Genomic DNA, 57,800 nt, shown 5'->3' on the forward strand with positions numbered 1-57,800 from the left:
GAGAAATGTTTCTCCCAAGACCATAACAAAATTCATGGTCCATGAAAGAAAACCTGAAGGAAAACCCCTCATCTGTCACTAAAACACAGTGAAAAAAACTTTTAACTATATGTTTTGAAAAAAACTAACTTGAATGCACAATCTCAATTTTAGCTTGGACTGCCAAAGGTTTAGTAGTTCCATAATTTAATGAAATTTTCAAATTACGTGGTCTTTTGTCTGACAAAGTTTTCTAAACATATTAAAATGTATCTAATCAGATGTTAGTTCTTAACAAACCATTTGCATTAGGAATCTCATTTAATAGTGTCACTTAATAAGGACATACACCATGTCATAAGGTTCCTCACTTTATTAAATTCACTATTTGCCCTTTCCAAATTTTGAAAACTCAAATTTCAAAAACTCAAATTTCAAAAGACTTTTTTTTTTTTTTTTTTTTTTTTGGGGGGGGGGGGTGGATATGGAAAATAATCTCAAATCAAGTCAAATAATTACAAAGAAACCCAAAATGTAGTACAACAAAAAAATTTAAAACTTTGGAACATGGAAAAGGAGCAGCACTCGTACCACAGGAAGAACCTCCAGAGCTTCTAGTTTTCACAGGTCTCAGTTTATTTTGCCCCACAGTTTATCAGGCACAGTACAGCATATTTCACAATTAAAACAATGTAATTCTGCCTCATTCACACACACACACACACAAATCTATTTAAAATAAGATCCATTCTTAAGTATCAAAAACTAAATGTTAGTCTGTATCAGAACAATATCACTAAGCATAAACCTATGTAAGAGGTATGTATGTATGCAATGTTATAAAACTTAAGGTTACTGGGTTTTTTTCTGTCTTTGTTTTGAAATAAATATTATAACTAGAAAATCTGAAGTTTGTAGATAGTATATGCATATCTGCAATTTTCATGCTCAGAAAAAAAACTTCCTTATATGCCTATTCACTTCTTTAGGATCCTTTTTTTGACCCTAGTTAACTTTTTTCAACAAAATAACAAGTCAAAAACACTGGGGAAGCTTTTGTGCACAGGAATAAATAAATACTCACTCCTCCCCTCTTCCACTTTTTTTCTCATGCCACTCAGGAAGAAAAATTTGCTGCTCAGGTTTTTAAATGATTTTTAGGCAAATAAAAGGTCACTGAATCCTATAGAAGAGTCTACCACAAACCACCTTTTTTTTTTTTCTTTTTTTTTTTTTTTTCCCTAAGCAGAGAAAGTGCAGTAAACCACAGGACTTACATTATTTTCCATCCCTCTAAGTGAAGGTTCAAGGAGTCACTTCTTTCTGTGCAAGAGAAGCATTATCTCAGCCCAGATGTCTCCCAAGAAATAGTTGGAAAATCCTCCTGCCTGCCTTTATCATCCCTCTGTCCCCTTCCAGCGATCCCTCACTGTGCTTTTTGTACATGGGGGTGTTGAGGGAGGTGTCTGTGAGAGCCGTGGAAGGAGCTGAAGTGATTACACTGGGTCTCCTGGGAGAGGCAGAAACCTCAGCTGGGGAGGCTCCAAGCCGAGCGTTTCTCCGTGATCTCGTTTCATCCCTGGGTTTCTGAGAGTCTTTCGCAGAAAATCAGGAGTGAGGCTGAACAAAGGGGATGGGAAACAGAGAGGAAAATGTGGTTTGTCAGCGTCACAGTGGGAGATGTCAGCGCTCTCACAGATTGTCTGTAAAAGGTGTTGGGCTTTGTATTCTCTTTGATTATCTCAGTTTCATTTCTCTGCTTTAGTACAGATCAAATAAAATCCAAGGGTGGATCTATAAAGTGATCTAAAAAACTATGACTGAAGAGTGGAAAACTGGTGGCTGTTACCTCTCTGTGTGTGTAAATTTATGTGCGTGTGCATGAACATGCATAGATATATATATATAAATAAAACGTCAGTGTATATGTAAGATTCAGATATATGGGTTGCTCAGGGTATATGTGGTTGTTCTGGGGTTGCTCAGCCTGGAGAAGACTCCAGGGAGATTTAGAGCCTGTCTCAGTGCCTAAAGAGGGCTGGAGAGGGACTTGGGACAAGGACATGGGGAGATGGGACAAGGGGAAATGGCTCCACACTGAGAAGGGGCAGGTTTCGGTGAGATATTGGGATGAAATTCTTTACCGTGAGGCTGATAAGGAACTGGAACAGATTATCCAGAGACATTGTGGCTGCCCCATCCCTGGAAGCATCCAAGGCCAGCTGGATGGGGCTCTGAGCAGCCTGGTCTACGTGGAAGGTGTCCCTCCCTTGGAATTGAGTGATCTCTAAGGTCCCTTCCAACCCAAACCATTCTGTGAGTCTGAGGTTCATATTAATTGTATACAGACGATGATATAAACAAGAAGCAGGTCAGAAGCCCAGGAGAATTCACTCTGAGACCTGCAACTCCTCCCTGGCTGGAGCCACAGTGGGGTAGGATGGGAGAGATCTTTGTCTTTACAGCTGTGTCTGCTCTCCTAGAAAAAGGGCTCATTCCCTGGCCCTGGAGCTACAGCATAGTAAATTTCTGCCCATGAAACTAAGTTTTCTTATCCTGCAAAAACAGGGAGGGAAAGCAAGAGCCCACCTCTCTAAGGAGGAGCTCCTGCAATTTTAGAGGATCCTTCCTCTCCTGCAGGGGAACCAAGTTTCTCTTCTCATTTCTCCGTGTGGTTTGCTTAGGGACAGAGAGCGTGATGTTATGATTAGTGTGATCCAGAGGATCAGTATTTCTGAATTACCCTGGCTGATGAACTTTTAAGACAGAAAGAAGACGTTGTCTCTGCGTTAAGGCATTGTCTGCACAAGAGAAAGGATTAATTATTAGACATTAAAGACAGAAGCTAAAAATTATACAATCATTACAGATAATGCTTCACTTTCAGGATGTCAGCACTAGTAAAAATGAGACGAAACCAAGGAAAGCCAACTGACCTCTGGGTGGAATTGAGATGGTGCCTCTCCAGCAAGAGAATGCACTAAAAATATGAGCACAGTTTTGACAAAGGAGATCATGGTGCTGGATGCTTCCCTATAACAAATATTCTCAGGATCAATGAAATAATTTGTTAATCCTTTCTTATTTAATCCTTGGCAGCTTTGAGGGAGAGGTTGAGGTAAAAGAGAAACTTTTAAGGGACGTAGTCCTGCAATGTCCTGAGAAAAAAAAAAATTTTTTTTCTGTTGGATTTCAGTTTTTTGCCAGTCTCCTCCTATCTTTAAAGTTCTCTTCTTTCAAAACATGCAGGGCTGTTGAGGAATGGGGGAAAGAACTCAGGGTGGAGCACCAGATCTCTGGCTTTGATGTGTTGGTGGAAAATTGCTGTCTTTTGTCCAGAGCTTTGCTTCATTACTCTCTAAATTTAATGAATGTTGCCATAGAAAGTCAAGCTCTGTCTTGGAGGCCATGGACAGGGCAATGCAGAGAAAGTTTGATTCCATTGGAAGGTGTGTGATGGTGAGGAAGACTATCACAAAGGAAATTAGGAAATTTCATGGCAGGTTAAAGAGACCAAGGATTTATTAATCCTTCTGACTTCAGAATTGTCACCACTATCCCACTTCAGAGTAATACCAGGTTACAAATTGAGTTTGTTCAAACAGAACAAATCCAATTCATATCACCTCTAGTTCCCTCCAACCTATCTGTCATAGCTCCAATACAGACTTTAAACCATCTGACATTAATTTTATGAAGCGTGAGCTGTTTGAAGCTTAGGTATCAATGAAGGTGGGAAAAGTTCACCTCCTTTGTACAAATATCTGCACCTTCCATTCAGAGGAAAAGAACAGACAAATAATAAGGGTAGATTGTAAAATATATTTATGCCCCCCAAAGAAATACATAGATGCCAAATAGGTTTTTCAGTGGGAATGGCATTGCAATCAATGTGACTTAAGCTCCTAAACACTCTAGAGAGTGACACCATAAATAAACTGTAACACTGGTTACATAGACAGCTTTCCCATACCTCTCCAGTGCTAATTTCAAATTACATTTAACCTAAATTTAGAGATTTCATCCAGAGTTAAAGATGAATAGCAGACTTGAAGCAGCAGCTGTTTTTTGGCCTCCTCCCTATGAGTTATTTTCCTGAACTTAAGGGGAAATAGAACCTGCACTTTCCAGAGGCAAGAAATAATTATTGTCTCCCATGGATGAAGACAACAGGAAGGTTTCTCATGTCCATCTCTGGCTTCCTCAGGTCCTTGTGCTTACCTTGAGATGAACCAGACTGAATCAGAGTTAAGATGAGCTCTCAGTAATTAAAAACATCCCAGGGTGTTTCCAACGGGAATTTCCTTTTACAGGTTCCTTTCCAGGTACATCCTTGTGTGCCCTGAGCCATCTGAGCCCGCTGACTGCTCGTGGTAAGGAGGTCACGAAATCCTTCCTGGCAGCCAGCCTGGTTCATGCCAGGGGCTGCTTAAAAAAGCAGGTGTTTCGTGTTCTCTGTGAGGCAAAGTAGCTTTGGGTCACAGCTCCCTGCAAAAGGCAGAAAACGCATGGAAAATGCAGAATTGTTCAATTGCAGTAGCTGAAAAAAATGTACTTGAAGAGAGAAGTGACTGAGAGAAGCAGCATTCTGGGCTCCCCTGGCTGTGCTGATGGAATTTCCCTTGGGAATAAGCTGGAATTTAGATGTGTCTCATCTCCTTTTAAAGGTGTGGGGAGAAAATAGACAATCCCTGCTGGAAAGGGAAGGGTGAGGAGCCTTTGGCATTGACTTTTCCTTCCCTGTCCAAAATTAAATCCTTATTTTTTCCCACTGGACTCAGAGCAAAGCTGTTTGAGTCCCTCCTCCTCCATCAGAAGGAAAAGTAAGGAATCTCCACACCCATCAAATTCAATTCCAGAGAGCAGCTGGAGGAAAATAAACCTCAAACTAAAAGAAACTTTAAAAAGTAGAAATGTAAATGCTGCCATCACAAAACCTAAACCTTGCTAAATGAAGAAGAAAACCAAAAAGCATTAACCATGTGTAAAGAATAAATATGGAAATAGTCCATAAAAAATTAAGGTGTTTAGAGGGAAAATATGGAGAGTTATTTAAAGAGCTGAGAGATATATGCATTCACAAATGATACAGAAATGGCTTAATGGAAAAAGGAAAATATTTGATAGTCGTGGATATTTGAACTCAGGAAAAATTAACATGTAAAGACAAGTGAAACATTGTATGTATGAAAGGTATGTTTGCTATTGGAAAAGAAGAATATTCATTAAGTATAAAGCAGTTTAATCTAAAATAAAGCTGGTCAGCTTTACATAAGAGTCGAATTGCCCTTCAGTTTTACCCTCCACAGCTTAGCAATAACTTTGAGGTAGGGAATGGTTACTAAAAACCAATATAAAATAATTTAATTTCTTGGATCTTTTAAAAATAGCTTATTCCCATGTGATTCCTGATGATGCTGTGATTGGTATGTGTGTACAGACCCATCTGTTATGATAAATGGTGCTGTTTTATGGCCATTTAAGGAAGCAAGGAATGGAAGGTAGATTGTGAAAAATTATATATGAAATGCAGCAATCAGTATCTCTCCAGGTTTCTACACAGATTTCATCACTATAGTAACAGAAACAATGGTGAATACAATGGCAGCTTTAATTGGGAGAAAGAGGATGAGTTTCATGAGTGCAATCACTTTTTAATGTATTTCTGAACTCTTACAACATCAACGTCAGATTTGGTGAAGATTAATTTCTGGCTTTTCCTGAGAAGTTAGATATGATTTGGAAATCTCAGCTGTAAAATCCTTCTGCATTTCACTATCCCCTTCTTTTAAGGATACAGTGTGGGGTTTTGTTTGGTAACTGATCCTCATTTTTCATGGCATAAGAATTCATCAATCAAAACAATTTCAACTGCATGATGTGGGAGAAAGGAGATGAAAACTAAATAGGAAGTGTTAATGTCTAGTTTGTAAAAACAGATCTGAATTCTTCATCTGGAAAAGGAAAAATATCTGTGTAGTGATGTTTTTCCTTCACTGGTGACTATTTGGGGTATGCAATGCAAAATTATATAGTCCTTAATCAAAAGGAATCTTATACATTCTGAACAGCACCCCTCTAACTAAAATAGTAAATTATAGCTTTTCAACTGAAATAATTGTAATTTCTAATGCCAATCAGCACAGTCTGGAACAAATTACTTTGCAACTTTGGTGCAAGTAATATTTCAGTAGAAAAGTTGTGGTAAATTTAGAATGGCTTAGCTGACACAGTTCTACACAGATAAGATAAAGAATCTCATGCTCACCTTATGCTTTTTTCGTCCCTCGCTAGGATGAGGTTTATATAACAAATTTCCCCTTTTTTTGGATATGTATTGTTAATTTTATTTGGATAATGAAATTATGGTATCAAAACTCACCTCCCAAATGCTGCCTGTCAACTCAAGAGTTTTGTTCACCTGTGCATGTTGAAGCTTTTCGGTGTTTTAGTATTTTTTTAATAACACAAAAGGAACTGAGACTTCCTGGCCAAGAGGGGAAATCCTCATAAATTACTATTCATGAGTATTAACATATATGGGATTTGTGGCCCAGTGTGAAAGGGAGGGAATGATGCTGCGGAGAGCTTCCAGTGATTTATGAAGGCTGTTTACTGCACAGAGATTAGAATAGCTTTTATCACATATTACATTGCTACTTTGCTTTAAAAGAATAGCTGAAGCCATTTTGTGACCCACATAATAGAGAAGTCTTAAATGGCATGAAGTAGCTAATTGGGATTTTTGTCAAAATAAAAGACCTAGGACAAAGGAATCTCATTTTTTTTTTATCAGAGAATGAAATTATATTTAAAGAAAAAAATCATGATGATGTAAAATTCAGACACTTTTGTATGGATAATTGTTATTACAGAGTAACAGGAAATTGCTTTCTCTGTAAGTATGTATTAAAATCATTCTGTTACATACAGTAATCTCCAGCTTGCTAAATGGTCCGATGCGCATTTCCATCAGGAAAATTTGCTTATCACCTACTCAAATGGAAAAATATGGATTGCTCTTCTCTCTCTCCTCAGTGGCCTATCAGAATAATACTTAGAGAATTAGACTAGTGAAGGAAATAAAGTTGTAATATTAATATTCCTAATATTGCTTCATCAGGGAGCATTAGGTATATCTAGAAATTTCCCTCACTGTTCCAGACACTGGATATTTACATGTTGAAAAACTTTTTTTTTTTTTAATCCAATTTATCTTTATTTTTATGAAAGAGCAAAACACAAAAGTTTGACTATCTGAGGTAAACCAGAAGCAGCTTTAGGTACTTGGAGATATCACACCCTGGAACTAAGGTCCAGATGGATCAGAATAAACCACAGGCTTCAGGAGAGGCAGATTTTAAGGACCTAAACACAGAGTACAGTGGATGAGCTATTTAATACATAATAAGATGATTGACTAAAGTATCTGTTTGGCAGAGTGTGGTTATTTAGAGACTGTATTATTTATCAGAAAGGAAGAGATGGAAAAAAAACCCCTGAGTGTCAGGCACTGTCTAGAAAGTGAGGTCCTCTTTCATGACACAAAAGAATTGTATAGGAAGATCTAAACTGCACAATCCCCAACAGATCGTTGTGCCAGGTGATGCACTGGGAACCACACCCTTTATTCTTTCCTCCTTACCTGGATCAGAGGAGATTCTCACTGCCTGCTCTTTTCAACAGTTTTCTGCAGGAATTTTCACTTTGTCCTTAATAATCTTGATATCGTAATTCTGCACCTATGATGTGTTTCTGTGAGGTCTTTTTTTCAGCATCTCCACCTCTGGTTTTGTGGTTTCCTGTCCAAAGGTGACCTTGTTGGCTCTTGTAGTCTGTGGTACATCAGAAGTGAGCATATATATTTTTTAATTTTTTCCCCCAATTTTTGTACATTTTCAGTCAGTCTTTAAACTTCTTGTGCAGCAGAAGTGTGAAAAGAGGCCAAATGCATGGCCAAGGCATCAGTTCATTACCCCAAATCTTTCCAATCCAGTGTCTCAAAACAGCTGAAGAGCCCCAGCCAGCCCTGCTGATTTGATCCCAGCGGGTTCATTCCAGGTGGGATGTGCAAATCCTCTAAATGAGGGCACAAATACCTGCTGTGCATAGTCTACCATTAAATCTGGGAGCAGCAGCATAAATGGTTTGGGAAAGGAAGAGATTTGTGTACAAGAAGCCACTTTAATCAAAGGATAACTCTCTGGGTACTTGCAAACTGTTGTGTCCTTTGAGCCACAAAGTTTAATTTATGATATTAAAAAATAATTAATTACCTTTAAAAATATATGAGAATGGTTGTTTGTTGTTTTTTTTTTTTTGTTTGGTTGGTTTTTTTGTTTTGTTTTGTTTTGTTTTTGTTTTTGTTTTTTTAGTTATGTGGAAATTAAGGCCTTTAAGGCATCAGTGATCAAGAACTTTCTTTAAAGAACAGCAGGAAATGACTAATACAAATATACAGTGAAACCATCCAGTCATTTACACAAAGGAATCTTCCTCCAGCTCTTTAATGGACTAATGCATGCTGGATTGTAATGGGGCTAATTTGCTCAACACCTACTTAAGGAGAAGATGCTGGGGTGCCTGATTTTTCCCCTCTCTTGGGTCTGAAAAAGCAATATATTGCCTACATGAAAGCATCCGTGACACTTTGATAGATGCAGTGAGCTGCGGCCAATGCATAATTGGATGATGCTAAGAGAAGTGTCTGAAATTGCCTCCCAGAAGCCAGGCTTTAAGTCTCTCAAATTCAGCAAACAGAATGGGAAAAAATGTCTAGGATTTGTACCATCACTCATCTCAACCTCACCTTTTCAAGCTAAAACTGGAGCTTTGAATCTGTGGCAACACAGGAACAAGTGACTGAAAGGTCAAAGGGATTTTTCTCCTGCTCTGAAGTGTGTAATGTTCAGATCACCTGCCACAAGTGTTTTTGTGTCAAAATAATCTAAAAGCAGGAGGAAGCAATAATCTGAAATAACATCAGTGTCTCAGCTGTGTAAGTCATCCTAATGCTTTTTGCAAGCTGTGAGCTTCACTGTCCTACAGAAAACGAAGTTCAAGCCACCTGTTGTCAATACCTGGTATAACATACTATGGACACACGAGCCTATTTCCAACTGTAAATGCCAAAACCGGGTGTTTTCTTCCCGAATAAATCAAAGGTTGTGTATCTGGGGGCACACTTTTATGTTATGAACATTTTCATTCTTATATGCTTACGAGAACCCAAGCATTTGCTGGGTGCCAGACACGAAACACATTCAACAAAAGATTTGTAGAAGCTGGTTTGATTGTCATACCTTGTCCACCAGGTTTTCATCATGCAATTTCTCCCAACTCATAAAATATAAAGAAATTAAGGTTGGAAAGGGAAAAAGATGGAAAAAGGTGAGAGGAAAATGGAAAGGGAATGGGAAAGGGAATAGGAAAGGGAATGGGAAAGAAATGCTTGTATTTATCCACAAGTTTCATACAACATCCTACTCAGTTACTGAGCCTAGTCATTTCTGCTGAAACTGGATTCAGTTTCTTTTTTCTCTGTGTGAGCAGTTCACTTTTGACATAAAAGATCTCCTCCTTTACAAAAAAAAAAAATTATCAGTTCACAATATCAGAGCTGGCACACCAGGGATTAGTTTTTAAGGTAGCAAAATCTGCTGGTTTTCACACACACTACCACACAAAAAGGGTCCATAGGAATCTTTACAGCAATGTTGGTACACTGTTGGTACATAAAAACTTTTATTTGTGAGATGTTGGGACCATCAACTGTCTTTGGTTTAAAAGTCAAGCAAAAGCTAAAGGTATGGCCTTAATAGCTGTGTTTGATTACATCCAAAATATCTCAAAATTATTGGGATTTATAGGGACATGGAAGCATGCTCCCACTTTTCACTTACAGCACTGGGCAACTTTAGGACTCTCTTAATTCATTTTTTGGGGTACATGCACACGGGGTACATGATATATAATCATGTGATTCTTAAGTATTTTGGAAGGGCAGATTTTACCTGGGGATTTGCTTTACTCTGCTACCTGGAATCTGAGGCCAGTCAAAGCCTCTCCTCTCTACTGGGGTAAAGGACTTGAAAATTCAATTTTGAATTTAGCCGAACTGACACCAGGAAAAAGCCACCAGCCTTATAAACCTAGTAAATTCCTCTGTGCTCTTCCACACCATAGAAAGATGGAATTAGATAAAAGCCTTGCAAGCAGGATGGAATAACATTTGGTTATTCCAGGTTTACTAAATCACCTTCAGAAAACCAGAAAGTGTTTTGTGAGAAAATGGCTATTACTCCTCAGCCATTTACAGTGATGCTCTGCTTTAATCCATGAGAGATGGGCACTGTGGAAGCAGTGGCCACAGAGCCAGGTTTGAAAATGGGCATTTTCCACTGAGGAATGGCCCACTGGGCACTGAGCATGAGATGTGTGGGGCAATGAGGTGGCACCTGGAACTGAAAGCCTTTGCCAACCCAGCCCGTTGTTTTCCCTTTACTACAGCTGAGTGTGGCATTCAAATCCATTAATTCACGTCACCAAACCTGGAAATATGGACACAGGTTTCAATTTATCAATTTGCTTCTTATATATTATTCATGGCATGCTATGAAACATTATGGAGTTAATTGAATTGCGCTGCAGTTAAAATACCTGTTTCTGTGTACATAGGTAAACATGCAAAATTTAAAACCTTAAATGAAGATGGTTGTTGTCAGTTTCTGTAAGCATTGAGATGAGGAAATAATTTATTTATTTTTTTTTTTACCATTGCCCCGTCTTTAACAAATAGAAAAGCTTTTCTCTAAATGTTTGCTCATTTGTATTCTTGACCCTGGATAATTTCAGAAAGAAGAACAGCCATGCCTGGTTCTCAGAGTCCAATAACCCAAGCAGATTCTTTCAGCTGTTTCAAGAACGGAGCATGAGATGTTTAATATCAAATTTATTTATTTCAATATATTTGATTTTACATGGGACTTGGATTCAGCTGAATGATAGACAATCTGCTGAAATCTGAGGTGGTAGGATTGCTCCCCTCCCACTCCCCCAGGCTGCAGTGAGATCTCAGAAATGTTCCCTAGGGTTCAGCCTTGATGAGCAGCTCCTGGGCCCAGCTTATCAGGAACACTGTCAGGCTCCCAGGAACTTGGGCTCTCTAATGAGCTCCTTCTTTTTAACCAACACCCTTGGAAACTTCTTTATATTGCCTGGGTAACAGCCCAAGTGGAACAACACATTTGCTATTGAACTTCTGAAGAAAGTTACCAGCCCAAATTTTGTCCAGGACAGAAAATCGTTATGACAAAAGGCAAACCTCTTGCAACCCTATAAGCAGCAGCCCAAAGTGAGACCCTTTTTGCTCTCCTGGTCACTGAGGGCTGTGACCAGAATCTCCCTCTGAGTGGGGCCTCTCAAGCTTGTGAACTCTCAAGGTTGCTGTGCTCAGAGCATCCCTGCTGAGAGCTGATGATGGAGCCTGAGCTGACACTCCTGCTCCTCAAGGCTCAACATTTCACCCACTGGGAAGATGCAAAGGTATCTGCCCTGAGCACTTCACTGAACCCAAGTGGAAATTTTCACCTTGTAGAGACTCCTTCAGGTTCCTGTGTGTGAGCGTGAATATTGCACAGCAAATGTACCAGGAATGATGCTCTCTGGGATTCATCAGAGTCCTGAGTAGGCCTATGAGCGAGTTACTGTCGTGCTTAGAGCCAATTCTATAGAATCTTTTGTTAAATTGTTTAAATTAGGTTATCAGTGAAACCCTGCTAACTTCAAATATTGTCAAAACCTTTAGGCCTAAACTGTTGATGAAGTCCCAGGCTAAGTTTGGCAGGATGATCCACTGTGAACATTGTGACTCAATGGGAGGGTTTCCCTAATTCCTCTTTATCCTTATGCTTTCCCAGCCTTACTCTTTTTCCATCCCCAGCCTCGACACAGGTAATTTTAGGTTGATTTTAATTTTACACTGATAGATTTTAGATTTTAGCCTGATTTTTCTCTGTGTGCTTTAACCACCCAGTAAGTAGTAGAGTGAACCTTGTTAATGAACTTCATCATGCTTTCACTTTCATATTGAACCTGCTTTTGCCAGTGATTCTTTGAGCAAATTAAAACTCTCATTTATGGCAAAATCACTATACAAGTATAAGGTTACACCTGGCAAAATACAGCAACATAAGATTTCAATCACAATGCCTGTGTGAGCTCCACTGCCCTCTTTTTAGTGGATTCCCAGGTGTATGAAAAAGTGTGGTTTGCACTGATTTTGCCCAGTCTTGTACATTGATTCTCTCTTTCCTCTCTGGATTTTTTGGGAGCCTGTACTATTGGCTGTTTGCAAAGGGGTGGGCCCCTCATTTAGGAAAGTAAGGAACATTAACTACTACCCATCAAATTTGATCTTCTGGCAGCCCTGGGATCATCTGTCTTGTGCAGAGCTGGCAGACAAAACAATTTATAAGAGGAAGCTGAAGATAAGTGCAATGGACATAATGGACATAGACAAAAGTGTTTTATTGAATGGGGTGTCAGAGAGCCTGATAAATGAGTGATGGGCACCACGTATGTTTAGGAAGGAAATGTCATTCTCTAAAGGTGCTGTAGTGGAATGCTGTTGCTGCTGTTTTTACTGAAGCTTACTGTTATCTCACTGAAAGGGGAAGAAATTTTCTGTACACTCTATTCAGGATGGAGCGGGGGGGTGGAAGAAAGAGCTGGAAATATTTTGGTGAATTTCTGTGCACAGAGGTTGGAGAATGTGTCTTCTCATGCAAACACAGATTTCTGGCTGCAGCAGTTATAGGCTTCACTGGTAGCAGCAGCAAAAAAATATACCAAGTGGAGAACACAAGGATGGCTTTTTATTTGCCTCATCATGTCTGTGTTATTACTTCAGCCACAAGCACAAAAAATAGGTAATTGGAGTAAGGATATGAAATCTTTGCTGATCAGTCCTGCAGAGACTGCTGAGACTGGTACCATTACAAAAATAAAACCTCCAGTTCTAACCTCTTCATTTCAAGAAAGGTTTGAATATAGAAAAGAAAATGTCGCAGTGTCCGGTTTGCGCTGACCAGCGCGGCCACAGGTTAGCTCAGTGTGTCTCACTGCGGCAGCGTGGTAAGGTCGGGGTGGCAGGCAGAGCGAGCCGCCTCCTCCCTGTGGGAACTTGGATCCCACCACCAGCGACGGGCACATAGATGAAACAAGCGACCGCGGCAGCTGAATGAAAGGCGGACTCCTCTGAGCTGGGTGTAACATAGGTTTATTGAGACAGAGGGAGTGCAGAGCTCTGCACTCTGCAACCTGCTGCCCAGGAGAGACCCCGAGAGCAGGCGTGCAAGAGCTTTTAAGGTGGGGTGGAAACAGGGGTGGTGACAACCGGTCAGCCAGTCAGAGAAACTGAGGGCGTAACCAGGGGTGTGAACCATAGAACTGGGGACCAACCACAAAATGATGGGAGGGGGTCTCCAGGGCCCCAGCCTATCACTCGATGCCCTTCCTGGAGTTTTCCAGAAGCCAGGGAAGGGTCCCCGAGTGACAGACAGGACGACCACGAGGAGAGAGGGGGGGGGATTGACAGTGACAGGTGTAGGGAAGGAATGACTGACAGAAAACGTCTGGTTAAACAACTTAACTCATAAGGGGAAAACCAATACAGGACACAGGGGTATACAGTGGACTCAACCATTACAAAAGTAACTCAAAAATCTTACAAAAATGACTTAATAACTTAATAAAACAACTCTCACACCACCACAAGAAAACTCAGAAAAGAGCTGCTCTTTCTGGTGACCACTTTAAATTGTCCCTGGGGAGAAATTCCACCCAGTGTTTGAGCAGCAAGGTAGGGTGGCTGCTGTCTGAAATTTAACCTATGGGTATCTAACTTTGCAATGCTCCTGCATAAACCCAACCTCTCTGAAAACTGGAGAAGAAACTTCAATTGCTCCCAATCTGCCCAGAACTTGAACAGCTATGCATTAAGGTAATGATTATCATTAAAATCACCTTGGCCTGTCTTACCTAAACTCCATGGAACCACAAAGCAGATAACTGCAACAGATTTGCCCAAACAGCTATATTTTCCTGAGGAGTTGCCAAAACATCTCTATTGCTCTTTCAAAAGTCTCTGAAGATCAATAAAACCACTTACTAAGTTGATGCCTACACATATTTTCCCTGGAATTGGCAGAGCAAAGAGTCAAAATTCGTGCCACCACATTCAGCTCTGACACTGCTCAGTACTTACATCCAAATATATTTAATGGATGAGGGTACTGCAGAAACTTGCAGAAAGAAATCTGACATGACGTTCTAGAAGTCACGGAGGACTCATAATTTAGTTTCCTGGGGTGGCAATCTCTTGTTAATTTGCCTTAGACTGCAGACTAGAAGTGCATGTCCAAAATAGTATCAATTGATAGACTCCCAGGTTGTTGATTGAAGGGTCTATTTAGCCATAATATTTAAGTTTGAAAAGCATGTGGCTTGCTTTTAGCTGGTGGTAGCTAATGAAAGCATTTAAACACAATTCCTGCATCTTTGAAACTTTTACCATAAATATCGAATACTTTGTTCTACTTGGTTCCAACACAACAGATCTCTTCTCCACTACTCCTAGCCATAACCCTGACCTCTGCCTAAAACTGCTCAGGTTGTTTGGTGTGCTCTTCTCATGGGAGTATTCACCCTAAAGATGAATGATAAAAGCATATTTTGGGACGTCTTCCTGCACAACCTAAGTTGTGAGGATTTCTCATGTTGAGAGAGAACATTTAGCTCTCTGATGGCATTGGAAGACACACTTGTCAAGCACAATAACCTCAGGTAGGTTCAGGGCTGAGATGAAATGACGAGATTCTCTTTCTAGTACCTTTCACAGAATCACAGAATCACAGAATGATTTGGGTTGAAAGGGATTTTAAAGATTATCCAGTTCCCAATACCCTGCCATGGGCAGGGAACCTTCCACTGGAGGTTGTTTCTTCTCAAATAACTTATTTACACGTGGGGTCTCTTTTGAGTCCTGAAGAAAGAGTGGATAGTGCAAACATTGCAAGGTGAGCAGTAACTGAGGAACTCCAGAAAGTTAAAGGACATTTTCCACAACGCTTTTGTGGAGCCTGCTCTGAGGGATGCAGTGCTACAACAAAAATAGGAAAAAACCCTCTTATTTCCCAGGGTTCTGTTTCATTCTGTTTTTACACAGCATCAGTGACACGTGGAAACCCAAAACAGATCTGCACCACCACTAAGGAGGCAATGCTGGTTTGCACTCTACTGCTGACCCTCAGAAATTCCATGGGAGCTCCACATTCGCAGTGTTTCCTGACTGGAGGGATCCAATATCCCTTTGTTTCTGCTGTTCTCTGATTTAAATATCAAACTCCACCAACAGAAAGGAACATTCTTCCTCTGTGTTCCAAGCATTCCCGAATTTCTCATGGAGTTCACATAAATCCAGGCAGTTTTACCTGGAGGAATTTCCAGTTCCAGATGAACAGAATTGTCCAAAGTTCCCACCTGTTCACTGCTTTAACTCATCACCGTTTATAGACTTATTAAAGAAACTCTACATTGCTTCAGGAGCTGAACTGGCTTCTGGACAAATCCAGCAGGAAGAAGCTGCAACAGCTGGATATCATCATTCTCCTTCCAACCCTGCAACAGCCTGCTAAGGCAATTTTAATGCTTAAACAATACTAAAGAATTATTCAGACTTTTAAACTAGCCCCATGGTGAGTTCAGGTGGTTTTGTGTGTTGCTGAGGTGACATAATCACTAAGGAAGTGTTCATGCCAGGTCTGATTTTGTCCAAAATTTCTGCCCCTGCAATGGAAATAAAATGTTAATCTTCGAAGTGTTTCTAGGTATGGACAGAGAACGTGATTCGAACATTCATTCAAACAAATATTTTTTAATTGCAAAGGTAAGAATGAATAGTGTTTAAAATTCTCTTACATGGCTTTTCCAATCTTTCCTTCTTTTCCAATATGCAAGAACAAAGCAGTCTTATCTCTTTTCTAAGAAACATTTCCTTTTACAGTGCTATAGAGGAATGCTTGAACTACCCTACTCGAAAGTCCAAGCACAGGAGAACAATTTTATTTTACTTCCACAACCATTAAGGTTTATCAGACACCAGAACAGTCAGCAAACAAGCACTTACTGAGACCTGTGGCTAACTCGAAAGCCCGGGACAGGAAAAAAGAGACTTGTGATACTTTTCTTCTGAACAATTTAGAATTAATTTAGTACCTCTATGCTGAAGCGAGCGAGTTTCACCTGTTTCACTGAAGACTGGCCGTATCCTAAACCACAGTAAATGCTGCCATCTAATGGAGCCTGATCGTCGAGGAAAAGCTGTTGGCTCATTCCAGAGCTCATCCCAGCTCACACTGACTAAAATTTACAGTTTCACCTGACCAGCACCACCTGCATGAACAACCCAGGCTGGACAGGAGACAGACCCACCCGGTGTCTCTGCATCCCACTGCCCAGGGCTGCTCACCCCTGGGTTCTCCTGAGAGATCTGCAGAGCTTTTTTTGAAATGAACATAATCTGGTTCTGAAAGTAGTCACGGAATCATTAAGGTTGGAAAAGACCCCCGAGATCAAGTCCACCCTTTGATTGGACACCTCCATGCCCACAGCACCAAGTGCCACATCCACTCATTTTTTGAACACTTCCAGGGACAGGGACTCCATCACTTCCCTGGGGAGGCTGTTCCAATATTTGATCATAATAAATGTGGTTCAAACTACACTGTAACTGAGCTCTTTAACTCTTAGCTGGCCTGTGCCCTTATTTGTCCTGAAAATAGCTTCATTTTGACTAAATCTATCCTATTTTAATAGTCTTTAACTAAGGTAAATGAGAGTAAAAAATCATTACCATATTGTACTTGATATTCTTGGCCTGAAAAGGCGGAATCTTTTCTGACTCCCCATGAATAGCAAAATATTTTCAGTTTCCTTGTGCTAATAGGTAGCTACTTTGCGAAAATTATATTACTGTTGTTCTACCCCTCAATAATAGATTATGTCTTGTAATAAATGAAATTTAAGATACATCTTAGAAAACAGACAAAAAACATGTTAAGCACCTGAAGTCTTTATTGAACAATCTAAACCAGTCATATTCCAAACTGGAAGAAAAAAATCAGTAAAATATTGTAACACAAAATTCATACTTTTTTTTTTTTTTTCAGAATTAGTGAAATAAATGCTTTCTCTAGCGTTAATAAATGTTATCTCACAAGATACACCATGAACTTCTTTTCAGATTACTAAGTAGTTCTTTCTAGGGATAAAGTATAATGACGGAATTTTGTGTACAAATATTTTTTTTCTGGAAACAATATCTCTTGCACAACATTCTTTGATTTTGACTATGATTACAATAATTTTCATACACTGAATGATACAAAGAACAAATTATGTACAACTTTCAGGCACAGGCAACTGAGGATGGTCTGTTAAACCCCTTTAGGTGTTTGTGTAAAGACCCCTCAAAAATTTTTAGGCATAAACAAATCCATTCAAAACCATTAGGAGGAGGAGGATGGTCCCAAACCCATCAAAATTAGAGACTGATTATACTAAACTGTCTTGAGTGAGCTCTTTTACAGAAGTGCAATAATCACTTAATTTTGCTACAATAAATCTTGTTTGGAAAAATTGGTTCTCCCTAAAGACATGTATCTTATTCTATATCCTTGTGTGTTTATAAATAAGTGCTTACAACTGATCTTTTACAACCACAAAATAATCCCACCAACTCCAGTAGCTGAGGAAAAAAAATGCCATGGTTTTATTTTCCTCTAATACTCGTGACATAGTTGTTCAAATCTTAATTGCTTTAAGGAACATTTGCAAACCTGAACAATTACAATACTTGAAGGCTGCCATTATTATTCTAAATTTGTGGGATCAGAATATGGTCTCCATCTGAAAATAAGTGACATTGGTTTAATTGGAAATGCTGCAGCCAGGGTCAACCTCATGTGTCAGGCTTATTGCTGTCTGTCTCAGCAAAGCCATCATAAAATAAAGGGAGGGATATGGAAGAAGCAGAACGTAATTTATCTGTCTTCCTACCATGATTTTCATTAAGCGGTGACTCCAGGAGACTTCGCTTGTCCTGTATTTCTCGTTCAAAGACAGCACTGTTATGTTTACAATGGTATAAAGACATATTTTCAAGAGAACGTTGTCTCAAATACCTCCTGAAGGCCCTTTGAATAATGACAGCTGACACTTCCTCTTGTTTTCTTCTAAGGGTAGAAGAAATTGGGCTATAACAACTTTTAGATGGATTGCTAGCTGTGATCTTTTCTTCCATGTTTAATTCCAGACTCTCCAAATCTCCAGATTCTCCCAAGACCCTTTTAGTGAAAGCCAGCAAGATATCCAAGCAGTGGATCTTATCTCCACTAACTATAGGGATGTCCATGGATATGAGCTGGATTTTATTAGGCTTTGGGATGCGCAAGGGTTCTGCCAGCGCATCTGCAAAGTCTGAAAGAGCAGAATAATCTATAAACTGCGTTGCCAGAGGGTCAAACTTTCCCCATGTCTCATAAAACATATCAAAGTCATCCTCACAAAGAGGATCTGTGCTTTCCTCAGTGGCAACACTGAAGTTCTCTAAAATGACAGCTATGTACATATTTACAACAATGAGAAATGATATAATGACATAGCTTACAAAATAAAAAATACCAAAGCCCTTATTTATGCAATAGTTTTTCTCTGTCCCTGTTACATTTAACTGGGGAGCACATGTGTCAGGTGCTTTCAGCACAGGGGCCAGAAGACCATCCCAGCCAGCTGATGTGGTAATTTGGAAGAGGCAGAGAATGCTGCCACAAAATGTTTGGAAGTTGAAAATATTATCAATCCCATTCTCCCAGCGGAGACAGGCAAAGTTTGCCATGCCCACAATGGCATAAATGAACATAATCAGGAAAAGCAAAAGGCCAATGTTGACCAGTGCAGGAAGAGACATCAGCAATGCAAAAAGAAGAGTTCGAATTCCTTTGGCTTTGCGAATAATTCTCAGGATTCGGCCAATTCGCGCCAAGCGAAGAGTTCTCAAAACCGTAGGGGAGAAAAAAGATTGAAATACTTCAGAAACTCCAAGACCTTTGAAAGGAAAAGGAAAACAAAAGGTTGTCAGGTCGAATTAGTCAAATTAATGTCTGCTTTGTTATAGTCTGTGCTTTAGGTGTTGGAATTAATACTGATCGTATTTTATGTTTTTATAATCATATATGTTTATACTGCTCTCAGTATAAGCATCATCAATTCTGAAACTGCTCAGATAAAAACTTAGGTAAAGAAAGAAAAATTGTAATATCCTTCAATCTTAAAGAGGCATCAAGATTTCTGCATAGTTTGGAAGATGCGTTCTTCCAAGTTTCTCTAATTTGGGGAGTGAATTTATGCATTCGTTGCTCAAGTGCCTAAAATCTCCATTTAAATCCAGTCAGGTCCTGTGCTGGGAGCTCTGGGACTGTGTCTGAGTCTCTGTCTGAGTGCTGCTGCTTCTGCATGCCTAAGCCTAAATGTGAGACTTTGACTGATGCTGGGCACTGATAGAGAAAAGCAAGAAGAAAATAAAGGAAAATCCTCTCAGTGTTTATCCCCCAGAAGCCCTCATTCTATGATCCTACTGTCACAGTAATGACACAGTAGCAACGCAAATGATTACAAACAGAAGAGTTAAGAAGTCATAATTTTTATGGATTGTACAGGAAGGCAAAAGGCTCCCATGCTTAGGCAAGAAGAAGAGAACTCAGAGCAGTTTTTCTTTCCCATCCTTTATTACATGATATGACCTGAGCCTGAGTAGGAAGAACAGACAAAATAAACTGTACGAGAAACTAGAGCTATATATGACTCTCTGCAGAGTAAATAATCAGCATTTAATCTTATTTAAAGGGCCAAAACAATACAAGACAGTTTTAATAAATTTTTTTCAGTCACAAATAGCAGTCGAGATTTAGAATGGTGTTGAGCAACCAAAGTTTCCTGAGCATTCCAAGTCTGTAACTGGGCACTACCTTTTTAAGAGGATGTCCTGGAATATAAAATTAATCCCCATTTTTAATGCAAATGTATTTTTAACCTGAATTTTCTTTTACTGTGAAAACAACAGCTAATGTGACAACACGTAATTTGAAAGCATAAAGCATTAGAAAACAGGCTAAGTATAGCAACTTTAAAAATATGTTACTGAATTAAATTAATATTCTGTTAATACCTCAATAAAAATCATACTTTAAAAAAAATTTTGAAAACTCCATTCATCTTTTCATACTCTGCAAAAATATAAGGGAAAACAATAAACTCATTCTTTAAGAAGGAATCACTTTGCAAATAGTTTGAAAAAGTACAGTGGATCTGCAATTTGTTTATCAAACATATGTAGGTCGTTACTTCAAACTGGATTTTGGCTTAATATTGGTATTACCTGACCTAATGATTGATACTTACTCACTATTGAAAGGACCACAACACTGAAATCAAACACGTTCCAGCCACTTCCAAAGTAGTAGTGCCTCAAGGCCAGTATTTTTATGACACATTCTGCAGTGAATACAGCCACAAAAAAATAGTTGATTTTATTAAGAACATCCTTGGTGCCTTTCTGGTTGTTTTCTGCCATCATAACGATCATATTCAGACAGATGAAAATCACAGCGGTGATGTCAAAAGCTTTGTGAGATACGATGTCAAACAGCAATCCTTGGAATGCGTTCTGTGGAGAGAATGAGAATTACTTAATTCTCCTGAGACCCAGCCTGCATTCAAATATTAATCGCTAATTTGTGCTTAGAAAAGGAATTTAAGATAACATACATTAACAACAAGTTACTAGAAACATTTTTAGGTGACTTCTTTAGACCCTCAAAGAAAACTTCCAGTATTTTCAATATTTTCAGGCATCATGCAAGCACATTGGCTTAGAAAAAAAAATATATAGCAGGAAAACATTCAGAGTAGATTATGATTGCTCTTTTAATATAAATACTTATTGAAGCAGATATTTTAGGATAAGCAATTTTAATTAAAATGTCATAAGCAGGAAAAACATCAAATAGTTACTGTGCAAACCATGCCTGGAATTAAATTTTAAAAAATGTAAGAAATACAGCATAAGATTATTTAAAAGCAAATAACAGCCACGGGGCATGTACTGCTCTCTATTCATTCTCACCTGCAATAATCCAATCTAGTTGCAGAAGCAATATCATGCAACTTAAATAACCGAGATCATGTTATGAATATAAAATACTTAACACAAACTGGTTTAAAAAGTTTGTACATTTCAGTAGATGATAAATAGGTTGTAAATTTCCTTAATTAATTTTTTTAAAATAGAGAGTAAAATCTAAATACTATATTGACTAAGGAAGATGAGGGGCTCTAATGCAAAGTTTATTTCTCAGTGCCTGGCTACTGAGTTTAAATATCATTATTATATCCTCTGTCAAGTTCTTCTTAAGGTGGCCTCACCGATGGTCTTGGGATGGGTTTTTGGGGTTTCTTGGATCCAAGTTTTTTTAGGGCATTATAGTACTTTTTCTGTTCATCAGTCAAAAATAAATCTTTTCCACCTAAGTAAAGAGGAAGAATATTGTTGTTCAGGTGAAGTCAAATAAATACCAACAAATTTATGGTAAAGACAGTAAGTTACAGTTATCGTGAGTGGGACCTAAGAGAGCATAGAGACCAAATGTGTCTTCACCATTTCTCCTTTTCCCCTTGTTCTTTGATCTGGTCTGGGCTGATCATGAAAGTCAAGTCCAGGAAGCGATCCCAAGTCAAGTGTGAGAGCCTCAAGTGTGACAGCCTTTCTGAAGTTTTGCAAATCTATTTCCTATTTTCCAAATTACGTAAGATTAATCAAGAACTAGAATATTTTATATTTTTGGGAGCAGTAGACACAGAAGTACATTGCTGGACTAGCCAGTAAATAGAGGATGATGAATAAGTATTTTGGGACCAAGTTCTATGGGAGGCTCCTGGCAATGAATTACTTATTACCATCCACACCACTGAGCAATCACTTGGAACCCAGTAATCAGAAATCACTCATCATGAAAGCATTGAGTGGTCAGCATTTTGTACAACAAACACGTAACAATGTTCAGCAGGGCATCTGCAATTGGAGTCACTCCAGCAAAACCTCTGAAAATTCCGCTTAACTCCACTACATGGACTCTCCGGGAAAAGCCCAAAGAAGCAGAAAAGAAATGAAAATTAAAATTAAAAATAAAAAAAGTCAGTTACAACATGTACTAAGAAAAGAAAAAAACTGTTACATCCACATAAACTTCTAGCAAGTGTTCAAACTTATAAACTACTTAACCTTTTTATCTATTGGGATTATTGTAAGAGGGGCTTCATTATAAAAAGAAATTCTTACAGTGAAGTTGGTCTGCTGTTCCTCAATCCCTACACATCCTTTCTCTGTCCAAATTCAGAGAACAGAAGAATATCTTGTGGGTTTTATTTCTATCTTTCCCTACCAAAGGCAGTAATACTTTGACACTTGGTGTATAAGTCAGCCTACGGAAATAATAAATGATAACATAGAGATTCTGTCTTCCAAATGGGAGCCTTGAAATTGTAAATCTCCTGTTGGGGTCTGCTTTTCTGATTTTTTTTTCAATGAACAAGATGCTTATTTGTTGTAAGACTGCCAAGTGGATTAATTGACACAACTTCCCTCAATGTTCTGGATACTTTGAGCCCTTAAATGGGTCAGGACAGAACTCAAGTGAAAAATAACCTTGGCACAAGGAAGGTGAAGTATTCCAGGGAGGGATGGCTGTTGCTTTTCTTTGCTGTATTTTCCATTCTAAAATTTTGCCTTCCATTTCATACTGAATAACAAGAACAGGGACTATAAGAACTACAGGGAGAAAAGTGGAAGCAGTCATTGCTTCCTGGGCTTTAAGCAGCCTTTACATTTCTACACAGCCTCCTCCTGGGCTATGTAGAATTGGATCCATGGCTTGGGTCCCAATGCAGAATTTTTTTAAAACCTCACTAAATAAATCTGTGCATTTATTTTGTAGATGAATGACTTTTTAAAGCGTAACTAGTTTTAGAAGAAGTTCTGATTGATAAGACCTTTTCAAGGTTCTTTACCAGGAAAGCAGAAGTTACTCCTTCCATGACTGTTTCTTGCATGACTGATTACCCTGCTCACATTTCCAAGGTTATTCTGTTGCCCAAAGCAAATCCTCAAAGCTGAAGAAAAGAATTTCACTCTCCTGTAGCAAAGTCTAGGTAACTTTTTTGACTTCCTATTTCTAAAGCTACTCACTCCTTCCTCCTCATCCTCTATTTAGAACAAATTCAGGACTTAGCAGGAAAATAGAATTCACATGTAAAAGCCTTGAAGAACTGGGGATTCTGTTTTCAAAACTTGGTTTGAAATGTTATTATTTTAACTTTATCTAGCCAAATACTTATTTCAAAATGTTAGACCTCTAGATGTCTAACCAGCATTCACTTAATCAAATTGGGATTACAGGAGACCCTGTTAGTTAGGGTCAGCTCATGTAGTACTTATCTTTTTCCTTTGCTGGTTAAAATTGCTGATAACCACTCCAATGAAAAGGTTCAGCATGAAGAAGGATCCAAAAATAATGAAAATCACAAAGAAGGCATACATGCGAAAACGTGCTTCAAACTCTGGCTGTTGATTGATCTGTTAAAAAAAAATCAAATCAGAAAAATAATATTGGCAAAAATGAGATAATCTCATCTCTATCATTTCCAATTTATTATAGCAGATCTTTTTATTGTCATGAGGGATAAATTATTTCTACACATTTAAACCATCCTTTATCTAGATGTACAAGCAGAACAAATGTCTTGCTCTATCTTGTTACTGTTTGTAAAAATAATTAAAAACAAGGCCAAATCCTGCTCTAGCAAAGTTTTAGTAATAAATAAACACTTCCAATCAGAAGGGATCCTGTGAATGCCCTGATTAGAAAAACAGCTCAGATTAAACCTAATGGTGAATTCCATCCTTTGGGATGCTATCCCAGGCAAGAAGCAATTTAAAACAGCCATACAAGGAACAATATTGTTATTTAGCAGCTATTTAACTACATTCAAGAGTACAGGGATGGAATGAGCAAGAAAAAATGCAAAGTCAACTAAATATAGAAAAGTTAAAACACACTGTGCTAGTATGAGCGTGAGAAACAGGACATGCAAATGGAAGAAATAGTGAGGATGTCAAATGTAGAGAAAAAAACCCTCAAATAACTGATAAAGCTGCAGGCCATTTCAGTTCCACTGCACATGTTTAAAAAGGAAGAAAATTTGCTTCAGAGGCACAGTCATACTGTTTCCAGATCAGACTTGTACAAAATTTTATATTATCTTGTCCTTATCAATTTATTGTGACCAGTTTCTTTTATCTAAATTCCAGATAATCGGTACTCCAAGGATTATTGTTTCAATGTGCAGGTGGATGCACCCATCCACTTGTATTTTTGACCCAGCATTGCAAACAAAGCTGAAAAATTAATTGTATGGATAGAAAAGAGAAGGAAAGGGAAAAGAATTAAAATTTCATTTCAGTGACATACTTCACGTGAATCCACTGCTGCATACATAATATCCATCCAACCTTTAAAAGTTGCCTGAAAGAAAATACATTTTTTATTATAACTATGAAAAAGGAATAGCTGTTGCTAATACAAATGTGTTAATAGTGGTGGAAAAAAATGAGAAGTGTGCTATAAAAAACATGCATCAATTCTAAGATATGCTTGGAAGTATGATTCACTGGAGTTTAATACAGAGAAAAAAATATGCAAAAAAGAAAAGAAAAGAAAAGAAAAGAAAAGAAAAGAAAAGAAAAGAAAAGAAAAGAAAAGAAAAGAAAAGAAAAGAAAAGAAAAGAAAAGAAAAGAAAAGAAAAGAAAAGAAAAGAAAAGAAAATCCATGATTCATGTCAAATGTGCTTTAATGCTAATTCTTGTCAAATTGAAATTTTTGTAAAAACAAAAGAACACTGAAAGTTTCAGCTTAACTAGGAAATAAAATTTAAAAAGATAAAAACAATTTCCAATAAAGCAGCAGACAGTTCCATCCTCCAATTTTTGTCAATCATAAAACCTTTTGGAAGACCCAGAGCAAAGAACTTCATCTAGAAAAGATACAGGGAGAACAGGGACTATTTAAAAATGCCTTTCTCTCCTTTGTTGTGGTATTAGGGAACTCAGTGAATTAGCATCCCAACACTTCAAGATTTTACAACAAAAGAAGACATAGAATTCTAAATAAATTGGTTTTCTTTCTTATCTATTCTGAACTAGAGAAAACAAGAATAACATTAAATACAATAACAGGCATATTATTTCAGGCTTAGTTTGTTAATCAAAATTAAGAGAACTGAAATTTAAAACAAAATTAAAAAGCTGAGAGAGAGTTCTTGGTTTTAACAATAGGCTGCATTGTGCCCAAGTGTTCTTTAGGAGGAAGCGAGTAGCTCATATATCAGGAAAATATTCATGAAAACTTAAAAATTCCCAGTTTCAGTGAGATAAAACAAAAGCATAATAGTGTGCCTTGGTTGGGCTCCTCAACCCCATTACCTGAGGAAAACAAAAATGGCCATGTCTTGTCGTCTTTGATGACAAGAAATAGAACTTACCACTTGGAGAAGAGCCAAGTATCCCATGCCAACATTGTCAAAATTTACAGCACTATTTGTCCATGTCCCATTGTAGGAAATACAATCATTTTTGTCATTAATGAGATCAATACTTTCTTTTTTGAGCGTGCATTTCCAAAATCTGCTTCCAAGCCATCTTACTCCTAGAACGTTAAAGAGGAGCCAAAAGACAACACAGACGAGCAGAACGTTGAAGATTGAGGGGATGGCTCCAAAGAGTGCATTCACAACAACCTGAATGAAATGGATGAAAAGAACTAATTATTTGCATTCAATAGATCACTTTTCCCAGAAAGCCACTGATTTTTTCTTCTTCTATATGTATTGAAAATTCTCATCCGTATCAATACCCAGATGCCCAATATCTTTACCTTTATCCCTTCAAATCTTGACAAAGCTCGTAGAGGTCTCAGTGCTCTAAAAGTCCTGAGAGATTTCAGGCTGGTCTCAGAGGAACAAGGTGATGAATCTTCAGAAACAGAATTTCGTCCCCAGGAAACAAAGGACAGCTGTGTTCATTGAATTGGAACTGGGATCATTAAATTGCATACAAAATTTTATTTTATTTGTTTTAGTAGATGATCCTAAGATGAATGTTACAGTGTATTTCAACACTAAGACAAATTAAGAAAATACATAGACAAAGTTATCACAATATAATTTTACTTTCTTCTTTTTTAACATATGAAAAAATAAGTAATTAATTCTAATTTGATTGTTTTAAAAAACAGTTCATATAATTTTGTTTAATACTAGTATAACAATCAAATTGGTAACTATGATACTTCCATACACTACCAGACCAGAAACGTTTATTCAAATAAAATACTCCCATTTTCAATTTTCTACACAGTTATTCTCAAAAGTGTATACAGGAATTTGTTATCATAAGTGAGGATGGGGATGTGGAAACAAGTTTTTTTAAAAAAAGATATCTGGTTCATTTTAGATATTTCTAAGAGAGAAATGAACACATTAAAAATCATTTCAATAATTAGGTTTTTTTTGTTGTTCATGATTTGTCTTTTCCTTCCTATTTGAATTTGTTGCCTCATTGTTCAGCAATTGGATATTTCCAGGCTTATCCTCTGTTTTGGACTGCTGTTTACTTTAGAAAACTGTAACTGCTCAAGTATTCTATACAAATAGTCATAATATTGGATCTTTCTGTTGAAATTTCCTAATACTTAACAACTTTCAAAGCTGACTATCCTGAGTCTATCAAAAGCTTCTCCAATGTTACAAGTCAACAGTTTAAACATCATTATTTTAAAATATTTGACTTCAGAATAGTCCTATTGTGATGTTGACAAGAAAAATGTTTCATTTTTATACAGCAAGATTATAATGTTTGACATTTTCTGCGTTCAGAGCAATTATATATGTATTGAACACTGCACTTATCTCATTCTTGGTGATTCCAGCATTACTCTTTAGGCCTGTGCAAAGCAAAAGATACTTCCCTATCTTTAATTCCCTGGTAAATGTTATTTCCAACCATGCTTTCCAACTGTCTTTGCCATCTAATTTTTTTCTCCTTCAAGGAAGGAACTCTTCCTCTTTTTTCTGAATGCCAAAATCACAGATTTGATTTGGATTGGAAGGAACCCTTAAGATCATTTAGTCCATAACTGTCAGTAGCTTCACATTTTTTACAGTCTTAATCAATTTTAATTTTATTTCTGATCACTAACAGAACTCTGAAATGAACTGAAAATGTTTTTAGAGCCATCATGGTATTCAGTGATGGTGATACCTAATAAAATTTTCTTCAGCAACTTCTTGATTACTGCTGACAATTTCCATTTAAAGTCCTAAATCTTCTTTTGGATTGAAGATTTTTCAGCTTTTGGACACTGCCTTTAACACTTGTATTAATTCACAATCAGAATTTACAGGTACTTCTCTAGATAGAAAATATCAAAAATTAGAATGTATGACAAGCTGAGCATAATACTTACACACACTATGATGAAGTCAAGCAAACACCAAGAATTTGTGAAATAACTGTGCAAACCAAAAGCTACCCATTTCAGAAGCATCTCCATAAAAAAGGTGTAGGTAAATATCTTATCAGCATAATCTAGGATAATTTTCACTTTTTGCCTCTTCTGCAGGTGAATATCGTCAAATGTCTGGAATTTCAGAATTCAGATTTAAAACAGGTCAATAGTTTTATGGAAGATTATTTTTGAATTGCATAAGAAAACACAGGTTGGCTTTTTATAACTATTTCATATTAAATTATGGACAACCACTTATACTTAAAAGTAAAAAACTAAATTTTAAAATACGTACAATCTCATTTTCACATTGATTGAAAAATCCCATACTTTCAGGTTTCTCTGTTCAACACTTCAAAATATGTCTGATGAGGGTCAACTGTGGCTAAGAAATGTTGGCTTCCCAAGGCAGCTGATAATTTTGAAGGGGTGGGTCTAAAATTCTTCACAAAAAATTATTCACAATTGAATACATTAACCAGTGTCTGTCAGACTCTGACCTTCCAAATGAGTCATCTTGAGTCATCGTGCAGAGCTCTAATACAAACATGGTAAAATGTGACAAACACCTCATCTGGAACTTCTCATTCCCGAAGTCACAGGTTTTTTCACCTAAACCTTGAACTTGAGGCTTTAGAAAAACGTTTCACTGATTGCTGTTGTTCCCAGCGATGTTTGCTATGTTTAAAGTTGTTGCCTTGCTAAGTAACTTTAATTTTTTTATATTGCCAATCTATTCCCAATTCCTGTTAACACCTTGCATTATTTCCTCACTGAGCCTTTGGCAATGTCTGTAATTTTCCTTTCATCAACTTCTCCCCTGCTTTTCTCAGCATTCTTTCCATGATCACTATCTCATTTAATTTCACTACAAGCCACGGACTTGTGTGATGCTCTGGTGTTCACTCATACGCATTCAGAAAATTTCATATCAGTAAACTTTATAAAATTTATAAACAAGCAAAAAATGGGCAAGAGGACAAGTGTATCTCAGAAATGTGAAACTTCTCAACACTGCAAAACATGTTTGACGACCAGAAATCATTGTTTTGTTATTTTGCACCAGGTACCACTAACTTTTTGTTCAACAGGACATTAGAAATAGCTCAGTTTCCTTCCTTACTGCAGTTTGGTTCCCCATGAACACAGAGGAGCCCTCACTGGAATTCCAGGGAGTTCCCCTGGAGGTCTTGTCAGGAGAATTTTAAAGCAGACAGGGCAAATCTATGGTTCAGGGTACAACCTGAATGTAATGTACACAGAACTGACTTCAGTTGGAAATTCTGACATCTACCACATAGATCAGACTATTTGGTTATGTTCCTTCAGCATTATATAATATTTAACCAGTTACTTTCAGTAGACAACAAATATACTTTCAAATAAAATAATTATTCCCTTATTCTTCAGTAGAAATGGATATGATCAGAGTAGCAATGAAACATTACCTCAACTACCAATTTACAGCCTTCACTTTTAGCATCCATAATATTTGGATGATTTTCAATCTACATTTTTACTGAGTAGTTACTTTGCTTTACAAATTTAGAAGCGCTATTTTTTTTCCCCAAGATTTCCTAAGTAATTTCAGACTCTGGTTTAGCCTTGTAATTAACACAAAGGTGTAAAGAACTATGTTCAGTGAAGAACTATGCTTCCATATATTTAAATCCATGTATTTAAATATCTTCTCCAAGTGAAAGAAAGCATTATAACTTCTAAGGGTTACATTTATTACACTGTTGTCTCTCCCTGGGGAAAGGAATGTCATAGTAGGAGAAATCAATTGAATACCATTCCTTTACTCACAGCAATTAATTCAAAAGTGGAGAAATTAAATGACATTTACCAGCGCTGCACTGCTCAAGACAATCATAAAAACCATAAAATATTCAAACCCGCTATGGTTAACAATTCTGTAGCAGGTTTTTCTTAAGTTCCACCAAGTTTTGCCTGGAAACTTCGTGATATCCACTACACAACATGGGAAACATTCAACACAACCTGAAAAGAGAGAGAACAGCATATGGTTCAATGGAAAAATGTTGAGATAAGGATTTAAAAAGTATAAAACACCTAAAAAAGGGGTTTTACATATTATAGGAAGAACGTGCTCTTTTATCTATGAGGTGATGCTCTTGTTGAAATGATCTGAAGCTAAAGAAAAGACAAATTTTTTATGCCAAAATAATATCTTTTAATAAAGTGACACATACATGGGATAATAGACATCTTTTTGTATCCTGCAGAAAGGCTTGTGGGCACAGAACAAGCTTTTACTTCTACCTAAAAATGTGTTTATTTTTTGCATTTTTTCTCTTTTTTATTTTGAAAAAAAGATATTACCTTACTAGCCTAGCAGGTCAATGAATCACTATTCTTACTGATTATTTCACTTTATTACATCTGGACTCGGTTCACTGCCCTGCACCAGAAACACTCTTTATTAATCTGTAAAGGCAGCAGGACTGAACTATGAGAACCAACAGAGTCCAAGGAGTTTAGGTGATCAAAGGCAGATATCCACACTAGGATGAGCAGGGAAACAGTTCCTGCTAATCTGGACATACTCTAAATGGATATTTTTTGAACACTTGTTCATTAAAAAAAAAGATTCCTACCTTTTATGAAGCAGTCCTTAGGCAGCTGTGAGTTTTTAGTCTGGGAAAACATCTCCAGAAGAACAACAGGATCCACGGTGCTGGCTTCAGAAAAGCTACGAACGCCATGACATTTCTGCAGAGGAGAAGAAGTAAGAAAAGAATTTATTTGCTTCTCATTAATACAGTTAACAAACCCAAAATAAATGAAAATTATCACCTCCTCTCCCTCGCCAAAAGAAATTTGACATCTTTAAATTATCTTAATGTTGCTGAACTAACCAAAATAACCAAAAAAAGTTATAAATAATAGGACAGAAAAAGCCAATCCTTACTTTTTGTTTCCATAGCTTTATTTTAACAAGTTTCTTGGTTTGTTTTAGTCATCTACAGTGGATTTGCAGGAAGGGAAATGTTTAGAAAAGATTATATTACACTAAAATTTTAGAGTAAACTCTGATTTCTTCAGGCCAATCAATTTTTAGAGATAAAATCATGTCTCAAAAGGCTTGAAGAGGGGAAGGCGCAGCATATTCCACAAAATGATAAAAGTTATAATTACCTCTAGCTGCTCTTTCTTTGGGGATGTTACTGGGAAAACATTTACAGTTTCAGAAGTCCCAGAGCTCTGATGGAAGCTGCTTGAGTTTTGCCACTGTTCTCTGTGTCTTAATCTGTCTCCCTGCAAGAAATGATGCAAATCAGTTAATCCTCCACTTATTTTTTACCTGACAGTCATTCTTGAAAGACAAAATTATTTAACAGAACGTAAAACACCCGTGACATTTAGACTCATAATCACAGAGTGATTTGGGTGTTTGGGTTGGAAGGGACCTTAAGGATCATGTAGCTTCAGCCTCTCTGCCACGGGCAGAGAATCTTTCAACAGCAAGTTTTTATTTTTTATAAATAATTAAAGGGTTTTCCTAAAAGGCTTGCAATAGAATTATGCTTCCTGTTACAGGAAGAAGATCTACGTGATCAGAATCAATCTTTGGTCCTTCTGACACTACAAATTCCAAGAAATGCCAGATTCCACTGCAGCAGGGAATGAATTTCTGACACCAAATGCTTATGGGCAAGTAAGATATTTGAAACAGCCACTGATGACTTTAAGGTGATGAGCAATTTTTTGCTTCTTCGAGAATTTGACCAAAGATATTGCAGTGATAATGATTACTAATATGACCCAAACCATACAAAATGGATCCTGGCAGTCCACTTAGACACTGACCATGTGCTAATCCATCCAAAAGGAGATCCCTCCAACCCTAACTATTCTGTGATTCTGTGAAAAGGGTTCCTATAGCTCCTGTGCCATATTTGACAATCCCATGCGGATGTGACAGACCCCTGAAATATCTCCAATATCCCTAAATGCTCCTGTACAGCTGTCAAGGCAGTAAAAATGTCTCACTCACATGGAGAAAGACTTGAGCTTTATCCTGCCCAACACAACAAAATTATGAGATATAATAAGAGGGTAGTCAAGTACCATGGAGGTGAACAGTTGATTAAAAAACCAACCAACCAACCAACCAACCAACAACAAAAAACCCCTAAATATTTGTGGGTTTAAGGTGTAGCTTTACATTCCCTTTGGATTCCATGCAACTGAGAAGTAACATATAATCAACACAAGAGGCCTGCTTGCCAAAAAATCCAGGTGTAAGTCAAAGGAGACAAAAAGAAAGTATGTCTGTCTGGATCGAACTTTGTTTATCAATTGACAGTAATACATGGAAACAAAACAGTCAAAAGCAGAATTTTGGCTGTCATTGAGGACAATGATGAAAAAGTGAATATTGAATATATATTTGAATAATCAAGACTATTTGTTAGGCCTTGCACTAGAACAATGAAAGTAAAGTTGCAGAAAAAAACAGAAAGAATAATATTTGTGGTTGAGTCTTTGAGATTTTATTTACAGATGCCAGGACAATTAATTTTTCAAAAACGAGATTCCTTACCTGTTTTCTGTATTGTACAGCTGTGTGCAAAATGTGCCTATCATCACTTTCATTGGTGTAAGGCTCTTCTGCTGTTATGGGAACACAGGTACTGTGATTTGTCAAAATTTCTTCATATCTCCCTGCTAGTGAGGAACTCTGCTCTATATGGCAATGCTCCATGTCAAAGCAGCTGTTGTCTATGTATTTTCTGACATCTGTCATGGCATAATTTGTAACTTCTATGCCTTTGCCAGAAACTTCTGCCAAAGTCTTCTTTTTGTCTGTTCTTCTGAGGCTTCTTCTCATTCTTTTGCAGCAGTGATCCCAAGCTCTGTCTTTCACAGCCTTCAGGCTCTCGTGGATCCGTGCAATGGCAATCTGGTATTTGGTCCCTTCCCCGGGCTCCTCTTGTCCCTCTTGGCCATCAGTGTTGAACGAACTCAGCAGCAAAGCAATGAAAAGGTTGAGCACCTTAAAACAAAGTCAGTTGGAGACACTATTGCTAAGAGAAAAGACAATTCAGAGACCCTCAAACTCACTTTCATTAACCACTACAATGAAATTATTTATTATTATGCTAGGATCTTGCTGCAACAGGATGTGGCTCCTTCTGGAAGGAGTGGCAGGAGAACAAAGGAGGGAAGTCAGAGTTTGGGTAGATGAAATATATTTTGACATGCTTTGATGTCCATAGTGTATGAGGAGGCAGACGTAGAAAAACAGCAGGCAAAGATGAATTTAAATACATCACCATCCAAAAGGATCTGGTATAGACCAACAAGCCAAGCAGATCAATAAAGATTTTGTCTGCCAGTAAATTTACATTAGTTCTAGTACAAACCTAAAAAATCTGAGTTCTGTAAACTTTTGATAACATAAGGACAACATGTTAAGCTTTAAAAGAACTCAATAGTTTGATTAATTGATCCCATCAACAAAAAAGATGAAGACATCTGACACCAAATTATGATAAACTCTGCACTTCTATAGTCTGGCTAGAAGGTATAATTTTATTTTGCTTCCATGTCTTGTGTGAGAAAGAGAAAGAAAGGGAAAAAGGGGAAAAAAGGAGACAGAACAAAACCATGTATCAAGTGACACACGAAAAGAGAATAAAGTGAATATTCTTCAAACAGTAAAATTTACCTTCAAAGAAAAAAGTAAATGGATGCATTCAGTAGGGACTGAAAATTGACTTGAAACTCACCACCAGGTTTCCTAGCACCAGGACCAGCAAGAAAATGGTGAGACATTTCCTTTTTCCAGCCACTTCCATGCATTCCCACATAGTTTCAATCCATTCTCCACATAATATTCGGAATATAATCAGGACTGAATGACTAAAATCTATCATATGCCAGCGTAATTTGCCACTGGGGCTGATTTTACAGGATTTTGAGTCATAATCACTGCCCAAAATCTGCACTCCTACTACAGCAAAAATAAATACAGTGATTGCCAAAATCAGAGTGAGGTTGCTCAGTGCACCAAAGGAGTTTAGAATTATTTTCATAAGAGTATTTAAGGCTGGCCAAGACTTTGCCAATTTGAAGATCCTGAGCTGTAAATAAAACACAAGGGGGAAAAAAAAAAGTAGTTAAAAACATCCTAGACAGCACTGCACACATGAAAGCCAGATCCCGTGTTTACCATGATGTCTGTACTGCAGTAATATCACTATTCTTTCCCCCAAAGAAAACCTTTTAATTGTTTTGATGCAATTAAAATCACTCCAATTCAAAGCTCATGTTGTCTTACTATTTGCCAATAAAGAAAAGAGGTTTAACATATTCATCAGTAAAATAATATGAGGGTATTTCACTATACAACACATGTACTTTTAAAAATATATTATTATTTTTATTTAATAAATAATTACCAGCCTGAAAGGTGACAGATTTGTTCCAAAGCTCGCTAGGCCAATCAAAACAACCAAGCTATCAAAAACATTCCACTTTTGCTGGAAATAGTAGTAAGGATCTAGAGCAATGATTTTCAAGATCATTTCTACGGTAAAAATCAGGGTGAAGACCTGGAAAGACAAAAATGAAATTCAGAAAAAAAAGTCACTGAAAAAGTCTGTCCTCTTATGGGAGTGTTCCAGTATAAATACAGGGTTATAATTCCATTTTCACTCTAACATAGACCCAACTTACCTGGTCACTTAGAGAAATCAGTTGTTGGTAATGTTCTTGCATGCCAGGGTACTCCATAGCCAGGAATAAGGTATTCAAGATAATGCAAACCATGATTAGGAGATCAACAAAAGGATTCAAAATTATCAATTTCATCTTCTCTTTGACTGCTCTCCAGAATGGACAACAATTCCAAATTAGATACTTTTGAGGCAAATTTTTCCAAAATGTAGGACAATGCAGTTGTGACTCTGGCAGACAAAGAGTGACATATGAATACTCCTTTGTAGAATATCACAGAATGAAAAAAAAGACAATCATTCATTGAAAAGATTGAAAAGAACAAAATCAATCTCATGTGAGAAGAATGGCATCACTGAAAAAAAATCCTTTAGCTCATTCTGCACAAACCAATCACAGACTAATAAAGGTCAGGCAAAATTTACCCTTGGTAATTGCGAGTTACATGAGATATGAGAGTATTTATTTTATTGAAATTTACATTTGGCAGCATAATTTCCCCTGGTGGCTTTTAAAATAATGCTCTTCATGACGGTTTGATTTCTCAGGTCGAGTTACAGAATCACCACAGGGAAAAAGAGGAAAGAATGACTTACTTGAATTATCTGTAAGAATTGTGGCTGCACTCATTAACCTCTGTCTGCGGACAGGATCATTGATAGCATCCATTGACACCTCATAGGACAGCAGGATCTGCCTCTGGTTAGAAAGACAGCAGAGGATAAAATAACAAGGGAACATGAAGATATAATAATTACAATACCAATATTACAATACAAATTGCAACACAAAATTTATATCCAGCATGAGATAAAGAGGACTTTTCAAACATACATTAAAGTGAAGCTTTAACTTCCTGAAAGAACGTAAAACAAAAAAAATTAACAATATCAGGTGTTTGAAGACAAAGGACATTTCGTCAAAACCAGTACAATATTTCAAGATTTTTTTTTTTCTTTCTGAAGATAATGAATCAGCATTTATAATGCCATTATAAAAGAAGTACAGAAACATTAACAGGGGGCAGAGGAAAAGAATCAGTATGTCTTTACAGTGAATGATTAAAAACAACAGACAAAAAGAACACTGACCATCAGTTCTAATAAACTGTTTATTATTTAACTATTAATTAATTATTATTAATAAATAGTCATGTATTAATGTGAAAAATAGCCATATAGTTAATACAAGTTATTGGGGGGTTTAGCCATATTAAGCCTCTTAAGCTCTAACTAATATTGAACTGCTGAAAACCAAAATAATGAAAATAATGTTTTCATTAAAACTACAAGATGACAAGGAACCTGACAGACTGGGAGTGGACAGTTTGACCATATCACAATGCACTCTGCCTTAGTATTCCCTCTCAGCACAACTGGATTTGCATAATTTTCTTTTTAGAGAAGACAAATGAATAAAAGTATATCATAACGTTTCCCCAAACTCTTATGATATTATGATTTTTATTAACACATTCTGTAAAACTTTTATTCAGGGAATGAAACTGATATCCTTGGCCTTTAAGGTTTAATAACAATAATTTCTCTTTGTCACTCTCATATTTTAATGAAAATCTAAGCAAACCTTAGCTGATTGAACTGTCAGAGAACAGACCTATAAAATGAATTTATAATGCAGCGCTAAAATGCTCATTTTCCCCTCTGGTTAGTTTTGAATCCAAAAGGCCCATGTAGATTATTCTAATCATGGCCAATGCAAGTCACCCTTTCATTCTTTCCTCTAAGGTTCGGTGTCTCAGAAAACAGAAACCCAGAATATTTTGTGTGCCAGCCTGACTAAAGTCCTCAGTCTTCTTGCTGAAATTCCCAGCTGTTAGGGAACCTCCTCAGTTGTGTTTTTGGAAAGGACAAAGATGTTCACCTGCACTGAACTGCTCACTGCTGCTCACTGATCCTTAGCTGAAGGAAATAACTGGGGATGAGAAGTCCTCTGACAAACTGGGATTTAAAATACGGATGTGCACTCGGGAAATAATGTTTATAAACTCATTCTGTCCTACCAAAAAAGCTCCTACCCAGCTTTTTTCTTTGACTCAGCACCTTCAGCTTCTTTTTATGATGAAAGTTGAGAGGACATTGTTTGAGGAGTCCTCAGTTACAGCAGAGCTTGTGCTACCAGTAGTTGTCATAACATGAAATAAACTTCCAGGTTTGTTGCAGATTGTACTTGCTTGACTCAAGGTAAAAATCTACATTGGAGCAGCTCACACTGCTTGGATCATGTTTTAGGTTTCCCTAGAGATATTCAGAACTTTGTCATTCCCTGGGCAAAGAGAGAGGAAGGGACCTTGGAAAGGTCCGAAGGTGTGATTTCTGAGATATAAAAATCCAGATTACATTTGGCATCCATCTGTGCGGACTTTGTAGCCTTTAAGAAGTAAAGTCAAGCAAACAGCCCAAATTTATCTCCTGTCTCATACATCTCCTGCAACACAGTCACAGACTTAGAAGGATAAAATTAAATAGGAATAATCAGCCATAAAAAAATTATTTTTATATTTCCAGAAGATACGACACCTATTATGAAAAGAGGGTTTTTTTCCTGAATAGGTACACAAAAACACTACCACAGGCTGTGACACAGCACTTCTTTTAAGAGCAGCAGAACCAAACTAGGTCACAAAATTGAATTATATTCTTAACACAGCAGGGGAAACATTAATGACACTACAAGAAGCAAATGCTTTACTAAAGGAGATGACAAGTGGTAGTTGCTGCCAAGTGGGTGATTTGGATTGCTTCAGCTCAAATACGTAATTTATTATAGTTAGGATTATGGAATTCAGAAGAAATTCTGACCATGATGACTGTCAGAATGAGAGTTTAATCCATTTTAGCTAGGATTTTATGTCTGAGAAAGACTGCCCTTCAAGGATACTTTTCAGACAGAAGTTGGAACATTATTTCTCTTATCTGTGCTGTGGGAAAATTTCCATTTTCTCTGAGATGGGTGGAACAACTCTAATGTCCTCTCAGAAGCAAAAGAGAATCTGTCACGAGATTAAACCAGTATAAGGGCATTAGAAGATTTCCTTTTAGATATTGTTGAAAATAAGTAAGTGATATGGATAATTGCCTGAGAATTATTTTGAAAGATTCAGCTCAAGATTAAAATATCTAAATATAGGTATCTAAATGAAAATGTTTACAAAGAGCCAGAGAAAGGTTAAAGTTGGGAAGGTGTTCTAGAAGATACAATATTTTGTCAGTGCCAAGGGTACTGTGGAAAAAATCTCCAAAATTAAGCAAAGGAAGAATAACAAGTCTTAATAGATGTTTCTTACTGGGCTTAAAAATGAGTGGTCAGCAGAGGAGCCAGAAATCACTGCTGTAAACAAGATGTAAAACAATGTGTGTGAGATTCAGCCTAATGTTTAGATATCCATGTTTAATATTTCCATGTGTGCAATGCATTTAAAATCCCAGTATATGGGACACATATGTTTCTGATGAGTTTGATTCACATAAATAAATGCTTCTGAAGCCATTTGAGATGGTCTATTGGGACATTCGGTAGCTGAGACATCCACAGAAGCAGACATGGCACATAACATCTGTGCCCTTCCACGGAGGAGGTGAAAGCCAAGTAAGACACTAGAAAAGCTCTGATGCCACTAGGTATCAATTTGTGATCTAAAAAATTAAATCTCCACTTCACTCTGGCAGTTTAGAACCTAAAACACATACACCACCAACCTAAAAAACTCAAAAAATTCAAACTCTGTAAATAAGCCAGTTGCCTAAATATCGGAATATAGCAACATTTGAGATGCTGCAATGTTTATGAGATACCCACAAAGTGCTGGATGACTTTGCCACAGGTATCAGAGATATCTAGAACATCCAACATATGCAAGAGTATCTAAACTGGCACCAGATGCTTAAAATCAGCAAGCGAATCATGCCTCTAAGATCAGAAGTCTTCATACTGAACTAAACCCTAAATATTTAGGTCACACAATTAGCTGTGTGTAGAAAAGGATATTAACTTAAAATAAAATTAAAAAAAAAAAATAGCTAGGTCTTTAGGAAAACTCTAAAACTTAAGAATTTTATGCATTTATTTCTGCAGCACAAACAGAGATGTTGACAGATCTCACCACAGCTCTCCGAGCACAGGTCCATGATGTCCCATCAGTGCACCACTGGCAGCCACTTCCAGCCTCTCTCTCAGGTGCTGGCTCCCTCTGGTCCCAAAATCTCATCCTTGAATTGTCAATTTCATATCATATGCAAATCTAATGAATATATTTTCTGTTTCAAATACTTACAAGCTTCTTGTGGCAGCGACCAGGCTGCGAACGAAATATTTGCTCCTCATTCGCCTGGTCATCTAAAATTAAATTTTGCCTTGAAGTAGGTGTTTCTTTATTACTCTCTTTTCCTTCTGAATTTTTCAAGTCAGCAACTGATATTTCAGATCCAGCATGCAAGGCCCTACTGCTTTCTTCCGCAGCCAACATCTGTAACAGGAAAAGCAAAACATCTGTCTGGTAATTCAATGCAAATACCAGTGCATGGACTAGGATCATATACATGTCATTATTATGTTATCTGAATTATTTGCACTGACAGTTCCTACGTTTCAAATGTTAAACTGCCGCAGAAAGACAGGAGTACAAAATGCTATTCACAATTCTGACAGACAAAGCAGGGTCACCTGTGAGCTACTGTAATTGAAGCCTGCCCTTGTCACATCAAATATTGTATTTCTTATCTGATTTACAAAGTATTATGGCTTATCCTTTTACTTTCTTTTTCTTGCTTTGAAAAGGACCTTGAGTCCAAGACAGCAGAAGACTAAGGGCTCAAACTAAATCCTAAGATGTTAAATTTTCCTAAATCCTAAACCTGTTGAAAGAAAAATAGAAGGAAGAAAAAAGAAAAACAGGAGGAAAAAAAAGTCTAAGCAAAGCCTGGCAGGCAGAGAAACATTACAGAGCTGTCAACAGCTATAGAGGAGGAACTTGGTAAAATGGTGATGCCTTACACTTTAATGATGACTTTTGATAGTTGCTAGAGAATATTTGTTTGTCTCCTTACATGTCTGACTTTTCTGACTGCCAGCAGTAAATCAGGGATATCTTTTATTTAAGGTAGAAGATAAAATGCACCCACTCATGCTTCCTTTCTGCAGCAATATCAGGAAGAGATACCCAGAGAAAGGAATTTTTGGGCACAGGAATTTTTGTACTGTACAAAACCAGGGCAAACTATGGAGTGCAGCACTCATGCAATACCATAAAAGTTACTCTCTTGCCAGAAAGCCATTCCTACACAATGTCAGGTCTGCAAATCCTAAAACTTAGTGTGTTTTAACTTGGATTCATGATGTGTTTTTGTATCCCAGGAATGTTTATGTATTTAAACATAGCTATACATGCATACATGCATTTGTAAAGACATAAAGACAAATGAAGCATCAGAAAGCCTTGTAAGAAGCCCATGTTTAAGTCAAAACATTATTTCCCTAATTCACAAAGAGAAGAAAACAAAAAGAACTACAGATTATATATGTTTATTTACAAACCTGTTCCTTCTCTATAATTTGTTTGGCATCCTGGAGCAGTTTTTCCTTTGCCTCTGTTTCAGCACGAGTAGCTCTATTTTCCTCCTCATATGCCATAGTCACCACAGCCAAGATCAGATTGAAGAGGTAAAAGGAGCAGAAGAAGATGACAGCCATAAAAAAAAAGATGCAGGACACTCCAGATGTACGGATGGTCTGTGAGGAAAAGGTAAAGGTGGCAATAAATTCTTAACAAACTAACATTTACAAAGCAGTTTCAAAATAACTTTAAACTATTTCTTTTTCCTATGCAATATAAAAGGTTAATGTACTGCAGTGTTTTCAGGGAACAACAGCAGGATCTGCTTCTGGTATAAGTTCTACATAAAAATGTCATGTACTGCAGAAAAGAGCAAATCCCATTCTTAAAATTAAATCAAATATCTTCCAGCAAATCAGGCAAATGATCAGCAGAGTTTAAGCTACGAGAAGACAACTTCATCTGTAAAGATGTTAAGAGGTGACTGTGGAAGAAATTAATGAAACACAGTGATAAAGATGAAAGCTAGGTTTATCTATACAATCATAAAAGATGCTTTAGTTACAGAATCTGATGTTGTAGACTGATTACCTTATTCTTATTTTTTTTTTAAATGGTTGCAGAGGAGATGGTTCAAAATTAAGCTCTGAGACATTAAAAACTAAAAATCACATGACCTTCAAACAGCAAATGAAGTTGCATCCAGTTAAAAAAGACCCAGTTAATAAAGGCTGATGAGAAAAAAAGAGTTAAAATGGATCAATATGAAAGATATAGAACAAGGTAGAGAGTATCGTTCCTGTCTGGCAAAAGCACTGTATAGATATAAGGGATCCAGGAAGTTCTCCACAGGTATTTTTACACAATTTTTTCAAAAAAGTTACATTCAACTCTCAGAATCAAAACATAAGGGCTTCAATTTTTTTAGTGCCATATTGTCAAAAATGAAAGTGTGTATGCTGAGCCAAAAGGTTTGGTGAGTAGTCAGCACTTAGAAGGAAGACAAACAGAGAAAGTGACAAATCTTTACATTCCTTGCAGTAGCAGGGAGCTCCCTGGGTGGATCTGCTCCATATCCCAATCCTTAGGTGGTTACACACAAATATTTAACTTTTATTTAGCTCTTAACCACTGACCCGAGCATATTCTCCAACAAATTAGGAGCATTCTCAACAGGATTGCTCCCATCCAATGTCTCTTGCAGAAGGTGTTACAGCTCAGTCACTTGGCTTCACTTCCTTAGTACTTACACTGATTTTAAAAGAAAATCGGTGTCAGTAATGTTAAAACCAACACAGACTTTTTTTAGTGGACATAAAGCTCTGAATTGCACATCTGCAGCCATTCCAGCAGGTAAAAAAAGTACCCACTTGTCTGTAGAGACGCTCCCAGTAGTCCTGGGTCATCAGACGGAACACAGAGAGGAAGGCCCAGCCAAAATGGTCAAAACTTGTATAACCAAAGTCAGGATTATTCCCAATCTTCTCACAGGTGTAGTTTTCTGGACACTCCTTACTAACCAGAAAAGAAATGGTAAACAACACTTATGTTCAATTGAACGTGAAAGCGTCCAATACACAGTGACAAATAAAGATTTGTTCAGATTGCCTGAAAGGAGGTTTCGTTATTCCCCAAAATATTCCTGCCAGAAGGGCTGATTCATATCTGACCATCCCAGAAAGCCATTTGTCTAGTAAAGAAAACTAGGCAGGAACCTTAGTTTGGGACAAGACAAAAACTCTCACTAATGTAGGATCTCCAAACAACTACACAGAGAGGGGGGAAAAGGGAAAAACTTTTAGTTTTAATTAATTCACCAATATGAGGAGAGGAGAATTTATTAATATCTAAAAAGTCTTTACTGATCTGCTTCCCTTCTCATTTACGTCATTCTATCTTACCATTATACTCCCAGTGGTTAACAACAAAGTACATATAAAATAGGCTGCATCTTTGTACTTCATTCTTTTTCTGGTGTGAAATATCTGGGTTTTAGTTTAATAACACCCCCACTGATACATTTCTTCCTCCTGAAAAATCATCACCATTCCTTTAGACCAAAAATAAAACCACAGTTCATCCGGAGGAAAAAAATTAAGGAAGTACTAAAACTGCTTGGTTCACTTACTTGGGTTCTGCACTGTACCCACAGAGCAATATTTCAGAAGAGTCTTCCAATCTGTAGCAGAGCTCTAATTAAAAAAAAAAAAAAAAAAAAAAAAAAAAAAAAAAAAAAAAAAAAAATTAAAAAAAAATCAAGGAATCATCAGTTTCTACAGCTTTCTGACAGTAAACTAAACATTGCTGCACTTTATAAACACTCTGATGGATCAAACCTCTGTGAAAGATCTTTTCCCAGCCAAGGGCATACTGATTCTCAGCAGATCTGTCTCTCTGACAATTTAAAATAAATGATAAGATTTTGCTGCACAACTAACAATGTAAGATTTTATTTGAAAAATAAGAATCTCTACGAGAAATAGACAAAATCCATGAAATACAGAGTAAATGATGGAAAAAATCCTTTTCTGTGCAGTACCCCTAAAACTAAGATCCCTGTGCAATGCAGAGATCAAGAAGAAAATGCTTACAGAAAACTCAGTCCCCTCTGTCTCACAGACTGCTGATTTTCTCCAGTCCAAGATTCACTAATCTCATATTCAGTTGTCCCAGAGACTTCATATTACTACTGGAACAAATGGAAGGACAAACTTTCTTGGCAGAAACATATGCAACTGTATTTTAACATCTCTGCGAAAAATCAATACATACATCGGAAGATACACAGATTATGTAAAGGGAGAAAAGAAAACCATTTACCTTCATCATTTGGTACATATATCTTGGGATCCTTACACAACAAGTCATTGTACAGAGTTTTATTGAGGACACATTTGGATTTTAAATTGCCCATAAAAAGCTGGAGGCCTATTAGGGCAAATACACTCAAGCAAAACACAGTCAGGATCAACACATCCATGAGCTTCTTAACAGACTCAACAAGTGAATTTACGATGACTTTGAGACCTAGGAAAATAAGATCCAATAACATGGAAAGTGAGAAAAGGAATGCAACGATGTTCCTATATGACAAGACATGACAGCTGCAAGTTTGCTAAAAAAAAAGGAAAAGTACTGATGTGTGGCTTTGTCACAAAAATTAAACACCTTTGGTGTTTCTTTCCTGCTATTATTACATAGAAAAATCAAAAATATATTTACAATTACACAGAAATAGTAAAGTTAATATATATTATGACCATGAGATATATAGTAATTTTCAGATTTTCAAGTGAATTTTTGAAGTTGGACCCTGAATTAATTTTTTTGGTACTCTAATTAAGGACACGACACAAAAATATTTAATATCCGGGTGGCATATGCAACATACTGTTGAAAGTATTACACACAATCCAGACAGTGGCTGTGGTCAGTAAAGAAACAAATGAAAGTCTCTCAAACAGTGAAATCAACATTCTGGGAAATAAACCAGAGAAGGTTCAGGTAATGAGGTACAACACAGAAATATGGTGGCTCAGATGTATTATGTTAAGAGAACATATTGTGTATGGAGGGCTGCTCCGGGAAGACAAATTAAAGAGACAAGGGCACCAGGGTAAATAAAAATGTACATTAGTGATGGGATAAAAACATACAGACTACAAATTTGCCTTTGTCAAAACCATTTGAAGGAAAGATGATTTAAAAAATTGTGTTAAGAGTGCTGCTGGGGGTGCAAAAGTGTCACACCTTGGGATTCCTTGGGGTCACAAAATATGACCAGAGAACTGGAAGACAAGAACAGGCGTGGAATTAGAATTTCTCTCTGGTGAAGCAGAGACAAAATCAGTAAGGTGTGTTACTCCTTACCTGGTATTACTGAAATAGCTTTCAAAGTCCTCAGTACCCTGAAAGTTCGGAGAATGGAAACATTGCCAACACTCTGAAATGCAGTAATGTACCTGTAAAATTAACCCACACTCAAGTGAATGACAAAGATGGAGCTTTTCAAAGCATTTGCTCATGGAGAAGGCAAAAATGAATACACTGCAGAAAATAAACAGGTCAAATATGTCCCAAGATATTTGCCTAAAATTAGGAATTTAAGTCCATCTCTGGGCCTGGATATAAAGTGATGGGGCTTTGCCTCTGAAGAGAAAGACAGTAAGTTCCTACTTAGTGTGGATTTGGATGCTTTAACTTTGGAAGAGTTTATCCATCAAAATCTCAAATAAATATAAAACCGTCAATGTCATAACCACACTCGTACACTGAGGCTTCTCTCATGAGAAGAATGTTCAGTTATCTCAAAACAAAATACACTTCAGGAGAAGGAAGTTGAGCAACAATAGATTTATAATGTGTTTATTCTGCACCACTTGGGTCTTTCTAACATTTAACAGTCAGTGAGAACTTGAGTATTGCAACTTGTTTCAATTTTAACATTTCAACAATTAGAAAATTTCATCAAATCAGCATTTTAAAGCATTGCATATGCTACACAGCACTTTAAAAGGTTACCCCAAATTTTCTAAGACTTCTTTCATGTAAGAAAGGACATGAATTGTGACTCATCTCATAACAAGGTCATAACTGGTAACAGAATTCCTTAAAAGATAAAGTCTCAATAACAAAATCTGAGACAAAAATGGTTGGAAAGGCAACCTCCCGCTCAAAGCATGACTTTGTCAGCAGAGATCAGAGCACATTGCCTTTGCCAATAGTCTGTAAGAGTGAATAATTATCAAGGCCCTTAAGCAATAATTACACTTGAGTTAGCAGTTGAGCTAATTTCCAAATAGTTTTCTTTTTTGTACTATAAGACATGGAAAAAAGTAGGTGGTGGTACTATACTGTAAAGTTGAACATTAATTAATTAGGGATGCAGGTAGGGAAAAAGGACCATAAATTTACTTTTTCATGCAGTTGTTGGACTGTCTTGTGATAGTTGTAACTATCAGTAACTATCTAGTGATAGATGCTGATGATCAACAATATTCAAGCTCCTTAGAAGTCCATTATTACCCATAAGAATAAGAATATATTCATATAGATGTGTGTGATGGCACCAGTGTACACATGACCTATTATTTACAAATGAGGAAAAACCTACATTTAGTGTTACAAACTACTCCCTTCTCTTTTTATTCTGTCACCTGATGACTTCATTTGGTGCCTTTAGCTCTCATTGTAGGGAAAAAAAAAAAAAAATCTCTTTTTGTCTCTGTGTTCCTGCTCTGCAATTGTTTTTTTTTCATGCAGGTTTTACTTTATTTAGTTTTTTGGTATGTGGAGTTTCAGATACACATATCCGCTGCATCTTTTTTTTTTAAATTCTGACATATTTTGACATGTGAAGAGCAAAACTACACAAAGTCTTGAATTAAAATACAGGCCACACAAAGAAATAATGTGTGGTCTGCTTCTTTACTTCTTAGCCACAATGTCTTCATTTTCTACCTCCTTCTCTGACCGTGACTGCATGCTGGAGTGGTGCTTCCACAAAAGTGTCTGTCTAAACTCCAACATCATCTTCCCAACAAGTGAAGGCTATTTCAGAGCCCGTGAATTTGGATGTAAAGCAAGGTGCGCTCTTCCTTGAGCATCACTTGACACCGGGATTTCATCTGTTATTTACCACCAAGTCATTCAACACCTTGTGACCCATTTTGGACTCTTCTCAAATGAGCTTCATCTGATCCAGAGTACAGCTAAGACAACATAAAGAGGCAGGGTTGGGATGTTTATGCAATTACCTCTTGACAAAATTCAGATATAGACTAAATTGAGAACAATCACACAGTTCTAAGATGAGCTTTTCATTTAGGTCTTAATATAAAGTCTGTTTTTCTCATTGCAGACATGCAAATTGTGATTCAAGCACAGTTTAGCAGGGAGGATGCCAAGAGCTGTAAGGAATTTCAGCAACACCAAATGGAATTTTCTCTGTATTTTTGTCCCCTGAGTGTAAAAGAAGAAATTATTTTTACTTACATTACGATAATAATAGAAAAATCCAAGCAGTTCCATGGATCTCGAAGAAAAGTAAATTCATTCCAAACAAATCCTCTTGCTACTATTTTAATTAATATTTCAATAGTATATATGGCAGTGAAAACATGTCTGAGGAGGAAAGTGTATATTAAAGTTAGAGAAATAAAAGTATTAATGAAATTGATACACATTCAGGTGCATTTCTATCTTTTCTCTGATTTAGTCCCTGCATGGAGATAAAGGCAGAAAATTTGAAGCAAAATAGAACAGGTTGCATTACTCTCAGAAGCATCATGGGAACAAGATGTCTTCCTGAATTTTAGTAAATTTTTCATGTAAATCTATAAATATAAACATTCACACAAGCATATGATGCTATTTCTGCATGAAGGATAGCTCACATTTCCTTAGGAAACATTTTTAAGATTGCGTTTATGTTGTAAAGCAGGCTGGAAAATTTCAAAGTCTCACCATTCTGGCTGAACAATAACAACAAAGATTTATTTCAGCCTGTAAAGTTTGCACATATTTACATATTTACACTTTACATGTCTATTCTGACAAATGCACTATAACTGAAAGAAAATCTACAGAAAATTAAGTTATCACCATGCTTATCCCGAAATAAAAGGAATTAAAATTACAGAACTTCTGAGGCTCCAGGCTTATTTTCCGGATTTAAATCTGGAACATTAGCTGAAGTTAAACTGGATACAGTGCACAAGTACAAAAGGAAGCAAAACATTACAAATAAATGGCTTCCTAGTGGGAACAACTGATTTAGGAGTCACCAGGAAACTGAGGAAAGAACAGAATGAACATTTATTCCTTTATAGCTTTTGCATGAGGCAACTATAGGAGACGTTCAGATAATTGCTGTAGAATGAGAGATATTAAGTCAAAATCCTGCTGCACAATCTCTTGAAAAGATTTATTCCTCAAAAGAAAAAATGGGCCAACCTCCCATGTTACACCAGATGGCAAAATTAGGCAACACAGGAAAAATGGCATATGGTGAGAGCCTCTAAGAAAAGGCACTGGAGCCTATCATACAAAGGACTGTGTGATATAATAACAATCCTCATCCTTCCTCAGAGGTGTGTCCAAGAATTTTCAAGCCCCAGAATTAGATCACCACATAATTTAAATTTTTTCAGTCCTGCATGTTAGTATCCTTGGGAAAATAGTGAGCACATGGCCACTGAGGTACTTACTCAGTCCAGTAGGCTTCTACAAGGAGGTGAGGAATGGTCATAGCCAAACAATTGAGTAACACAGTACACGTAATAATGCAAAGAAAAAATGTGAATAGTAAGTTAAGGAAAAAAACCCCACTACATTGTAAAAAATGAAGTTCATACAAATGTCTTATTTCCACACACAAAAACCACACAGGCATTCAAATAATAGTAATTCATTTGAATATGCTCGGAACTTGTCATGTGTTTTCCAAAGAAACTTTTAACAGAATCACAAATTATCCTGAGTTGGAAGGGACCCACAAGGATAATTGAAATCCAATTCCCATCCTCGCACAAGACCGTCCCAAGAATCCCCTACTAAGATCAAACCTTCTCAGCTGGGCAAAACTCATGTTTTAAATATAAAAATGAATTATCTGCATGTGGAGATGGTTTTGGAAGTTAGGACACTAGCGGGACGTAACATGTTTCACATGTTCAGACGTTCACTTAAAAAGACCTATTTAAACTAATTAATAATTGCAAATAAAAGCAGAAAAAGCAGAAACAGGAGCAGAATATTTTAAGATTCAAATCAGGGAAATCAATGAAAGGATATGAATGGATCAGAATTTTAATTGCTGCTTTTCTGACTGGATTAAAAGGACCAAATATAAACAAGGCAGATGTGGCAGTAAAGCGGAAAATAGTCCTCCTTTTACTTAGCACCATAAAAGTCTATTTAAAAAAAAAAAAAAAAAAAAAAGTATTCATTGTATATGAAACAAATTAATTAAAATTTTCTGCAAAAATTGCATGTTCAGTTTTTCAAGTCTGCATCTAGAGCTATATTTAACTGCAGTTAGGAGCACAGCTTTCTTTTGTTCTTATTTGGACCTGTGACCTGATTACACACATTTTGAAGGAAAGACAGCAGCTCTGTAGCTGTTGTCTCTCATTATTGCCTGAGAGGAAGAAGCCATAATGGGAATGAATATGAAAAGCAAGTAATCATATTCACTTGGTCAAAGTAATTAAATTACTACTCTGGGACTGTAACAACGGTCTTAATACCTTACTCTTGGACAGTTTTATAGGCTACAAGAGATTATTCACAAGATACACATTGTGAAACACTGCCAAAATCCTGGACAGTCAAAGTAAAAATTTTAATTTTGAAATATCTCTATATTGTCACGTAACACTGTAAATTCCCTCTAAGCTACCTTAAGGCCCATGCAGCTCAGCACTTCTGCCATATAGTAGAAATTAAATCTCTTGAGTGAAAAACACAGTTTCCTAACTTGAATACAATTTTTTTCAACTCAGTTAACCTTAGTTCCTCTTCCTCAGCAGTATCACTTTGATTACTTTGAGAAAAAGGTACCTGGACAATCAAAGTCTAAAGCATGTTCTCTGATAAAATTATTACACTCCAATACCTTGCTGGCATACATTGAAACTGCAACTAGGACTGGATGGAATCTTTTGCTCTTCAGATTGAGTCTTCCTTGACACTAGTAATAATTTCATTTAAGTATTTAATTTAGAAGGGATTCCTAGACTATCTACTTTATACATTTATTTAATTTAGAAGGGATTCTTAGACTATCTACTTTATACATTGCTATAGCCAGCATCACCAGCCACTTTGGAACAGCATGGAGTACGTGCAATAAAAATATGGAACAATAAACAAAGCCAGTGAGACATAAAGTTACAGAAAATTAATTTAAAACAATGAAAATACATGGGTTTGCTACATAGAGTAATGGAAATATCTCAAATGGGGCACCCTTAATTTGTATAGTATTTGTAATTCAGTGAAAGCATCTGCAATTCCAGCGTGACCAACAGTTGGACAGGCACTGTGTATACAACAGGGAGTTCAGCCCCACAGGAATCAGAGAAACTGCTCTGGAAAACAAAGCATCACTAATCCCAGAATATATTTACTATTAAAGTGCAACAATCACATATCAGGTATTCATAATTAATTTTGATTCTTGACTTGGAACTTAAAACATCTCTTCATTTCATAACACAGAGCATACCTTAGAACTCTCCCCCAAAAGGTGTCAGTAATGTTCAAAATTCTGTCTACAGAATAATCAAACCACAGCACCTCCTGAACAGAGGCAAAAAAAAAAAAAAAAAAAGCTTTGGGAAGTTTTAACCTTGTGATCACTGTAGTATGGATCAAAATCTTCCAGGGGTTCCCCAACCAGCTCTGGAGGAATGTCCCCATACAGAGATGGCAACGTTTTGCAGATTTTCAGGTCAAGCTGAGGAGTGAGTTTATCTTTTTCAACTTCTTCGTCCTTATTCTTCCCTTTAACTTTGACTTGCTCCTTTTTTTTGTTGGCAATCCTCTCCTCGATTGCTGCCAAGGACTCAGGGGTGAATCGTCGAAAGCTGTTAGTTTCTGACGGCCAAAACGAGGGATCCATTTTTCCTCCTGAGTGTTTGTCTCTAGTACTAAAGGTAACTTAAGAAAGAAAGTTCTTGACAATTAGAAAATACCAGAAATAACACACATTTTTAATATCTATTAGATTTTTTTTTTTTTTTTTTTTTACTTCTCTGAAACTCTGCGTCAAAATAGAATAAAATAGAGTAGAATATGAATAGATTATTTTAAGAAAAGAATCTACAATGACCCTCCAGCTCAACTGCCAGTTCAGGGCTGACCATTGTAACACTGACAAGCCTGAGGCATCAACCATCCATCTAGGAAGCCTGTTCCAGTGTTTGATCATCCTTTTGGCAAAGAAATGCTTCCTCATGTCCCATGTAAACCTTTCACCCTGGTTTTTCTGAGTTTTTTAAAGCCTTTTGATTGTTCATAAAATGAAGTCAGACTTTTTAGCTACTGTACAATATTAGGAGCAGTTTCTGCCTTTTCACACACATGTAACATAAACAAATCCTTTGTTTTTCATTCTCTGTCCTTTGTTTGCATATTTCTAACCCGAAAACAATTGTAACTGACAGTTGGTCTGGCCATTCGGCTGGGAGGTGAAAACTCCAGAAGCCAATCCACAGCCAGACCCACAAATGTATAAAAAGTAAGAAATAAACAGGCAGAGGGGCTCTCGGCCTTAGCTCAGCCTTGGGCTCTCTCGGAGGAACTCTCTGCCCTGCGAAATCTCTCGTCTCCGTGTGATTGCTTTATGTATCCCAATCACATAAACCCCCGGCAATGTGGCTTTGGACCATTCCCACGTGTCCTGTCACTGGATCCCAGGGAGAAGAGCTCAGCACCTTATTCTCCACTTCCCCACCTCAGGAAGCTGTGGAGAGTGATGAGGTCACCCCTCAGCCTCCTTTTCTCCAAAGCAGACAAGCCCAAAGCCCTCAGCAGCTCCTCTCAGGGAATTCCGTCCATTCCTTCCAGCTTTGGTGCCCTCCTCCGGACACACTCAAGGACCTTCTCATCCTTCCTAAATTGCAGGTCCCAGAACTGCGCACAGTGCTCCAGGTGAGGCCACACCAACACTGGACACAGCAGGACAATCATCTCTTCTGACCAGCTGGTCCTGCTGTGCTTGAGGCACCCAGGATATAAAGCAAAACCAACTAGAAGTACACTGATTTAGAAGAAGGAGTAATGAAATACAGACCAAATAAAGATCAATCTGGATCGACCCTGTGCAATTCAGGTTACAGAAGAGATACTTTTTTTCCTTTTCATTCATGATGGAAGCATCAAAATCACATCTCTACCACAACTCTGACAATCATTTAATTGTTTCAAATTGATTAAAGCAGCAATAGCCTTGCACCTCAGTTACTGCTCTTCTGTATTTCCTGAAAACAGAATTTAGTTCCACATGTCCCACACCGAAGGCTGATCAGATCCATCCCTTCCACAGAGCAAAGCCAACATCGAATTCAGCTCAAGGCTTTGCCTGGTTCCATTTTCAATTATTCTGCTTGAGGCTTAAATCCCTCAAGGGATTTCCTTTAAAGGTGAAGCGTGGCAATGGGAAGCACTAAGTTGACAAGGCAAATCACTGTAAATATTCAGTTACTAATGACTGAATTTACCACACTACTGTAGATGACAGCAATTTACATGACACCAGTTCTCATCCACAGAAGAAGAAGAAGAAAATTTTGACCCATTACAGGATGATTTGCCCTTTGTGACTCATGCCAAAATGGATTACTTCCATTTAATAAACACTTTTGGTCACTGCCAAGTCTGTAAAACACTCTGCATTTTAGATTGCTGAGGTCCAGCTGTGCTGCTACTTCTTGGACCATGTTAGAGAATCAATACTCTCTTGCAATTACAGCTCTCTTCCTTAGATGCAGCTATATTTATTTTAAAAGGATATGCAAGCAAGAATGATTGTGCAATGATTTTGTTGAGGTTTATGGGACTTGGGAGGGGTTTTTTTTTCCTCCTCTGGGACTTTCTAAGCATGTTCAGATCGGAGCAGGAACCGCAACTCAGAGATCAGAATTTATTATGGTAACAAAATGGAAATATATAACCAAAGAAGTGTTACTTTGCTAAACCACACAGACCCATTTCCAATCGAAAGCTCAAAAGATTAACTGAAAATCAAGACGTTATTTTCTTTTTTTTCAATTTTTAATAATTCTGAGATAAATTTTATCTTCAAAGCAGTTTTAAGGACAACAGAGAAACTCAGCTTTTAGGGAACTATGTCAGCTGAAATAAATGAAGCAATGAAAATGGTTTTAGCAAATACAAACATCATTTTAGTATTAAGGATTTCAAAGCTGAATTGGAAAAAAAAAAAAAAAAAAAAAAAAAGAGACAAAAGCATTGATCAAGAGCAAAAAGATGCAACATATTCCCTTCAGCAGCTGTGACAGAAGTCATAATTGGGCAAATATTCATGGACATTCATGAGAGGATTTCTTCAGCAGACCTGTACCAGAAGCGTAGTTGTGCTCACATGGAACAACAGATTTCTTGGCCTTTGATTATCTACCAAGTATTTATAGATTGTGACTTGAGTTAGGAAAAAGGAAGCTAAGAAGACGTGACTGAAAAATCCTTCTAATACAAAGGACTAAAATTATTTTAAAAAGGCAGAGTGACTACCTGGAATTCCTGAAACTCAGCTAAGCTGAGTTGCCTCACCATATACTGCTGACAAGACACTGAGCTAAAGTGTTACTCTGAGAAAAGATTTCAATTTTTGCATGGGACACAAAAGTTTCCCCAGTAACTGATTCTGGGAGGGAAGATACAGAACAAGTTTTCTTAGTAGCAACCTAAGCACAAGATTTATTCTAGAAACTGAGATAAGAAACTTGAGTGTGTGCCTACAAGTTAGTGGGAAGAAATTGTAGGTCAATATGTACAATGTCCATATGCTGCTGAGGCAGATGCAAGACTACAGTTCAGATCTGTTGATTTCCAGTATAGCAAATGAAAGAAATTTGCATTTAAATTAAATTAAGAGTTGAAAATCCTGCAACGGGTTTTGATATCTCTGGTCCTGTAGTAGACACCAGTCCATCAGTAACAGCTGCAAATACACTGGTACCTTTAGTTACTAAAGTACCACTTTCTACAGGATCAGGGATGCATAAGCACACCTTCAAATTCAACCTTTTCTTTTAAATTAAAGTGGAAATGACTTGGTTTTCTCGTCTTGAGATGAATTGCATTCAGTGTACAAAGCTAGGCATTGTTTGAAGTTAGTCTCACCGGCTTAAGGGTACTGGGAAAATGAAAAAGAATATTTTTATGTCAAAACCCAAGGAATCCCAGATACACTGATGAAATTTACTGAACAAATGGCCTGCGAGGTACTAAAAAGAGATGAAGAAAGAGTCATTAAGTGAAATAGACACTGGGCACTACTAAAGTACAATTTGCTACTAAAATTTCTTAAGATAAAGGGTTTTGAGACAATTTTCTGGAACAGCAAAGCAAGCCAAAAATGAGTGTATTAATACAATGTTTCAGAGACATAAATTACAAAATGCTTGCTGGGGTACTGACTAATCACTAGAGATGATAACTAACAAATTTAGACTTTTAGATTGAAAAGCAAAATACAAATTCAAGCCTTATTTACAGCTCCTTGATTTGGCTCCATTTGTATGAATTTCACAACTCTTTTCAGCTCCCTAAAAGCACAGAGTTCTTTTTAAATGCAGGGAGGAAATAATCATCACACTATAGACCATGAGATATCCAACAATCTATAAAAGTGGAATTGAAACGGATAAAACTGCTCAGTACAATACTATCACTGTCAGTAAGGGGCATTTATGAGATGTTTCTCAAAATAGGGAAACTAGTAGGAACATAAATATAAAAATGTCCTTATTTGTGTTTCAAACTAGTTTCAGCATGGATTATAACCAATTTTGAGTGCCAAATCACTTCTATCAACTCCCTTGTCAAGGGCCACCCACTGAATATTTCTGTGAGCACCTGGATATAGAAAAAATAAAGGGTAAACTAACAGCTAGTTTGGTTTTAGTGTGCATTCAGTATAGTCTTTCACAGAGGAATAAAGAATAAAATTGTGTTCACCTCTTCACCTGAAATAAGAAAAAAAAAAAAAAAAGGAGAAAGCAGCTCACAGCAGCACCTTATGAAACAGGACAGGAATTCCCTGTTTTCTGAAACTAGCCAAAAGCTTCTGCTATCACCTACTCAGTTTCAATAAGCATAAAAAAAACATTCTGTTCCTGATCATCGTTTTCTTCTATTTAACTGCCAGGGATGGTGAACAGATCTAACAGACTTGCGTTAGTAAAATCCAACTTGGACATTTTAGAAGACTACTGCTGTTTTTAAAACACAAGGCCATTTCTTCCACCCAGCACTTTGTCCCCCACTCTCCACTTCTCACTCATCAGCCCATCTCAAGGAAAAGTTTGTGTTTGGATGGGTTGGATAAATATCTACCAGTGAGGTTTTTCAGTGTTTCTTGTTTTGTATTGTTTGTTTGTTTGGGGAGGGGGGGTTGTGTGGTTTGGTTTGATTTTCTTTTAATTAAGAAAATACAATAGACATAGTTATTCACAACATCAATATTAAAATAAAATAAAATAAAATAAAATAAAATAAAATAAAATAAAATAAAATAAAATAATATAATATAATATAATACAATATAATACAATATACTCACTCATTACTTCCAAATTTAAGAATCTATGCAATGGGCTAGAGTGTGCAATACTTAAACATCCTGAAAAAAAATCGCTTACCAGTATTTTTGTGAGAAAAACCTCCCAGACTTGTGTAGGTAAAGAAATTTTTGTAGGTCAAGTGGAGTGTACTTAGATTAGATAATACTAAAGCAAATTTGAGGAATAATCTGCATGAGGAGATAGAGCAGTCAGTAATTAATATGAAAATAACAATTAATATGACAGTAATTAATAGCAGTTAATATGACAAATATATCAATGTTCAGCAAAATGTTTCACTGACACATGTAAATTATAGCAAGAGCTACATGTTTACAGCAATGTAGTGGTTGTACATTAATGACAGATTTTCTTACAGAGATGCTTCCTGTACCTAAAATAAAGTACCTAAAATAAAACCACATCTAATATTTGGAAACATGTCTGCACATATTTTATTTTTATACAGACACACACATTTGTATACATATATTCCCAAATATTTGGATCAAATAGACATAGAATTAAATTAAGATAATCAGCAACTGAGTTTTCTCATAGTATACAAATATTTAGGAGGAACAAAATACTTACAATATCCCTTTCAAAATAAAAAAGCCTTCACACCGATTTCTGGAGGTAATGGTGGCTGGCTGTTACCTCCAAGGAGACAGAAAGTCTTGGTTTTCTCACCTTCACCTTTCCATTCCCAACAACATCATTTCTCCTGAGCCAGCTCCCATGCAGAAAGTTTTCCTTGTAGTGGGACGCCTGTGGGAGGGATGGAGGGAGGAGCTTGGTTGCTTTTCTGAAAACAGTAAATGAAATTTTGTGCTCTCGCTGACAACACTGTAAGAAAGGGAAAAGTTCTTGCGTGTTACTTTTGAAGAATAATCTCATAAATATGAATCTATTGCTTTCTTTCTGCTGAAATCACAGCGACATTTATTCAAAGCAAAGATGGATTTTTTTGTTCCATTGGAAATACATGTGTACAATAGTAAGAAAGCAAAAAGTTTCCTATTTTACATTTCATTCCAAGCTTTTAACCATGCAGACACACGTTAAATATTGGCACAACATTTGCCTTTCATTAAAAGCCTTTGGTTAGAAATGAGAGTATATATTAGTATTTTTCATTCGTTAATTTCCGCTTTTATTATTCCCAGGATCTGATGTATCTTCATTATATCTTATACAGACAAAATCTGAAATTCAAATATATTATCTATTACACACAAGACCAGAGCCCAAAATACATTCAATAGCACATGCCATAACCTCCATTAAAACATACAAACCTTGTTTGAGCAAAATGAAAATCACAGCATTTATGCTCTTATCTGAAATTATTTATATTTATTTTTTAAAAAGTATAAAGCCTGCTAGCAACAGGTACAGGACAGCAACACACACCCACGTTCATGGTAAGCCCTAATGGTAAGTACAGATATTTCCCTTAATTGCATCAACAGAACCCATTACTGTCTGAAATTTCTTTTCTTCTTTATTAAGTAGAATATAAATCTTTCCTATCATCTTTCCTGATGATAAGAGAGTTACTCTGGGCTTTGCTGGGAGAATTCTACCAAAGGAACTAAGATGTCCTTAAAAGCCAGGCAGCACTAATGCACACAGAGAAATACACAGTGATTAAACATTTTTCTGGAGAGCTACAACAGCAGATGGTTTTAAAAGAAATAAAACTCAAAGCGTTCTGTGATGCAAGCAGCAACAGGAAAATTGAAGTTCCAGTGTAAGTTATTTTTCTAGAAAGCAAGATTATACTCTCAAGGCAAGTTCAATTAAGAGAGCAGAATTTTAAAGATCACTCAAGCATCGCTCTATAAAGGCACTAAAACTGCTACATTTACAATGCTGTACCGGCTAATACCACTAAATGCAATAAAGATCCCTACCTGCATGGATCTATCCAGCTGTATCTTCTCCATCCATCTGTTCCTGTGAAAAATGGGGCACAGGGGATAAACACAGACCTCAACACAGCAAAAAGAATTGCACTCCTTCTGTACACTGTAATGTCTCAAATACAAAAATGGGGAGCTCAGAGAACGGGATTTTTTATCTTTGGCAGTTTAGGACTCGCAGCTAACCACAAAACACTTAGACAAGTTACTTCTTTTGTGCTGCAGTGAAAAATTTCCTTTCTCCCATTAGGAAGGCAATTTCATACAGTGGGGAGAGGGCAGAAAACCAACCTCAGAGTAACAACAAACATCCTCTTCCCTTTTTCATTCATTATTCCTGTGGAAATAGGATGAGGAAAATGAAGGAAATAAAAAAGCTGATGTTTAACAACAAAAAGATAATGTTTGTTATATAAATTACTAAAATTAAATTCATTACAGAAATTACTGTTAATTTATCCACCATGCTCTTGACGTGGATCTGTTTCCTCCATTAACTGCAAAGTACAGCACTTTTCTTTTCCTTTTTATTGCCAGAGCACAAGACAAATATTTCTTGTTGGTAGCATTAGCACACCACCATTAGTTTAATGACTAAGAGCGTACAGATGTCAAGAGCTGAAAAAAACAGATTTTTGCATAATAAAATGTATCTTGTAACTGTGCCATAACTCCAAACATTAGCTGCCACTTTAAATGACGGATCAGAAGTGCAGTCATGAAAGATATCAAAGCATCTGACAACTCATGCCCACTGCATGACCCTCTTATCCATGGATTCCACCCAGCCACCTCCTCCACTAACTTCACCTACTGAGAAATGCCCCGTGGTACAATCCCAGAAATCTGTGTCTCCTCTTCAGTGGGACAACAGACACATCACCCGTGCCTCTGTCTCAGAGGGAGAAGGGTTCAGGTAAGGTCTCTCTTCTTATTTTTCCCATTTATAGGAATGGGACAGCTCTTCAAGTTCCTCATGAATTCAGCACAATTTACCTCCTTTTCCTGTCTGACTGAGACTTTCCCTCAATAACTCACTGACCATGGAACCCCTGCTGTGGGACATTAAGAATAAAATTAACATCATCAAAAATCTCTTTCTCACCACATCACCCTCCAAGATGCATCTGTATTATTAAGATACTGTGTCTCAAACTGGCTAAAATGACAAGCTGGACACAAGTTCCCAGATGGATAAAAGAGGGAATGGAACAAGAATTTCAAACAAACAAGTCACTTCCATCAGTTGATGTATCTGTAAATCTAATCCTGAAATTCTCCAATAGTCTCTTTGTATGATTCATACAAGCAGAGAAAGTTTGAGTACAGAAGTGTTTTACAGAAACAAAATAAATTCATTTACCAAATATTTAATGGAAAAATCAACATCACTTTACTTACAGACATCCTGTAACTTTGACCATAACAGTTAGAGGCAAAATGACTTGAGCCTGAGAAAGATATTTCATATTTTCAAGAAATGGCTCCTGCAAAACAAAACCCCTAACTAGATCATGTCATCCACTGATAAAGAATGCTATTGAATTTAATATAAAGTATCTTTTTGAG

The 57,800-nt window shown here is 37.0% G+C and overlaps 1 protein-coding gene across 1 annotated transcript; it reads right to left on the minus strand.

Annotated features, from left to right (window-relative positions):
* Positions 1 to 17,998: 17,998 nt before the first annotated feature.
* Positions 17,999 to 49,616, minus strand: LOC120765780 (sodium channel protein type 5 subunit alpha-like). Its single transcript, XM_040090991.1, is given in 26 exon segments — positions 17,999 to 19,143; positions 20,497 to 20,761; positions 21,520 to 21,620; positions 23,584 to 23,725; positions 24,621 to 24,674; positions 25,691 to 25,945; positions 26,083 to 26,171; positions 27,633 to 27,846; positions 29,564 to 29,718; positions 30,336 to 30,430; positions 31,854 to 31,873; positions 32,285 to 32,737; positions 33,474 to 33,827; positions 34,146 to 34,298; positions 34,423 to 34,652; positions 35,019 to 35,121; positions 38,714 to 38,905; positions 39,973 to 40,167; positions 41,362 to 41,506; positions 42,120 to 42,183; positions 42,776 to 43,018; positions 43,862 to 43,953; positions 45,986 to 46,114; positions 47,200 to 47,289; positions 47,786 to 47,904; positions 49,344 to 49,616. Coding segments are annotated over 26 exon segments (5,370 nt in total).
* Positions 49,617 to 57,800: the final 8,184 nt, after the last annotated feature.

The sequence above is a fragment of the Hirundo rustica genome, chromosome 1, assembly GCF_015227805.2.
Source record: "Hirundo rustica isolate bHirRus1 chromosome 1, bHirRus1.pri.v3, whole genome shotgun sequence".
Lineage (NCBI taxonomy): Eukaryota > Metazoa > Chordata > Aves > Passeriformes > Hirundinidae > Hirundo > Hirundo rustica.